Raw genomic sequence first — 61,445 nt, 5'->3', positions numbered from 1 at the left:
CATGCACCTTGTAGACATTTGACAAATACTGCCTTTATTTGGCCCATGGAATAACCTCTTTTTACTGAGTTTTTACATTATGCTGGCTACTAGACCAGGACGGCCTGTACTGTACAGACAAGGAGGAAGATGCAGAGAAAACCCAGTTCTGGTGGCAGGCTATTTGAATTTCAGGCCTGGAGCTCTCGGTTTTTAAACAGCTTTTCCCCCCAAGTGTCCTCATTGGTCACAAGGAGATGTTTCACCTTATGTATCTGATAGTGGCATCTGTAAAGATGCATCAGACTTTCACAGAAACGTTCAGCTGTTACAGAAGTGTAAGGTGATACCGCAGTCATTAAAAAATATCTACTCTTAGTGTTTAGTGCTCTATAAAATGGTAACATATTTAACTTTAGGCTAGCCCTGCAAGGTATGGGTTTTATCCCTGTCTTACAGAGGAGACCATAGGCTCAGTAAGGTATACACACCTTGCCCAAAGACACAAAGCTTAGTAAAGGCAGCACTGGGATTAAAACCTGGGTCCATCGGGCACCAGAAGTTCATATACCATGCTGCCTCTCTGTAGTTTCAGAGATCAGGTGTATCTTCACCAGTTTAAGGCATTTCCATCTGTTTTCTTATTGAATCTCTTCTAAGAGTCTAGAAATCTACTGTTTATAATTTTACATTGTTCGTACAGTGGACAAGTGGTATTTCTCAGATTTGCTTAAGACAGGGTATTTAAGTTACTTCTCCAATTTTAATTAGTTTCATAGTTGTCGTTCTGTAATATTTGTATTTACCTCCCCATCCTGAGTTTGTCCTGTTTGATCCATACTTTATGTTTTAACAACAAAAAATGCTGTTAACTGTGCCTTTTTGTAAAGAAATGATCAGATTGTTTTTTACCCTTTCTATCTGTTCTTATGTTGTCTTTCAAAGATGAAGAATAGGGACCAAACACATTAAAAATGAGGCAGACTGAGAATAGTTTCCAGGGAATTGAGGATTCTTTTATGGTAACCAAAACTCTATTTGCCAGTTTTGCTCTTTGAGCTGTTGTGAGTTCCATAGTTGTGTAATCGATGCTTGTTCTCTGATCAGAATAATATGGGCCAGAGCTGATGAGTTGGAGCTGTCGTCGAGGCCAGGGGATGCCAGTGGCATCCGTGCCCTTCCTTGTTGGAGGGGTAGTCGGAGAAGTAATACCGGACTTTCTCCTAAGAAAACCCGAGCCCGTGAATGAGGATATCCTCGCACGCTTGAACTTTCTGTTCCTTTAGGGTTGTTTTTCTTGCCTTTTTACTTAGATGGCTTACTATGGAGGTACACTTTACTGGCTAATCTTTTCCACCCCTTTTCTTTTGTTGGGATTAGTGCCAGAACAGATAAAGCCCAGTGTAAGCCAGCCTCAGCCTGCCAACTCTAATAACGGCACTTCCACAGCAACCAGCACTAATAATAATGCCAAGCGAGCCACAGCCAACAATCCGCAGCAGCAGCAGCAGCCACAGCCGCCACAGCCGCCACAGCAGCCGCCCCAGCAGCCCCCGCAGTCCCCGCAGCCGCCGCAGCAGCAGCCGCCGCAGCCAGCACAGGCCTTGCCTCGGTATCCTCGAGAAGTACCGCCACGATTTCGCCACCAGGAACACAAACAGCTTCTAAAGAGGGGTCAGCATTTTCCTGTCATAGCAGCAAACCTGGGATCTGCTGTTAAAGTGTTAAGCAGCCAGTCAGAAAGCAGTGCTTTAACAAATCAACAGCCACAAAATAACGGAGAGGTGCAGAACAGCAAAAACCAGTCAGGTGAGAGAAGGCATTTCTTATGAGACTCCCACCGTCTTCATTAGCAGTGCAGCAAGTTGATACATTCATGGCTTGGTGGGGATGTATTTGTGTCCATCAGTATCTGCATTGCAAAAGAAGAGTTCCGTGCAGGGAGTTATGAATGGGGAATCCTAAAATGTTTCCTGTAAGCTGACTGCCCATCCTACTTTTTGTATGATTATTTTAATCACCCTCCCTCCATGTTCTACCCATTTTTATAAGCAGTTTATAGCTTAAATCGATAAGACTACAGCTAAAATTGAGCGCACACACCCTCAAGCATATGTGCTAAGCAGTTGTACATATTATTGCAATGAATCCTCAACAGTCCTGTGAGGCCCAGGTGATCTTATCCTCCCTCTTCAGTAGAGGAAACTGAGGCACCAAGACTTTCAGTCACTTGCCGGTGATCACTTAGTTTCCCTGCGCCAGAGAAAGACCACCGCACATGGAAGTGGTATTCAGACAGCACGTGCATTCAGTGATGGCCACAGAAGGGCCTTTCTGAGCCCTGTAATGATGGGGAGGCAGAAAATGTCTGTGATTACAGTTTTCTCAAAGGCCACTTTGTTTCAATATGTTCTGATAGGCTCTGACGGCTTGTTTGTCCATTCATTTCTCAAACTATTTTGAAGCATTTACTACGAGCCAGATAGAGAATTGAGGAGAATTAAGGTTCCCATGCATGAAAACGCTAACATATACTGGTTATGAACAAAGTCTTTAGAGCCAAATGGACCAGATTTTTAAATCCTAGCTCCACATACAACAGTGTCTGTGACCTTGTGCACGTTACTTAATTGCTCCATGGGTCTACATCTCATTTGAGCAGCCGATGCTAACCGTCCTAGCAAGAGTTACTCTCTAGCTCCGTGCTCTCTTATAGATGTCACGACTTTCCCTGTCCATTCTCTTAATGGCACTCCACAGCTCTTCAGTAGCAGACCTGGCTTATAATTACATCAAGATCTGTCTGGCTGCAAAGCTGTGCTTGTAACAGCCTTGCTGTACTTCGGCAGCTTATCGGATGTGGTAGGTAAGGAGGAAGAGGACGCAAACGTGATTTTTCTAGCATAGGTGATTAGAGCAGCACATTATTATTGGAAATGATACAGACTTAAATTATGACTCTGAGTTAATACTACTCCCCTCCCCCAGCCACTTACTACCTTATGTGGCTTGGCCAAATCCCTTAACTTACCTCGACCCTCTCCTAAGCTGTAAAGTATGGATATTAGTGCCCAACCTATACGGTTGCTTTGAGTATTAAATTAATGTGATGTGTTTAAGCACATAGCTTAGCCCCTGATATTTAGGTACTGAATGAATTATCTTCCCTCAAACTTTTATAGAAGGACCTGTCCTCTTCAGGAAAAAGAGTCTGGTTTAGACATATTACATGTAACACCAAGCAGTTAATTTGGCTTGAAGTTCATCTGAGAAATGAGGTTGGGAGCAGTTACAATGAGTCATTGGTATGTTTTTAAAAAATGTGATCAAAGCCTTAGGAGAGGTTACTCACACAGCAAACGCTTGAGTACCTATTACAAACTAAACAATGGTGGTATCACACCACCATTTTGTTCATAAACAAAATGAACAGGGAAGCGGGCTTGTAAATTTTGAAAATGGTATATTGAGTACCATTTTCAAAAATTGTGGAAGTGAAAGAAGAAAGCTGTTTTTGAAATGCAAACAATAGGAGTGTAAGAATGTTTCTCACAAATGGGTATGGGTCTGAAATCCCGGAAGTATTACAGATGTGCATTTAGATGAAGAGAAGGCCTATGTGAGCATAGGAAGAAGTCTTCAACAAAGGCTGAGAAGGACAAATACCCTGCCTGTTCTGTAGAGGACTTTACTAGGGGGCACTGCCTGCGTTCATGTGGAGGTGGGGATAGAAGCCAGGAGGGCGCAGCTGTCTCTGGCTGAGGTCTGGAATTGATGTGGCTAACGAAGGTAGAGCCCTCTGCAGGAAAACCAGATTTGTGCTTTTGTCTTTTTTAAAAACATTTGTGAATCCCCACTTACAGCATATGTCACATATTTACATTAAAATATCTGTGTAGGTGCTACGAGGCATAGTAGCAGCTTGCGCCAATAAGAGACCATCAGGTGTTTTTGAACAAGGGAAACCTTAGACCATTTGGTCTGCCCTGACCTCTGAGGTTATTTACAACAGTAATGATCATAGTGATCCAGTAACTAACACTGTTGGGGTACTCGCTGCAGCACACAGACTGACACATTCAGTCCTCGCCTTAATAGTAGAGATCAGTGAAGAGCAGTGTCATGCACATTGTAGACAGCATGAGTGATAGTCCCAAACACCAGAGTTCTGTGTTGTGAATCACGGGTAGTTCCGAGCTGTGCAAACATAATCTTAACTGTTCTTATTTTTGTATTTGTGTTCCACTTTTTTGTTTCCTGAGCAAATACAAGTAGATTTGACATGTAGGTCAATACATGTAATACATACATACATAGATATTTACTGAAAATTTTCATGATGAAAGTGAGGGGGTGCAGTGCTGGATGCACTCACATAATTCAGTTCTTACTCATTCAGTCCAGTCAGGGAGCAGGGGTGGTCCCTAGATGAGAACTGGTACTTTATAAATCACAGGTCCTAAGCTAAGCACCTTCACAGGCTGGCAGGTAAGTGACATAGAAGATGAAAAGGAGTGATGGGAACAGGGGTAAATATATTGACTTTGTACCCCATCTGAATACCTTTATAAGCCATTAGAACCCTGCTCTGGTCAAACCAGACAGCTCTGTGGGCTCAGCTGCCAGTTTGTGGTTATACCTCAGACACTTAGTGATGCTTTCGGTCAACATCAAGAATTCTCTTGGACAGTTGATTTCTTAGAGCCTTAGGGTGTTGGGCTCTGTTACTGCCCAAATAACTCTTGAAGCTGGGGGACTTACAGGGCTTCATGTAGTAGAGGATCTGGGGGCGGGGGGGGGGCACTCATACACCTATCAAGGCTGGCAACAGTATTGTTCTTATGGTCCAGAGTATTCCAGCCCACATTTTATCATCCAACTGACATGTACCCTAAAGCTAAAAGTATAGAGAAACATACCCATATACCCCGCAACCAGATCCAGTAGTTGTTAACGTTTTCCCATCTTGACTTCACACGCATAATTCCTTCCCAATCCTTCGTTCACCTTCCTCCTTGACTGGACATGTACACCTTCCCCATCATATGTACATTATATATGCCCACATATGCACATTCATTATTATTCACTTTTAATACTTCCACAGGAAGTTCCCTAAGAATAAGGAAAGTCTCCTATACAACCATGATACCACGATCCACCCTTAAGCAAAAGGGCAGACACATTCAGTAAATCCTGTAATAGATAGTTTGTGTTCACATTTCCACTGATTGTCCCAAGAATATCATTGTTTGTTTATAGTATGATACCATTTATATAAAATATAAAGCTTCTGTATTGCTTAGGGATGAGTTCAGATTTTGAGTAGTTACCACTCAGTGACCCACTGGGGAAGGAAGGAGATGTGATCAGAGAAAGGGTACATGGGAGTTTTCTCTATTAGTGTATTTCTTAAGGGGAGGAATATGTGGGTATTGTCTGTATTACTCTTTATAGCCTTTACTGCATTTGAATTTTGCTGTGCCTTTTTTTTTTTTTAAGAGCCTCAAGGACATTTGAGCTATAATGGTGAATGACCAAGAAATGGGGCTGTTTTAATGGGGGGGGGGAGTTAAAGTTCTCAGAGACATTTAAAGATGAAAATATTGTCCATTCACCTATGCTCTTTACTGTCTTTACAGTGTTGTATCCATCCTTCCTATCCTGGATCTTACTGTGTCTATAAACATAGTTAACATTTGTATCATCTTAAAAAAAAAAATTAAACCTCCAATCTCTTGAGGATATTATAGAATTTCTCTGCTCCTCCTCCTTACAGAATAGTCTATGTTTTGCAGTCTTTAATACATGACTTCAGCCCTCTGTCATCTGGCTCCTGCTCAGTTGACGAAAATAGGTCTTACTAAGGTCACTGGTCTTCTGAATGTCAAATCCAGGCTTAGTGATTTTCTGTTGTAGCTGTGGTAAAAAAACAGCCTTTTCCATTTTCATGTTAATAGACACCTACATTTTTTTTCTTATTGGATCACTTCCTCTTCCTTAAAGGTCTTTCATTCTTGTTCTTTTCTTTGACCTGTTTTCAGATTTTATTCCCTCCCATCACTTTGCTTCACCTCTCTCCCCAGGTTTAGGTTCGTGCCTTCTGGATGTCTTCGGCTGATGTCCGGCCCCTCAAACGCCACACATCCAAAATTGAGCTCCTCATCTTGCCACACACCAGTGCCATTTCCTGAGCTCTCTTTGCTCAGAAGGTTGACACACCTAGTCACCACCCATCTAGAAATCTTAAAATCATGTTTGAGTGGCTGGCCATCTCCATGTCTCACAGGCCCCCGGTTTCTCATGACCTGCTGATTTCAACTCCAGAATGTCTCTCAGCTCTTCTCGCTTGTGTGCACAGCCATCACCACACACCCATCTGGTCTAGAGCAGCAGCCCCTAGATTGTCTTTTATGACCGTCTCCCCACCACCCTCACTTCATCGGTCATGATCCATGCATTGCATTTGGTTGGTAGTATTGCTTTTGTCGTGTTTAATCTAGAACAGAGGATGGCTTACAGCCCATTTCAGTCCAGTTTTATTGGAAGACTGCCACGCCCCCTCTTTTACATGTTGTCTTCGGCCGCTTTCAGGCGACAATGGCAGCGGTTGCCACAGAGACCATCTGGCTGGCAAAGCTGAAAATATTCACTAATTGGGCCTTTACAGAAAAAGTTTGCCAGCCCCTGGACTTAGAGGCCAGAATAACTGAAAGAAACATTTTGACCTTTGTCACTGAGTGCTATTTGAAATTGTGCACGTCAGGTTCTCTCATGTTCCCAAGTGATACTATGTCATACTTCCCAGAAATACTCTAAAACCAGAGTACATTTACTTCTGAAGACTTCGCCATTCTGGTGAGAATGAAAAGTCGTTAAGGCAGAAGGAACATGTTTATTTTGTTTGTTACCTGCTATATATTTAATAAAAATAAATGGATCTTCCTGGACCTAAATTCTTCCTGAGCAGATTATACTGTTTCTTTACAAATCACTTGAATGCTTGCCAGTCTTTGCTCTTTACCCACATATCCCCTTTGATCTTTGTGAATAGGCACTATGAAATGCACTATTCTTTCTGAGGTGTGGTGCTACAGCTGCCCCCAGTTCTTCTTAGATAATTTTGTGTGAGAATGGAGCTGATGGATTTCCAGTGTTCTTTGGTAAGGCACAGTCTTCCAACTCTTTATTTGCCTACATCAGTGCAATGTGTAAACATTTGTATTTTGTACCATGCTCAGTAAAACCCAACTGCCCCCTTTCCTCCCACCAGCTCGGGGCTTCACAGTCTTACTGATCCCTGGAAAAACTTAACAGGATTGTTAATTATGTTCCTCTGTGTTTATCCTCTGGATCATTTGTGATGATGGGTTTTGGCTTCCTGTCTGTAAGGGAAACACCAAAATTTTTACTTCTCCCAGTTCTGAAAGAATCTCTCTCTCTCTCTGAAGCATTTTAGTTGTGATTGCTGAGGAGTCCTCTTCTTTTCACAGCTTTGGATCTCCCCCCACCTCTGTGTGAGCTACACATTTTTCATAACCAAAAGATTCTTGGTAGACACAGTTTTTGGTATAGCCTTTTAATTTTTGTTTTTTTTTTGAAAGTATCAAGTAATTTTTAGATTAAAAATAGAAGTTTTGAAGGGGCGGGGGGTGGAAGGTTGGGGGAACCAGGTGGTGGGTATTAGGGCACGGATTGCATGGAGCACTGGGTGTGGTGCAAAAACAATGAATACTGTTACGCTGAAAAGAAATAAAAAATTAAAAAGAAAAAAGAAAAAAATGTTTAAATGGCATGTTAATAGAAACACACACACACACACACACACACACACACACAAAAGGAGGTTATGTGATGTGATGAGCACTGGGTGTTATACACAACTGATGAATTATTGAATTCTACATCTGAAACTAATGATGTATTATATGCTGGCTAATTGAATTCAAATTAAAAAAAGAAAAATGAAAAAAAAAATAGAATTTTAGCTAATAAATGCTGATGGTGTCTCTCATTTTCCCAACATATGTAGGAATCTATAGCAAAAGACAAATTTAGACCATTCCCATTCCCTCCAAACCAGGTCATGACCAGATTCTGAAAGAAATTTTTACTAACTTTAAAGGTGATAGAGTTTGGTTTGCAAAACGGATGCTGCTCTTTGCTGGGGTTTTTTTTCTTTGTTACCTTGCTTGCTTCTGATGTATTCTGACATAAAATCACTTCACAGTTTGGGTAAGTAGTCAAATCTTTGTCATTTCTTTTGTGGTGTATTTCCTTTCATGCATAAAAAATTCTCATTCACTGCTAACTTCATAGTTTCGTCTTTTAACACATTAATTAGATCAAATTATTTTTGATAAATTGTCTGATTCTAAGAAATCTCTTTGAAGTATCAAATACTCCTTTTCTCCTACTGATGTAAAATACTAAAATTTGACAAACACCTGGGTCTGTCCCTGCCTTCCTGGTGCGGTTGAGCTGAAGCTTAGCTGCTTGGGCAGTGCGGCACTGGTCAGCTGTCACCTGACACCTGACGCTGCAGCTCCCCCCGCCCCCATCCCACTACTGAGATTCTCTCTCATTCTCTCATGTTTTATGTGAATTTTTAAATCACTTTAACCAAGTTAGAGTCTTGTTAGCAGTTTCTTATAATTGAATTAAACTTTAAGAAAGAATATTATTCTATCTTCCTATTCAGAGACAAGTTTCTGTACTTAATCAAGTTGTCTTCTGTGGCCTGCAATAAAACTTAATCCTATACGACTTTAGGTATTTCTGTTAGCTTTATTCCAGGTTGCTTTCTAGTTTTTGTGGCTGTTAGAGTTAGGATCTTTTCTCCGTTATGTTTTCTCATCGACTCCTTCTGGTATACAGGAAAACTATTGCATTTTACATGTGAATCTATTTTGTTTCTTTTCCACTATCCTTACCTTTTTTCTGGGTCCTCTTTCATCAGCTAGTACTTCCAGCACAAGCCTGAGTGCTAGTGTTGAGGACAAGTACACTGCCTTTTCCCTGTTGGTAAGAGAACGCTTCTGCTGTTTCACTGTTAAATTCTGGGTCTTTCCTTTTGTGTGCAGCCTAGGTTGTTTTGTCTGACATTCCCAATCACAATTTCTTACTCATGCTGGGTGGATGTGGCAAGAAACACTGGTGCGTGTGAGAAAACAAAAAGTGGCAACAGGTACCTTTACTCACATCTTTGAGGTGATGATGATGGTGATGGTGGCTTGATTGTTAGATCTGGAGAAATGTGGATGGATTTGGGACTTGGTGGTGTATACAGTAAGTGAGCATATGACCATATACAGTTAGTGAGCAAGAATAAATCTTAGGTTTTAGGAAACTTGCTGAGATGAAGAAAACCATAAAGAAACAGGATTTTCCCCCCCCATTTGAGAAGAGACATCTGTGGGGGAATAATCCAGGAGTTAGCATTCAACAGGTTTGAGATCCTTAAGTAGAGATTTAAAGTAAGCAAGTTGTATGATTTCTAAATTTGTTCTTCATGAGATAGACATGGTGGAGTGAAAAATGTGCTTTGGAGACAGGACTGAAAAAATCATGAGAGTCGTCAATATATATTAATTAGTGATAGTAACAGCCCTCGCTTATTAAGTACCTAATTAGAATCAGATATTCAAAGCCAAAGCATTTTTAATTATTAACCACTTAGTTTTCCAGCAGTTGTTTGAGACAGGTGCTCTTATTATTATCACTTTACAGACGAGGAAACTAAGGAACAGAAAGATTGAAGATCTTGTCTGTGATCACATAAGGAAACAGCAGAGCAGCCTTTAAATGCAAGCAGTCAGGCTGCAGAGTTTTGCTCTTAATCATTATACCATAAACTGCCCCTTGTGGAGCCCTTCTTTGAAGCTGGCACTGAATTAAATACTTCACATAGGATAGTACAGTTAACAGCTGAGTAAAGAGGTACTGTTTGTAGCCCTGTTCTGCAGATTTGGGCACACAACTGCTGCCTCGAGCCCAAACTTGAATCACGGTGTCTGTGAGAGTTCCAGCCATGTTCTCAGCCACCTTGCTTTATTACCCATTGCTGAAGTCTGCCTTCCTCCTGTGATTTTCTGTAACTTAACCTCTGGGCCTTGATTTCCCCATCTACAAAGTGAAGGGTGTATCTGTGCTCTAGGGTTGTTCCAAGGAGTCAGTGACAGAAATGCTCAGAAAACATGTGATCCATGATCCGTGCTGAATGATGTTGCTGGTGGTGCAGGTGCTGGCGTATTGGTTTGTTTTTACCCTGTGAGACAGACTGTTAGGCATCCTGTGTTTCGTGAGAAAAACCTTCTCACACAGGCATTGAAAGATGACAAACTTCATTTGGCAGCCTGAAACAGTGATTCCCAAACAGGGAGTGGAGATCAGAGTCTCTTACGGAACTTTAAGATTCATGTATTTGGTGAATTATGTATACACTTTTGGTCTCTCTCTAGTCCTTTTTTCTGCTATTCTTTCTAGCTCATAGTGTTTTGCTGCTTGACAGTTGTGCTTTGAGAGAAAACGTTGCTAGATGAACCTGATTTTCCGTATTAGCAGTATACCGGTAGTGAGTTATATTTGTTGTCTAGGCCTGTAATCCCTGGCGGTTGGTTCCTTAGGTCTGGGATGTGACTTGAACATATGTGTTATTTAAAATCACTATGTGGGATTCTGAGTACTGCTCTAGTCAGGAACTACAATGTAAGCAACTCCCTAAAGACAGTTTAAATGCAGACATCCTATGCAGTTTAATATCTCTGAAGAACTTTTAACTACCAGATCCTTAAACCGAATGAGAGAAATGAATCTGGGGAAGTGTTAGAAGCATGAGAACTGCCTGCCCCCTATCTGCAGGAAAACAACTAGATGATAATATATAGCGGTGAGCCCAAGATTATAGGATTCTCTGACTCTCATTAATGGTGTTTAGTTTCAGCACTTGATTTTTTAATCATCATAATTCTGCGATCTTTAAAACATGGCTATGAAGGTAAATTAAGAATTTTTAGGAAGGAGAATGCAGCTAAAAAAAATTTGTACTTGCGTTGCAGTATTTCAGGTTGAATAAAAACACTAATGAAAAGGAAATAAAATGGAAGAGGCTTTGTAGTTTTTATAAACTTGTTCTAATACTCAAAACAGTTGGCGTGAAAAAGCTCCTCTAAGAATGGCAAGACAGGAAGGGATTTCTGATATATTGCTAATCCATGTAGTCACGTTCAACCTGTTCATTTGTCCTCACCCGTGTCCTTCCCAGCCCCTTCTTTCCCATGTCAGGCCTCTAGGCTTGGGTTGCTTCATTATCCTAATACGTTACTACCACCTAGTTCTTGCTCATACCAAAATTCTTTCACTTGCTGATAAATACCAGTTTGTTCATTCAGCAGGTATGTGTTGAGAGGGACTCTTACGTTCCAGGTACTGCCCTAGGCTCATAGGATAGCAGCAGTGAACAAAACAGCAAAATACCCTGCCCGTGTGGAATTAATGATTGGAAAAGAAAAGTTGGTAGCTGGGATATAAGTAGTGCCCTTGTAACCATACGGCCAAGTTAATGTCGAGGAACCACATACATTCATAACATATTTATCATCTTTTCAAATACTTCATAAACTTTTGTACTTCTCCTTTATTCTAGATATAAACCACAATATTTCAGGATCCCATTATGAAAATTCGCAACGGGGACCTGGGTCTTCTCCGAGTGACTCTAGCACAAATTGTAAGAATGCTGTTGTAAACGACTCCCTTGAAAAAGAAGCATGGCCCTCAGTCCCTGGCAGTGATCCAGAGTTGGCTTCAGAATGTATGGATGCTGATTCTGCCTCCAGTTCTGAATCAGAGAGAAACATCACTATCATGGCTTCAGGGAGCACCGGCGGTGAAAAAGATGGCCTTCGGAATAGCACTGGACTTGGTTCCCAAAACAAGTTTGTGGTTGGTAGCAGCAGCAATAATGTGGGCCATGGAAGTAGTACTGGGCCATGGGGTTTTTCCCATGGAGCCATAATAAGCACATGTCAGGTCTCTGTGGATGCTCCTGAAAGCAAATCAGAAAGTAGCAACAATAGAATGAATGCTTGGGGCACTGTAAGTTCTTCATCAAATGGAGGGTTAAATCCAAGCACTTTGAATTCAGCTAGCAACCATGGTGCCTGGCCAGTATTAGACAACAACGGACTTGCCCTCAAAGGGCCTGTAGGGAGCAGTAGTTCTGGCATCAATATTCAGTGCAGTACCATAGGCCAGATGCCTAACAATCAGAGTATTAACTCTAAAGTGGGTGGTTCTTCCACCCATGGTACCTGGGGAAGCCTTCAGGAAACTTGTGAATCTGAAGTAAGTGGTACACAGAAGGTTTCATTCAGTGGTCAACCTCAGAATATTACCACTGAGATGACTGGACCAAATAACACTACTAACTTTATGACCTCTAGTTTACCAAACTCCGGTTCAGTACAGAATAATGAACTGCCTAGTAATACAGGGGCCTGGCGTGTGAGCACAATGAATCATCCTCAGATACAGGCTCCGTCGGTTATGAATGGCACTTCCCTTTCTCACCTTAGCAATGGAGAGCCAAAAAGCGGAGGCTCTTACGGTACTACGTGGGGTGCCTATGGTTCTAATTACTCTGGAGACAAATGTTCAAGCCCTAACGGCCAAGCTAATGGTGACACTGTGAATGCAACTCTAATGCAGCCTGGCATAAATGGGCCTATGGGCACTAACTTTCAAGTGAACACAAATAAAGGAGGAGGCGTGTGGGAGTCTGGGGCAGCGAATTCCCAGAGTGCGTCGTGGGGAAGTGGAAATGGCGCAAATTCTGGAGGAAGTCGACGAGGATGGGGAACTCCCGCACAAAACACTGGCACTAATATACCCAGCGTGGAGTGGAGCAAACTGCCTAGCAATCAGCATTCCAATGACAGTGCAAATGGCAACGGTAAGAAGTTTACAAACGGATGGAAATCTACTGAGGAAGAGGATCAGGGTTCTGCCACATCTCAGACAAATGAGCAGAACAGTGTGTGGGCCAAAACAGGAGGTACAGTGGAGAGTGAAGGTAGTACAGAAAGCACTGGACGCCTCGAGGAGAAAGCAACTGGGGAAAATCAGAGTAGAGATAGGAGAAAAATTGATCAGCACACATTACTCCAAAGCATCGTAAACAGAACTGACTTGGATCCACGTGTCCTCTCCAACTCTGGTTGGGGACAGACTCCTATTAAGCAGAATACTGCCTGGGATACAGAAACATCACCTAGAGGGGAAAGAAAGACTGACAATGGGACAGAGGCCTGGGGAAGCTCTGCAACACAGACTTTTAACTCAGGGGCATGTATAGATAAGACTAGCCCTACTAGTAATGATACCTCATCTGTATCGGGGTGGGGAGATCCCAAACCTGCTCTGAGGTGGGGAGATTCCAAAGGCTCAAGCTGCCAGGGGGGATGGGAAGATGACTCTGCTGCTACAGGAATGGTCAAGAGCAATCAGTGGGGGAACAGCAAAGAAGAGAAGTCTGCATGGAATGATTCGCAAAAGAGCAAACAGGGATGGGGTGATGGACAAAAATCAAACCAAGGGTGGTCCGTTTCTGCTGGTGAAAACTGGGGGGAAACTTCAAGGAGTAACCATTGGGGTGAGGCTAATAAGAAATCTAGCTCAGGAGGTAGTGACAGTGACAGGTCTGTTTCTGGTTGGAACGAACTTGGTAAAACTAGTTCCTTTACTTGGGGAAATAACATAAATCCAAATAATTCATCAGGATGGGATGAATCTTCTAAACCTAATCCTTCCCAGGGATGGGGAGATCCTCCAAAGTCTAATCAGTCCCTAGGTTGGGGAGATTCGTCAAAGCCAGTCAGTTCTCCAGACTGGAACAAGCAACAAGACATTGTCGGGTCTTGGGGAATCCCACCAGCTACAGGCAAACCTCCTGGTACCGGCTGGCTGGGAGGACCTATACCAGCCCCAACAAAAGAAGAAGAGCCCACAGGCTGGGAGGAACCATCCCCAGAATCCATACGTCGCAAAATGGAGATTGACGACGGAACTTCGGCTTGGGGAGATCCGAGCAAATACAACTACAAAAATGTGAACATGTGGAACAAAAACGTCCCAAATGGCAGCAGCCGCTCAGACCAGCAAGCACAGGTACACCAGTTGCTGCCATCTGCAAGTGCCATCTCAAACAAAGAGGCAGGCAGTGGCTCCGGTAAGTTTTCATGTAATGGAGTCTGACGGTGTTAGAAGATAGTTCACACTATTGTAAGCCTCATTTCAATGTACTGTTGCTACATTTGATTTGTTTAACAGAGTATTTGAATATGCACACAAAGAGCTTTCCCCCTCTAATCTAGGAGAAACTTCTGGGGAAGGAAAAAATAGATGGGGCATTTAACAGCAGGGATCAGAGCTGTCAGAGCTGTGCCTGTGGTCCCTGTTGGTTGTGAGTCTCCCTTCTCTGCTAGGAAGACTTCCGAAGGCAGAGTCTAGAAAGTGGTGTCAGGTGGGAGTGCCCTACACTTTCTAGTTCTTCTGAGTCAAGCCATTACTTTTTGGTTTTGTTATTTGATTACAGTGTCCTCAGAAATAAAATAAGCATCCAGATACAATACTCTCTAAATACCAGGTGCTGTGTTTGGCCTTAGAAGGGATTTATTTAAGTAGGCATGAAATCCAAGTCTAACTGTTGGTTAGACAGCGTGTATGTTTGTGTACTTAAAACTTTTGATAATACCTTTCTGGCCTATTCCCACATATTCCCACTCTCATAACCAGGAGCTAATTCCTATCTGCAGATTATCTTGACAATGGCATTTTCATTAAGTGTCATTGGAACGCATTGTATTTGTTAATGATGTTTTATTGAGTAATAATCAGTCCCTTCAGAGGTAGTGATAGGAGTGTTTTCATGAGCTAACCTTTCAGCATCCAGTTTTTTCCCCCCCAAGTATAGTTTATTGTATTAATTTAGATTTAATTCTTAGAAGAAACAGGTATGCATCTAAGGGAAATGCTGTTTTGGTTCTGTTGAACAATGTTTATGGCTTTGCTTTGCACAACCTGATACCTCAGAATTTTTAAGGAGGATTGTCCAACACCTATAAAAATAAGATGCCTAGGTATGATAGTCTTGTAGATATTTATTTATGCCCCAGAACAGTGATGTTGAAAGGTTGCACTTAACAGCAAAAATTGAGTACACACACTTAACCCAGCTTGATTACCTGCTTGGATTCAGTAGGTTTGGCTCAGAATGGCTTGACTTTTCCAGAAATTAAATTCATCTTCAAAGGAGGATGACTTGCTCTTATTAAGGTCATTCAAAACAATCTGGTCTATACCCAGAGGGCAATTATGAAAGAAGAGATGGGGAAAAAAAAATTCACATCGTGTAGTTAAATTATGATAATGGGAAATGATTTGTCATCTTTGCATAAAACAGATTTTTTTTTTTTTTGCCCATCACAGCATCATTATTTGATCTGTGAATGTGAATGTGAATGTGAATCTTTTGTTCCCTAAGTATTCCTTATTGCCCCTTATTCCACTGCACCACCCTACCATGTGCTGATGACTTCTTTTCCCATACTTTCTAAAGGCTGGGGTGAGCCCTGGGGGGAGCCTTCTACTCCAGCCACAACTGTGGATAATGGTACTTCAGCATGGGGTAAACCCATAGACAGTGGTCCCAGCTGGGGGGAGCCCATTGCTGCGTCATCCAGCACATCCACGTGGGGCTCCAGCTCTGTTGGTCCTCAAGCATTAAGCAAATCTGGTAAGTTATTGATAATTCCCGGTAGCTATTTTGTCGCAGTGGTGGTCTCTCATTGTCTATAATTAAATAATCAGATAGTTTTTATATCATTGATAAATGTACCTGTGTCTCGTTATATTGGATGATTCACTGTTTGCCTCTTTGAATTTATAACTTGGTTTGCTCTTTTAGCTTTCTGAATTTCCTTATCTTGCCTTAGAACTATGTTAATTGATAAGGATTTGCATGTACTTCACTAAATCTAAGTTATATTTTATCAAATAAGATTACCTAGTCAACCAACTTTCATGTTATCCAACATGAGAGACTGGATATATAATCATGTGAATACATATCCAAACTGTCTGGCTCAGGTTCCAGATTACTCCCAGAGTATTACAGAGAAAGTGAACAAAGTTCAGGAGGGTCCTGATGCGACATTCGGTTGAACACTGTCACTGTCCCTTAAGTTGTGTGTGGCGTACTCCATAGGAATTCCAAGGCTGAGTGTAGAGCTGAGATACTTTTCTGCTTATGACTTGTAATACTCTGTGGCCATTGTCTTTGAAAATATCTATCAAAATGAATTCTTTGAAATTTCCTCTATCCTCTTTGCCCTGTGTGTTGCCATCCAGATTGTTAAATGAGTATGAACAAGAAGGCCACCATTGTTCACGTTAGGAGTCTTCGGTTTGTAAAAAGCGAGGGAGATGGTTCACTGCCTTTTTTTTTTTTTTTTTTTAAAGTAGGCTCCACACCCAGCGTGGAGCCGGTGCAGGGATTGAACTCATGACCCTAAGATCAAGAACTGAGTTAAGATCAAGGGTGGGACACTTAAGTGACCAAGCCAAGCCACCCAGGCACCCCTGAAATTTTTAATTCAAAAAAACTTAAAAAAAAAATTTTTTTTTTCTTTCTTAGGCACGCCTGGCCAGTTCAGTTGGTAGACCACATGACTCTTGATCTCAGGGTCATGGATTTGGGGCCCTTGTTGAGTGTAGAGATTACTTTAAACAAAAAACCTTGTTTAGTGGAACCTTCAACTCAGTATAAAACATGCATCCTACCATGTAGATTTGGGAAGGGAAATAAAAGTGGTTTTTGGTGTCTTTTTTTTTTTTTTAAATTCCCCAGCTCCCTTAATGAGTGCTCATCGTCCAGAAAGAATTGTTTGATTAAAGCATGTTTTTCTTTATATCACAAATCCACAATCAGGGCCAAAATCTATGCAAGATGGCTGGTGTGGTGATGATATGCCATTGCCTGGAAATCGCCCCACTGGCTGGGAAGAGGAAGAGGATGTAGAGATTGGAATGTGGAATAGTAATTCATCTCAAGAGCTTAACTCATCTTTAAATTGGCCACCATATACAAAGAAAATGTCATCGAAGGTAAACATTTCAAGGGCAAAGCTCTTGAAACTTTAAATTCCACAGGTAGTTTACCCTCAGAAAATTAATGTTCTTCCTGCCCATTTTTGGCAATCAGTACAGTGTAGGCAGTCCCCAACTTAGGTATAGCCTCTTATATGGGCAGCCACCTAGGAAACGGAAGACTGCAGGAACTTCCTTTCTCCCCACTGCTACAGCTTGGGATTTCTCTTCTCCTCCCCTTCCACCAGTGCTGCCTGGGACAACCCCTCAATCCAGGGTGGTGCCTGCAGTGGTGGGGGTGAAGAGAAGGGCAGATCTCCATGTTGACTCTTTCCGTCGCACTGCCAGTTCATCTCCCATTCCACCTCACCTGCAGTTCTGACCTCCCCTTTATCCAGAATCACCATCTTTTTCATCCCCCATCCGTAGCCCTCCCCCTCCCCCGGAAGGTCCTGTGACAAAAATCCCTAGGAATGAGCAGAGTTTGATTTTTCTCTGATATGTGGACAGATCTTATTCCCAGACCTGCTGGTGCATCAGAGCCCTATGGCGTTCTTTACAAGTACGGCTTCCTGTACCCCAGGCCTCCTATAGTTCTGGAAATCGGGCCCCAGATGTCTCTGATGCAGAACCAGAGCTGAGAAGCACTGACGTAGAACACTGGTTCTTAACACATGCTGTTGGATGCTGGTGTCAGATTCTTTTGGGGACCATTTTCAGAATATGTGCCCAGAACCCCAGGTGGTTCTCCCTACCCCACCCTATTTGAGAACCGGTCTCCCCCCTCTCCCCCCACCCCCTGACCTTAGAGGTCAAATATCCAATAGTTCCACTAGTTGCCCACCAGGGTCCCTCCCTTTTAATCCTGGGATTCTCAGTCTAGGACCTGCCATTTTCATTTAAAAATATGTTTCATGTGGCTGAATTTGCCTATTGCCTCTCCATATAGCTTTTGAAGTGCTTTCCCATATTTTACATAAGCCATTTGATCCTCATGACCTTCCGAGGTAGAATACCGATGAGGAATTTGAGACCAGAAAGGGTGGTGACTTGCCCAAAGATGCATAACTAGTAAGTGACAGAGCAAGGACTTAAGTTTAGGTCTTCCGATTCCAAACCCTGTATTCTTCCCACTGGACCATGCTGTTTTGTGACTTTGTCTTTCCTTACAGGGTCTGAGTGGCAAAAAAAGGAGAAGGGAAAGGGTGTGTAGCCTTTTTACTCTTTCTCCTTTGTTTCTGCTAGTAAAAATCTTTTAGAAAGCAACTGCAAACACTTATTTAGCCTCTGCTGTGTGCCAGGTACTGTGCTTGGTGCTGGGGATTCAAAAACACTAGGAAATGAGCTGCACCCTCGAGGAGTTCAGAGTCTAGTGTGGGGCTATAGGAGAGGGCTGAGGAGTGACCACTTGAATTTGGAAGATGCCTGTGGGTGGGGTGTGCCAGGGAATATAATAGCCTGACTAGTAACCTGTAGAATTTCTGGAAAGAGGTAACAAGAGATCTGGCTCTATAGTTAGCTTAAGGGCAGATACGGGACCGCTGGGTGGCTCAGTGGGTTAAGCCTCTGCCTTCGGCTCAGGTCATGATCCCAGGGTCCTGGAATTGAGCCCCACATCGGGCTCTCTGCTCAGCAGGGAACCTGCATCCCCCTGTCTCTCTGCCTGCCTCTCTGCCTACTTGTGATCTCACTCCGTCAAATAAATAAATAAAAATAAGATATTTAAAAAAAAAAAAAGATTAAGGGCAGATAGTAAAGTCTTTTCATTATCGTGCCAAAGAATTGGAACTTTATTCTGTATAAAATATGGAGCCAGTGATATTGCATAGAAGGCAGCATGAGTTGGGTTTTGTTTTTTTTTTTTAATTACTTTCTTTAAAGAAAGCTGACCAGTGATTCTATGAAAGATAATTGGCACAGAGGAGAGACCAGAGTTGGGGGATCTCAGTCAGGAAGCTTCTGCATTCATTCAGGTGGAAAGTGAGGGACTGAATTGGGAAGCCAGAAGTGGATGTGTAGTGCAAGGGACTGATTGGAGAGGCATTTCAGAATAGAAGGGACAGAAGGGCTCAGCAGCCATTTAGGCATGGGGGTGGGGGTAGGGGGCAGAGGAATCAAGGAGGACTTCAGAAACCGTGGTGAGGGTTAGGTGCTTGCTTCAGAGACCTGCGCTTGGGAGGGGGGGATCGTGAAGCTGTGTTCTGTCCCATGGTCGGAAGGAACAGGCGGTAGCAACGGGAAAGGGGAATTAAAGTGACAGACCAAGAGTGGCTGGCCCTGTGGTCCCTGGGGCATCTAGCCTCTTGTCAGCCAGGCTCATCATCGAGGACCATATTTCCTCAAAACATGTCTCAAAGTCATTTCTGTACTGCCCATGCCCAGCCAGCCATGGCAGCCAGCACCAGGGCTGGCCGTGGGGGCATCCCCAGCCTCAGCTGCCGCTGGGGTACTGTGTTCCTCAACAACACAAATTGAAATTTTAAAATAGCTTTTCATTTTGGAAACATGGGATGCTTTTTCAGTACAGTGCTCATAGCATAATTAAATTACTGGTTACATTGGCTTCTTTGGACTTATCTATGGAACCTAACAACTACTTTGACTTTAGTGTGGTGTCAGAACTCCACAAGTCGAGATTGTAATGAAGCACTTAGAACACAGTCCAGTTGTAAACTGGAAACTGTGATGAGCAGTTCTCATTATTCTGAGGATCTTTTTTCTTTTTGTGGATCGTCAAGGCCTTTTGCTTCCGTCTTTTCCTTCTGACTACTTGCCTTTAGAGATTTCTCTGTACATTACAGCTATACCAGAGGACTGGAGCAAAGGAAGTTGAAAATCAAATAAGTTGATTTGTAATTGTTAACAACTCTGCTAAGAGTTTGTTGGAGGAGAATTTAATTGGCTAAAAACGAGAGTTGGGAATTGTCTTGAAGTTTTTATTAATCCATCACTGTGCTCAGATCAATAGAGGTGGCCATGGTAGCTTTCTACTTTTTTGTTTTCCAAAGGGAACCATGAAAGGTGGAAACAAACAAGAAGAAGCTTGGATAAATCCATTCGTTAAACAGTTTTCAAATATCAGTTTTTCGGTAAGTGTATTTTCCTAGCAGACCCCTCCCCTTTTAATGGTGGTCTGTAAATTTACTCTAACTACGGTTTTTTGGTTTTCTTAACAAGTTAGTACTGTCTTTCAGTTGTATGAATGTGCTGGAGGTTAGAGTAAAATTGGCCTTGGAGCCGCCTTTATTTTTATAATTTTAGCTAAAAATATTGATCACACCTTATTTTGAAAATTTTTTCTTATTAGGCAGTGAAAAGAGTTTTGCAGTCCTTGATTTTTGACAAATAGTGAAGTAAAGTAAAAAATTTCATCTTTAGTTTATTTTCATTGATAAATTAAGACCTGCTAACACACTGTTTTTTCTTACTTCAGAGAGACTCACCAGAAGAAAATGTACAGAGCAATAAGATGGATCTTTCTGGAGGTAAGAAAAAAGTTAAATCAGTTGGGGTTCATATTCATCATGGATGGACAAATGTTTCTGTGATGTCTTGGTTCTAAGTAAGCACTGACCTGGACCAAGAGAGAGGAGATCTGAGTTCTTGTCACAGCATTCCTGTGCTCTCAGCATACACTAGAGTGCGGTGGTGTATGAGTGGACTGCCTTCAAAGTACAAGTCCCTGTGCAGGTCTAAGGTCATCATGATTGTAGTCTGTGATGATCTCAGATCTAGTCCGATCAAAAAGGAGTTATCCAGGTTGGGTGATAGATTCTTAGTAATTTAGGAAACAGTAGGTGCAAAGGCCCAGATCATATGACAGAGACAAGTTGAACCAGGCTGGAGAAATGGAAGTAGTTCCATGCAGTAGAAGAAACATAAATTAATTGTGGTGGTGGGAGTGTGGTGATGAGAGAAGCTTCAACCAGGGGAGGGTGCTAGAATATGAGGCAGGTGCTAAATCATGAGGAGCTGGGAGCTTTGAACTTCATTCTGGAGGTATGGGATTAAGTAATTTTAAATAGGACAATGACATGATTGGGATTTATGTTTTTTAAAAAATATGGCTACAGGTTCAAAAGATCCTAGGACAGAAAAGATTGGTGGCAGAAGACTGAGAAAAAGATACTGAAAGTGTCAAAAGTGGTTCGAGATTTGTTGCAGTAGCCAGTGGTGATTTCAAAGCTCTAAATAAGATAGTAGGTGGGAAGCCTCTTTATTCGGTGAAGATGAAGGAATTAGGATCAACAAAGTTGAGAACCAGTCTGAACCAGTTCATTATAGAGGTGGGGGGGTGGGTGTGGTGAAAGCGGATTTCCAGCTTGCTTGCTTGCTTGCTTGCTTGCTTTCAAGATTTTATTTATTTGAGAGAGAGAGAAAGAAACAGAAGGAGCAGGGGGAGGGAGAGATTTCCAGCTTTCTTGACTGGACACTTTAGTAGGTGGGAGTGTTATTCTGTTAGTCTGATTCCAGGCAGGAGAGCAAATTACACAGTGATTTGAGCAGGAAGGTTTATTAATATAAATATGAAGAATTATTCTCATAATAAAGGTTTGGCTAGTAAGAAGTAAAGGGACCACAAAAGAAGGTAGAGTAGCAGAGGTAAGGAGAGATCACTAACCTTAGGACAGAGAGAGTGTGCATCTGAGCCAGGGCTGAGATCCAGACCCTTGGACCTGGCCCTCTGCTCACCACATGGCAGAGGTGTCACTGCGGTGCCACACTAGAACCACAGGATATCTGCCTTCTGGGGAGGTGTCTCACTTGAGCTCTGCTACAAAACTGCCAGACTGGCTGCTGGGGGGAGCGGTAAGCCTGGCTGGGGCATGTGTCTGGGGCAGCAGCTGCTGTGCTGCAAGAGAGAGCCCCGGGACCTGGGAGGCACCATTGGTCTTCTGGCGGTGTCTCCTGCACCCTCTACCGACAAAGCTGCAGTGTCAGCTGGCAAAGGGAAAAATAGGTAAAGGGTCTAGATCCCTTTTTTTTTTTCGGGGCAGTAAGAGCTGATAGGCAGTGGGTTGATGATTGGTACAGTTCACCCCACCCTGTGACCACCCATCTTCCGTATGCACCCTTGTGCACACACTTCTGTTCCACTCTAGTGGCAAAGCGACCGTCTCTCTTCTTAGCAAGGTACAGCTTTCTTTCCTACAAGTGAGGAAGTCTGCCCTCTCATCAAGTTGAGATAGACATAGTCCCAAGAGTTGTTGCATTTATTATTGGCTGCTCGAAGTCCGTCACAATTGAGACTGAAGGACTCAGTTGTAAAGTTAACTTTCAGTAGCTTGTGAATAAAATATAAACGGGAAAGAAAAGAAAGTGGTCAGCCTATACAACCACACTCGTGTAATGAGCCATAGAAAGCATGCAGAGCGAGTCCTGCCCACGTTTCTGTCGTGGTCACAAGCTGTGGTTGGTGTGCATGGCTTCTTTCTCGCAGCACCCATTCCTGCTGCCCCACTCTCAGCCATACCTCGGCACCCTGGGTTCTTCTGCTGGTCCAATGACCCAAAACTCTGTTCCCAGAGGGTCTGAGCCCTTATTCATGTGCCTTTTCTTGATTGCTGTAGTTTTTAGTTGACCTTTACTAGTGGGCCTGGAAATACTGAAGAGCGCCCCCCAGAGAACCCCTGGATTCAAATCCTTGTGGCCTTCATTTTATATTAGAAAACCCATTTCCCCTTGGTGATCAGAATCAGTCATGCCAGCCAATACACAAGCTCCTTTTTGCCTGTGGTTCAGTGGCACAGGAAGGCAAAATGTCCGGATGCAATGTTCATCTTATAATTCAGCTGCCTGATGTGTGTCCTAGTAGAACCATTTTGTCTCTTGAGATCTCCAAACCTGCAGAGTTGCCAGACCAGGAAGCAGGAATTCTCTGAGTGATTTATGAGGTATAATAGCGAGAGAAGCCACTCTCATTCTCACCTTTTGATTTCCAGACCTCTGTATTCTGGTGATGTGGGAGACACTGTGTCCTGTGAGGCAGAAGCCTATCCCCCTCTCTCCCTTTTTAAGATTTGTTTATTTGAGAGAGAGAACAGGAGCAGGAAGGATAGAGGGAGAGAAAAACTCAAGCAGACTCCGAGATAAGCACACAACCTGGCATGGGGCTCGATCTCACAAACCTGAGATCATGACCTGAACTAAATTCAAAGGTCAGACTCCTAACCAACTGTACCACCCAGGTGCCCATCCTTTGAGGATGTTGCCCCCTGACTTGCTTTGTAATCAGTTCTGCCTATCAGTTTGGCTAGCTACTTCTGAGTGATGATGTATGCAGTCAGACCAGTTGATCCCATGGACGTGATCCCATGGACGTGATCCCATCACTGTCCTCCTTTTGCTGTGGAGTGAGTTCCTTGATTAGACGCAGTGCTGTGAGAATTAAGCCTTCTGCAAGACAACGGGTGGCAGAAGCATTACAGCCAGGAAAAACAAATTCATATCCAGAATATGGGTGTGTTACTGTGAGGACAGCGCTCTGCCTCCTCCATGGCTCACCGAATGGCAGAGAAGTTGCTGTGCTGCTGTGCTGGTAGGACTTGCTGGAAATCTGCCCTCTAGGGTGCTGGGCAGAGCTGTTCATAGAGAGGTGTCTCACGGCTTGGAGGTATGTGGGAATGCTGGGAGACGCTGGCCGGGGGTGTGGCTGAGCACCCTGCGCTGCAGAAATGGGACAGTGGAGAAGCAGCCCAGAGAGCGCATTGAACTTCCTCCCTCAGTGGCTCTCCAGCGCCCTCTACTGACAAAGCCTGGCAAAAGAAAAATGTAAAGAGCCCAGATGGGCCTTTTCACTCAGCAGTCAAAAAGGGTGACTTTGGAGCTGAGAGCCATTAAAGCAATCAATAAGTGGCCATTATTAGAGATAAGAAATCTATAGGAATAACAGATTCGGCAGACAAGAAATTGAGTTTAAAGTTTCAGAGAAGTCAAAATGAGGAGAGTAATGGACAGAGGAAAACAGAGAGGGGAAGATGTAAAACGGTCTGGTCTTCAGTTTCTTCATCTGCTAAACAGAGGTGATAATAGTAGTGTTACCAGCATTAAATTCGAACACGCATTTTGAACAGTGCCTGGCACATAGTGTGCATCTATCCAATGGTGCTTTGTCTTGGCTGTTTTTGTTATTTGTATCTGGGAACTATGTTTTTATTATTAAATTAAGCAGATTAAAGATGACTGAAGAAGTCTTAACCATCTTAGTACTGTTCTGTTTTCAAGTTAATTGGTTCAGTAAAATAACAGTATCTGCTAAACCCAGCTTTACTTCTGGGCATGCCAAATTTATTGAATGCATTTTTTACATGTTCTTGTCAAGGCAGAAGTCATGTCGGGGAGTGAAGATTTTGCTCTCTGCTGTAAATTTATCTGAAGCCAGTGAGATTGTTTTCCTACATAGTAACATAGTTTCCTGCATTTCTTAGGAATGTTACAGGACAAACGAATGGAGATAGATAAACATAGCCTAAATATTGGTGATTACAATCGAACGGTCGGGAAAGGCCCTGGTTCTCGGCCTCAGATTTCCAAAGAGTCTTCCATGGAGCGCAGCCCTTACTTTGATAAGGTAAGTTGTTCGTTTGTTTTGTTTTGTTTTGTTTTACCCCTGTGGCTGATAAACCAGTACACTTAATAGCATAATTTTCTCATCAGTGGTTTAGGGCATTTAATATAAAGTACTATAATCTGGTGCTGTTACTGGATTCGTAGTTCATTCTCCTCTTTATGTTTCAGTTTAGCATAGGGATTGCATTTGTATTTTCTTCTTAATCCCGTAAAATATGTCTGGTTCTTTTTATGTACTCTAGAATTAACACTAATCTCTTCTGTTTTCTACCCGTTTCCTGTTGGTGCTGCAATGTCGCGTGACTTCTCTTCTGTTCCTGCAATGATTTCTCCCTTCTGCTTGTTTGCTTGGCTGGTGTTGCACATCTTTCTGTCTGTCCACTCAGGATGGCATTGTAGCAGATGAATCCCAAAACATGCAGTTTATGTCCAGTCAAAGCATGAAGCTTCCCCCTTCAAATAGTGCACTACCTAACCAGGCCCTTGGCTCCATAGCAGGGCTGGGTATGCAAAACTTGAATTCTGTTAGACAGGTAAGTCCACATGTGTATTTTAGGCTCTCTGTTCAATGATTTATATAAGTAATGAGATCTCTCTCACATGTAGTTACTGTGTTTAAGTCAATAATACAGTGTGGTGTTGGGACGTCTGCCCCTGAAGAATCCCACTGGTATTCTTTCACTGTCGCTTGGTTTTGTAGAATGGCAATCCCAGTATGTTTGGTGTTGGAAACACAGCAGCACAACCCCGGGGCATGCAGCAGCCTCCAGCACAACCTCTTAGTTCATCTCAGCCTAATCTCCGTGCTCAAGTGCCTCCTCCATTACTCTCCCCTCAGGTAATCACTCCTGCCCTCCTCTCTTCTCTTGACCTGGAGAAACTTGATATTTGAATGAGGCGGCTAATGACTCATCCTTGTGTCTTTGAGATGCAGCTAATTCAGCATCAGCTGTCCTTACCGAAGGATGTGGGCAGGGTAAAGAAAATGAGTCCAAGTTAAATGAAACCTAAAATTTACCATTACCTTCCGTAAAACACCTTAAGGGGAGGAGGGCAATAGCAAAGTAAATTGGCTGGTTTAAGATTTCACCCCTGTCATCTTTTAGTTAACCCAGGGAAGTATATATGAACAATAAAGCAAAAGAAAACAGAACATAACCAGCCCTCCAAGTAAATAGTCCACAGATTTAATTGTTCTATTGACGGTTCAGAATACACCATACATTTAGTTAGTTTTGACTTATTTGATCAACATTATTAACTTGCCGTTGTGATCCTAAGGTTCCAGTTTCATTGCTGAAGTATGCACCAAACAACGGTGGCCTGAATCCGCTCTTTGGCCCTCAACAGGTAGCCATGCTGAACCAGCTATCCCAACTAAACCAGCTTTCTCAGATCTCCCAATTACAGGTAAGTAGAGTAACAGCTTTCGTCATTTGGGTTTATTGGGTGTCAACCATGTGCAGGAAGTGTTGCAGCAAACAGAGCCAGCGCTGTGGCCCTCAGGGAGCTGTGGTCTGTCGGTGAGGACAGACCATGAACTCGAAGGACAGGATGCTCTTTGAGCACCCCCAGCTAGGTCTGAGGGGGTGGAGGGGGTAGGGTGACTGGGGAAAATGTCCCTGATGAAGTGCAAGTTTATATTGAACAAGAGACCGAATTCTACGGTGGCTTGAGGCCAGGGAGTCCCAGGAAGAGGTGACACCAGATGAGGCTACACTGTAGGTGTGTGCATCCGCGGCAGTCACCTGAAGCTCGCAGCTCTGTGACGCCGAGACGCTGACGGCCTTTTCACCCTCTTCCCTCCAGCGATTGTTAGCGCAGCAGCAAAGGGCCCAGAGTCAGAGAAGCGTGCCTTCTGGGAACCGGCAGCAGCAAGACCAGCAGGTAGATGACATCCGTAATCTGAACTCATTGCAGTAGAATTGTAACGAGATGAGAAATGCCTTTATTAAAAGAGAATGGAATATGTGGTTGGTTAAGTCTCCTGTTTGCCTAGAAGTCCTCTTAACTGGTATGCAACTGATTGTTCACCTTCCTGCCTAGGAGGAGGGGTGAATTCGGCAGTGAGGAGGAATATGTGGCTGTCTGGGAAGCCTTTCTGTCCACCGTGTTTCCCAATCATCTCTCTGTTTCCAGGGTCGACCTCTTAGCGTGCAGCAGCAAATGATGCAGCAGTCCCGGCAACTCGATCCCAGCCTGTTGGCGAAGCAGCAGACCCCGCCATCTCAGCAGCAGCCCCTCCATCAGCCAGCCATGAAATCTTTCCTCGAGAATGTCATGCCCCACACTACACCCGAGCTGCAGAAAGGGCCATCACCAATAAATGCTTTCAGCAACTTCCCGATAGGTAGGTTTCTCATTGCCCTGAGCATTCAGGTGATGCTCGGGGGCCCCTGGCTTACTGTGTCTGCTCCTCGAGCGGCGCAGTTTCGTCCCCTCGGGAAAACCATGCCGGCCCTGGGACCCATTCCTCTCCAAGAGCTGCTTTGCCTCTTGCCGGTTCAGCCAGTCTTCTTGCTTCAGGGAAGGCCTCTTTCCATGTAAGAAAATGACGCTGTTTCCAAAACCCCCTGCTGTTTTACAGTGGGTTAGAATAAACATGAAGTTGCTCTGAAGCCCTAGGTGGCTTCGTCGTAGGGTAGAAGAGGGAAGGTTAGCAGTAACCACGTGCCAGAGATGCACTGAGCTGCGCTGCTCTGCAGGGACAGCTGGGAACAGTTACATCTGTGCTTTCGGAACCTCTAATTGTGATTCTCACCTACATAGTGAGGGATGGTCTCTGGTCTGAGTGGAGAAGATCAAGGCTAGAGGAGGATTGCCTTGGTCGTCCCTGCAGTTGCTCCCTCTTTCCTTTCTTCGCTCTGTCCCCAGGCATTATTCCCTCTGGAAATTTCAGGCCTGAATGTTTTCTCCTTCTTTGAGTCTCTTTTCTCCTTTGTGCCTTTGATTCTATTTTGAGCCTTGATCACACCCTCTTCATTTTGCTTTTTCTTTCTGTCTTTTCCTGCAACCGTGGTTTCTTGTAAACCAGCTTGGTTGGTTGCTGGCCCAACTGGGTCCAAGACAGTCAGTTAGTGTGCATGTTCTGGGCTGTGGGCAGGGCCTGGGGCCTGCTGTTGCTTCACTCTGGCTGGACAGTACACATTTTGGCTCTCCCTGGTATTGCTTTGGACTCTCAGCTAGGACGTGGGTTGCACTTTGAGTCCTTGGTATGGTTAGCAATCTCATTAGGTTTCCGGAAGCAGTTCCCTTGCCAGTTACCAATGTAGATAAATACCTTAGAATTTATCTACATTGTGATCCCAGAGACAATAGTAGTGTGGTGAAAGAATACTCAAGTACATTGAGACATTGTGATCTTACCAGTGAAGGGAAGTGACTCTTGCTGTTTGCATACTAGACGTACAAATTGGGCCATTGAGGAGGTAAGTTTCGAAATATGGGATTTCCTGTTCTGATTGGCTTTATAGCAAGAGATACTTCTCCCAGAGGCACCTGGGTGACTCAGTCCAACTCTTGGTTTTGGCTCAGGTCGTGAGATTGAGCCCCATGTCAGGCTCCGTCGGCGCTCAGCACAGAGTGTGCTTGAGAGTCCCCACCCCCTGCACGTGTGCTCACATGTGCACGCACATTGCCCCCCCCCCCCCAAATAAATAAATACAAATCTTTTTAAAAAACCTACTTCTTGGTTAAGAAGTCTGCCGAACCTGTACAAACACAGTATGGTTGTCTAAATCAGGCATTGGCAAACTAGAGCCTGTTGACCAAATTTGGCCAGCTGGCTGGTTCTGTAAATAAAGTTTTATTGGAACACAGCCTTGCTCTTTTGTTAATGTGTTATTCTGTGGCAGCTTTTTTGCTACAACAGAGTTAGTAGAGACACTGAGGCCTTATGCCCCACAGAGCCTGAGATAGTTACTGTCTGAACCTTCACAGGTTCAGAGAAAAATTTGCCAGGTCTTGGGTTTAGCTGAGGAGTCCAGAGAGCAGCAAATGTAATTGCTCTCTCCAAAAATAAGGGATGATACTAGAGAATTCACACTATTAAAGTTTTTAAGTTTGAATGACCTGTTATCAATCACATGGACTGTCATGAAACCCAAGTATTGAAAACTATTTGTTTTGAAATTTAGAATAGGAACAACGTGGCTGTGTATTAAACAAAGATTCTGGTTCCCACTGGAGTCTTTTTTTTTTTTAACAGACATCTCAGATGATTCTGATATTGATGGTCCTTGGATTAAACTTAAGAAACGCTGGCTTAATAGTTTTCTGACCAGAGTATCTGAGGTGGAAATTTCCATCCTTGTTCCAAGAGAGTATCTGAATCTGATGTGTGTCATCAGCAAAGTTCAAGGAAATTGTGCTTTGAGATACGAGAGTCTCACCCTTAAGTACAATTGCTAGAGCAAGACATTTTTACTTTCAAGTGACAGTGTCTTTTGTCTGGCCAGTCAGTTGAAAATTACTGTTTACAAGCAAAAGATAAGATAACAGCTAAAAGTGTTTATTAATATTTCTTCATGCATGGTGCTCTTGGGGGATAGCTAAAGAGATCTATTGTAGGGGCGCCTGGGTGGCTCAGTTGGTTGAGTGTCTGACTCTTGGTTTTGGCTCAGGTCATGATCTCAGGGTTATGAGATTGAGCCCAGTGTTGGGTTCCGTGCTAGGCATGGAGACTGCTTGAGATTCTCTCCCTCTCCTCCTGCCCCCCTGCCCTGCCCTCCCCTGTGCACGTACTCTCTTGCTCTAATACATAAATAACTCTTTTTTTAAAAAATCTTTTATTGGAGATAAGCTTTAATAATTGGCTTCCTTAAAATTATCTCTTCTTTTATCAAGGAATTTTAAAATTACCAAAATTATATGAAGAAATAGTTTTCCACAGTTGACACAGTTGTGGTTTTAACAGTTTGATGGTTTGAAAACATTGGGTTATTGAATAGTAGAATAGCTGTTAAGGATTTTTATTTGTTGCTCTCTGATAATGTAGCCATGGCTCTTCTCTCAGTGTTATTTCTGCACAGCCTTGGCTGGCGGCCCAGAGTGTCTGTTCTGCCTGCCTTGCCTTTGTCTGTAATCATTTGGCTGTGCCACATTTGCAGGGTGATATTTATTAAGGAACATTCACAGGATTGAAAACAGATTAGTTACATGTTCTTTTCCAGAAAATGGAAGTTGTGGTATCAGAAGGAAAATGTGCTGTACTTTATAAAGTGTTTTTTCTGGGCACCTGGGTGGCTCACATGGTTAGGCGTCTGCCTTAGGCTCGGGTCACGATCTCCAGGTCTTGGGATTGAGCCCCACGTCAGGCTCCCAGCTCAGTGGGGAGTCTGCTTACCCTCTCCCTCTGCACCTCCCCCTGCTTGTGCTCTCTCTGTCTCACTTCCGTTCAAATGAATAAATAAAATCTTTAAAATAAATAAATAAAGTGGTTTTCTATTATTGTTTTATTTTTAGGCTTGAACTCAAACTTGAATGTAAATATGGATATGAACAGTATTAAAGAGCCACAGTCAAGACTAAGGAAGTGGACTACAGTGGACAGCATTTCTGTGAACACATCTTTGGATCAAAACTCCAGCAAACATGGTAGGAAATAACATTCTTACATGTTGCACTTTTAAAAAAAAGTTATAGACTACTAAATCTAGGTCTTTGTTTTATTTTATTTATTATTTATTCATTTATTTATTTTTTAGAGGGAGGGCTGGGATGGGGGAGAAGGAGAGAGAATCTTAAGCAGGTTCCACATCCAGTGCAGAGCCCAGCTCGGTCTCATGACCCTGAAACCGAGAGCCGGATCCTTAACCGGCTGAACCACCCAGGCGCCTCTAGGCCTTTATTTTATTTTAAATGTCTTTTTTAGCCAAATTCTCTTACAGCCTTTCCTTTTTACTGAAAAATGCTTTATTATTAAATCTTAGTTAAAATCAAAAAGCAAAATTAACTTTTATTACACTATTGTACAAAATAGAGATTGAGTATACGTTTGTGTTTTAAAAATTATTCCCCCTTTGGTGGTCATTTAGGTTTCTACAGTTGGTTTTATTGTTCTAATATTCTACTTAGCATATACTCAATTTAGTATGATGGGGAGAATATTAAAAACTCCCAGCATAGTTTGACTTCGGCCAGTTTTTTGTATAATGGCATGTTTTCTTGATATATTTTTTTGCTCTGTGTAAATCATATAGATTCAGTTTTCTTGTTTTTTCATCTGTTAATTAAATTTTTTTTAGAAACACCATTTTCATCTTATTTAATATTATCAATTCATCTAGCAGATGTTAATGGAGTATCTTCTGCTTTCCAAGGACTGTGCTAAGGCCACTTGGAGCACGTAGATACTTATGGACATGGATGTACACAGTTGAGCATATGTAAGCCAGGAAAAATACCCTGAAGGAACTCATTGTTTGGTCACAAAAATAAGCATGTGAACAACTTTAGTATGCTGTGATAGGTGCTATAAATGTGAATCCATATGATGGTAAAAATAGTATGATAATGTGAAGTCCATTGGAAGATTGAGTCAGGAATGAGGAACTGTGGGTGTAGTGGGTGTGGAAGGGCTTCACAGAGAGACTGCTGAGCCGAGTCTTTGGCTTTACCACGCAAAGGAGTAAAGAAAGAATACCAAAGAGTATATAGCATTTAAAAAGCAAAAACAGGACAGCCTGGTAGGTTCTGTTGTGTGGGCCTGTCACAGAGGTGAAGGGGCAGAGAAGAAGGAGGAGGAAGGCAAAGCCAGAATAGTAGGTATGGAGCAAATCACAGACAACTTTATGCCATTAATCATTTAGAACTTGAAAGTGGTGGCTATCCAAAGCACAGAAGACTCAAAGCAGTGTGAGACAGAAAGCATTGGGCATGGAGGGGATGCATGAGAAAGAGCCTTAGAATTAAGGATAGGAGGGCTGGGTAAGTAACCTAACTCCTTGGGCAAACATGTGGTCATCCGTGATGTACCTGCGTAGTCACTCCGTTGAGCGCTCTGTGGCACCGTTAACTCTTGCTGCGCGGGAGCGTGGGAGCACAGGAGTGTAGGTAATGGTGGTAGAAATGCAGGAATCAGAGCAGGCATGGTGAGACAGATAATGAGTTGATTTTAGGCTTGTCAAGTGTAGTGTTTTGGGTAGTGCACAACATGGAAAAGCCCAGTAAGATATTAGGAATAGAGAACAGCTATTGGGAGAACAGCTGTTGGGAGAATAGCTAGAATAATGTCTGGTATTCATCACAGTGTTGAGGTCATCGACGTGGATAAGGTTGCCTCAGAGGGACAGAGCCTAGAAAAGAATAAGGACAGCATCTTGGAGCCACTAGTGGTGAAAGGAGTGTCTGGAGGGGTCACATGTGGAGAGCCAAGAAAATGCTTCTACCATGTGTTTTTCTGTCTTTGGGGGTTAAAATGATATTTCCTCTGCCTCGCTTATCTGAGCCTCAGTTTCTTTGTAAAAATGACCTGCCTCTTTCCTTCCTTGCACTGCTGTGGCAGGTGTACCGTCCCTTGTATGTTCTCCAGTGTTCGGCATCCTGGCAAATACGGTGTGTCCTGTACAAGGGGTCCTCAGGCAGCATAGGTTTTGAAGTCAGATAACACTTGGGATTCCATCCCAGTTCCTAAACTCCTCAAGTCATGGTGTTTGCATCTGCAAAAGGAAATGATAACCTCCCAGAATTGGTGAGAGGACTGAATAAGGTAACAGCCATTCAGCTTCCCCTTGTTGCCTGGCACCTGGTGTGCAGGCTTTGGGTGGCGGGGGCTTCCTGTGAGCAGCTTGTTGTCCTACTTGCTTTTTATCGGCTTCAGTTAATAAAGTAATTTTGTATTTATACGTTGTCCTTTTTTTTTTTTTTTTTAAGAATTCATTTGTTTGTCATAGCACGAGCAGGGGGAGCGGCAGGCAGAGGGAGAAGCAGACTCTCCCACCTGAGCAAGGAACCCGATGTGGGCCTCGATCCAGGAACCTCAGCTTAACCAAGTGTCCCTACTTTGTCTTCTTTTTAAACTTAATATCGATCGTTTTTTCACTGCATTTTGTTGCATATACTGTTTCCTTTTGCACAAATCTGTAGTGTGAGCAGTAAATTGTTAAGTGTTTTAGTAATTAGCTTAAACAATAAATACCTCTATTCTTTTTTTTTAGATTTTTATTTATTTTTTATTTATTTTATTTATTATTTTATTTATTTTTATTTATCTATTTGACAGAGATCACAAGTAGGCAGAGAGGCAGGCAGAGAGAGAGGAAGGGAAGCAGGCCTCCCGCTGAGCAGAGAGCCCGATGCGGGGGCTCGATCCCAGGACCCTGGGATCATAACCTGAGCTGAAGGCAGAGGCTTTAACCCACTGAGCCACCCAGGTGCCCCAAATACCTCTATTCTTATGTAATGATCCAGTGAATGTATTCTAGGAATGTTCTTTTCAGAATAAGAAGGAAGATGTCAGTACTTTTTCTTTACTTCAATCTATATCCCTATCATTCTTTTTTCTCTCCCCCCCCATTCTTCATTTACTTAATTTGACACTTGAAACCTAGTCATTCTTTCTCTTCATTTTTTAAAAATTATTTTTCTGGGACACCTGAGTGATTCAGTCAGTCAGTCCAACTTCTGATTTTTGGCTCAGGTCATGATCTCAGGGTCATGAGATGGAGCCCCCCACATGTCAGGCTCCGTGCTTGAGATTCTCTCTGCTTGAGTCTGCTTGAGATTCTCTCTCCCACTGTGCCTCCCTGTGCTTGTGCTTGCTTGTTCACTTGTTTTTAAAAATTTAAAAATTAGGGCACCTGGGTGGCTCAGTCAGTTAAGTACCTGCCTTCGGCTCAGGTCATGATCCTAGGATCCTGGGATCGAGCCCCACGTCGGACTCTGCTCAACAGGGAACCTGGTTCTCCCTCTCCCTCCACCTGCCACTCCCCCTCCTTGTGTGTGTGCATGCATTCTCTCTCTGTCAAATAAATAAAATCTTTAAAAATATTTTAAAATTATTTTTCTATTAATAATACAAATTACTTAATATTTACCTGCTCTCCCACCCCAAGAATATTCTTGTTTCCTTTACTTTAGCAGGTGGTATGATTAATATTAACTAACCCAAGGCCAGTAGTCTTCATTTCATAGATACTATTTGGTATCACCAGACTTCTGTTTTATCCCCTTAAAATCAAGAATGTTTGATAAGATGTATAACGTTTGGTTGCTTTCATTCTTTCTTTATGATTATATTGTTTTCTTCTTTGTAAAAATGATTTCAGAAATAGCCCTTGACCTGGTTGTGGTTTTGGTCTTCTGCTCCAGAAAGAAAGTTTGATACCTGTATGTAAGAGCCTTCTAAATTTCAAGTCTTAGAATGTTGGCTTTTTTAGGGGCACCTGGGTGGTTCAGTCAGTTAATGTCCAACTCTTGATTTCAGCTCCGGTCATGGTGTCAGGGTTGTGAGACCAAGCCCTGCATCAGGCTCTGTGCTGAGTATGGAGCCTGCTCTGCCCACTTTGTGCTCGCTCACTCACTCAAAAAGGAAAAAAAAAAAAAGTTGGCTTTTTTTTTTTTTTAAGCTTTTCAATCTATTTGAAGAAGGTGCTTTCTTTTTTTTTTAATTTAGTATTTATTTATTTATTTATTTGACAGCGATCACCAGTAGGCAGAGAGGCAGGCAGAGACAGAAAGGGGGGAAACAGGCTCCCCACCAAGCAGAGAGCCTGACTAGGGGCTCGATCCCAGGACCCCAGGTAGAGGCTTTTAAACCCACTGAACCACCCAGGTACCCCAGAAAGTGCTTTTTTTTTTTATAATGATACTTGCTCATACCCTCCCTTCCTCCCAGAACTGCTCCTTCTTGACCAGTAACTCCTCCTCATCTTAGTAGCTCTCTGTCCTGGCAGAGATTTAGAATCTTCTTCTCAGGTATGGTTGTTTTATTTGTTGGCTTTGTTTTCCCTTTTCCTTATATTAAAAAGAGAGAGAGAGAAAGGTTAATTATTATCCTGTCTCTTATACCTTGGCATAGTTTTTCTTACAAAAATAAAATTCCTATCTACCTGTATTCAGGAGCACTTCCAAATCTGCCAGCCCACAGCTGATGCTTTGTTAGACCCTCACTATTTTGAAAGTCATCTTTTTGCACCAACGTCTCTGTAAACATGCAGGAACTTTCATGTACAGATTCAGACTTCTGGCATCTCTTTGGAAATGCGGAGGTCTGGCAACACCGAGCTCGGAAACAGTAAGCACCAGAGTGGGGTGGCTGCTGCCCGCGTACTTACGGCTCATTGCCCCTCCCTGTTTGTCTTCTCCACTCAACTCAGTGATGACATCATTTGCCATTTGCCTTTGCACTTAGCTGGGGAGTGTGGTTGGTTTTGTTTCATTTCTCTTCTCACTCCCCTTACACCTGTCCCCTCCCTTCCATTGGTGGAGAGAGATTTTCCTATAGTCCCTAACCAGAGGAAAGTTTGCCTGTAGTCATGCTTCTGTCTTGGGAAGGACCATGGGATTTTTGCCTGTAGCCAGCCTTCTTTGCTTCTTTATAAACAACAGTGGCCTTTTTGGCATTTGTGTCTCCCTGTTGTAGAAAAGAGGGTCTACTGTCCTCTAGCAGTAGAGCAGCGTGTAGAGGTCATTGTCAGGAGGGGAGATGAGATAGTAGTATTAAGACTCACATCAGACATAAGCTGAGCCCAGGGAGGGAAGAGACCTGTGGGGAAGGCCTTGGCCTGGCCTTGACCACTTGCAGCACAGTCTTAGGTGGGTTCTCTTTTTATCACCATTTAGGGAAGCTTAGAAAGCTAGTAGGTTACTTGTGGAGCAGAAAAGAAAGGGCAGATGCCCTTTCAGAGGTCTCCAAGACCACGTTCAAGTTCAGTGATTTGCCAGAGGAATTGACAGAACTCAGAAAAGCTGTAGCACTTATGGTTATGATTTATTACAGCAAAAGAATCAGATGAAAATCAGCAGAGTAAAAAGGCACACGGCACAGTCCAGGAGAAGTTTCCTATTGTCCTCTCCCAGTGGAGTTTCACAGACCTAATTTCTCCAGAAACGGTGTTGTGAAACCTCGTACAAAGTATTGCCAACCAGAGAAGCTCCCCCAAGCCTTGGTGTCCAGGGTTTTTACGGGGGGTCAGTCACGTAGGCATCAGGCACCTGCATGACTCAGTCTCCAAGCCCCCACAGCTCTCTCAGAAGTCAGACAAGGACGCAGTATGACCCAGGCCTCAGGCAGACACAAACAGGTGATGACTGGAAGTCATGTTGCCATGAACTGTCTGGCCTGGCTAAGGCCCGGGGTCTGCAAAGGTACTCTTACCTGCAGGATATTCTGTGGACTTGGAGGAGCCCAGGAGTGGTTGAGGGCCAGGCCTGAAGCGCTTTACAGTATGTATGGCTTTACAGTATGTATGCCGGGCCTACTGTGCTAACCCTTTACTGCACCCCCTCCAGAGTAAGAAAAGCCAGCTTTGTTAAGGGAAGTGGGGTAGAATGGAGACAAGGACATCTGACCAGGAAACTGTGCATCACAGAAGGGTTGGACTAAGTTATTTGCTATGCTTTTTGGTCCTAAGATCCTTTGGCTAGAAGGTTGTTTATAAAATCTTGTTCCCTTGTCAGCCAAGCACCCAGCACAGTGTTCTGGGGCAGGGGGGAATCCATATGTAGAAGAAATATTTCAGTCTTAGGGTAGAGGGCAGTAGGGAACGGATTCCAGAAGGCCTGTGATCTCTTAAGCTGCGATATGAAAGATGACAGGAGTTAACCAAGCAGAGGTGATGGGAGTGGACCCCAGGGGTGGTGTGGAGGCCTTATAGATGATTAAAGAGTTTGAGTGTTAGCCCCCCTGTCCTGGAGGGCTCACTATTGCAGAGAGTTAAGCTGGGAAATGGTGAGATGTGTGTTTGGGGATTATCACTCTGACTGCAGTGTGGCCACCTGGGGAGTGGAGGTAGCCGGGCAGATCAGCTAGGGAACTTCCAGAGCTTAGCCAGACAGGAGATGACTGTAGCCTGACCCAGTGTCACTATGCTCTGCCATCAAGAGCTGTGCCATCATTTTGCAGTGTATACAAATACTGAATCATTATGCCGTATGCTTGAAACTATTACAGTGTTCTATATTAACTATATCTCAGTAAAAATTTTTTGAAGACAAGATTAAACAAGTTATAAAGACACCCACTAGGGACACCTGGGTGGCTCAGTTGGTTGGGCAGCTGCCTTTGGCTCAGGTCATGGTCCCAGCGTCCTGGGATCGAGTCCCAACATTGGGCTCTTTGCTTGGTGGGGAGCCTGCTTCCCCCTCTGCCTCTGCCTATGCTCGCTCACTCTCTCTCCCACTCTCTCTCTGACAAATAAATAAAATTAAAAAAAAAAAAAAGACACCTACTAAATCAAAAATAGAAGCTCTCCACATTTCCAGAAAAGATAGAAACAGATACCACATTTTCAAAGAGTTTAAAGAATCTACAAAGAAAGGCATCATATAAATAATGAAAAACTGAGACCAAATATATGTCAAATTGATAAATATAAATGGTTCAAACTAATTCACATTGTTTCATAAAGCAGAATCCAACTCTTTGCTGTGTACAAGGGACCGAAAACAAAATAATTCGGAAATCTTTGCAGTTGTGCAAAAAAACCAAACAAACCAAAAAAAACAGCTGTAGGGAAGCAGAATTGATAGGACTTAGTGACTTAAAATAATGGAAGGAGAGGCAGGAGAGCCTCTCTGCTTTCTAACTTAACTGACATCACATTTGTTCCTCTGATTAATACCAAAAGGACATTTTTGTGACATTCGTTCCTTTCTGTTGGATTTTATCTTGAAAGTTTATTTGACTAAACTTGGCTTAAAGGTCAGCTTGCTGGTTTGTGAACCTTGGACTGATGATTATCAGATATTGAAGGTGAAATTGTCATGTGGTAAAAAGAACATTGGACCCTAAAACAAACAGACCTGAATTCTTTTTTTTTTTTTTTTTTTTAAACAGACCTGAATTCTAAGTTGAATTTGCCACTCAGTGGCATATCACATTTGGAATTTTTCTTAAGAATGGGAATGGTAGGGGGGTGCCTAGGTGACTCAGTGGGTCAGGCCTCTGCCTTCACCTTGTTACTGAGGAGAAAAATGCAGAGAAAAGAAGTTTTAAGAAAATGCAGTAATTAGGGGCACTTGCGTGGCTCAGTGGGTTAAACCTTTTCCTTTGGCTCAGGTCATGATCTCAGGGTCCTGGGATTGAGCCCTGCATCGGGCTCTCTGCTCGGTGGGGAGCCTGCTTCTCCCTCCCCCTCTGCCTGCCTCTGCCTACTTGTGATCTCTCTCTGTCAAATAAATAAAATCTTTTTTTAAAAAAAGGAAGTGGTAGGGGCACCTGGGTGGCTCAGTTGGTTGGGTAACTGCCTTCGGCTCAGGTCATGATCCTGGAGTCCTGGGATCGAGTCCCGCATCGGGCTCCCAGCTCCGCGGGGAGTCTGCTTCTCCCCCTGAACTTCTCCCCGTCTCATTCTCTCTCTCTCTCTCTCTCTCTCTCAAGTAAAATAAATAAAATCTTTAAAAAAAAAAAAAAAAAAGGAATGGTAGGGACGCCTGGGTGGTTCAGTTGGTTGGGCATTTGCCTTCGGCTCAGGTCGTGATCTCAGCGTCTTGGGATTGATCCCAGCATTGGGCTTTCTGCTCAGTGGGGAGTCTGCTTCTCCCTCTCCCAGTCCCCCTGCTTGTGCGCACTCTCTCTCTGACAAATAAAATCTTAAAAAAAAGAAGAGTGGGAATGGTAGTTGACTTAGGTGACAGAATGCAAAATAAATACAGACCCTGGATTTGAGAGCGAGCTTTGCTGCTTATTAGCTACATACGGTCAAGTAACAACCTTTATTTGCTAAATGGGAATATAAAATGGTACCTCCTGTGATGTTTTGAGAATGAATGAGGCAACACCTGTGAAGCACTGATGCACTAGGACAGGGTAAGACACTAAGTGGCCTGTGGGTGGGGACTTCATTGTTGGCTCCCCACATGCCTGCCTCTAAGACAACAGTATGTCTCCAGTGCGAATCCAGCCTGCTTGTGTCCGACTATACCTGCCACCTGGACACCCACACCTTCCATTTTCCACACCTTCTCCCATGCAGCGGTTAATAGAATACAATTGGACTCTAGCTGCCTCTCTGTCAAGCCTATTTTCCTTTTTAATAAAATGAAGTTTTAATAAGTAGAAATGGATTTTCTGAAATGAAAGGGGGGAGTACTTTTATCAGCTCAGGTTCTTGCAGAAAAATTAATCATTTAAAATGTGGTGTCTGTGCTTGCTTATTGTATTACGTGCAACTACTTCTTTACTCATACCCCTGCTGAGCTCCCAACTGATTTTATCTTATTTATTTTTTTTAAAGATCTTATTTATTTATTTAACAGAGATCACAAGTAGGCAGAGAGGCAGGCAGAGGGAGAGGGGGGGAAGCAAGCTCCCTGCCGAGCAGAGAGCGGGATGCGGGGATGCAGGGCTCGTTCCCAGGACCCTGAGATCATGACCTGAGCCAAAGGAAAAGGTTTAACCCACTGAGCCACCCAGGCGCCCCTCCCAAGTGATTTTAATTCACTTTACAAAAAAGATACACAGTTTACTCAGATAAAAGCAACTAGATAAGGAAGCCAGAGAAGAGAAGGGCTGGAGTTGCTGGAATAACGAGGCCTCGTCAGGAATAGGTCAGTGCCCAGCAGTGATGGTGCCATGAGGTCCTGTCAGGCCAGCTCTGCCCCCTCAGTAACTGGTACGGAAGCTTGGGTGTTGTGGATGCTACCAGGCAAAACTTTGTCATGGAGTAAACAAGACTAAAGCAACATTCAAGGCTCTGCTGTATTTTTGTAGAAGCTCATAACATCTGTGATCAGGGCTTTTCCTCATACCTACTCCAAAGCTGGCACAAGTGGGTGGGTGTTTGGTTTTTTCCTCTTTACCCTTGCTCCTCCATTGGGCTATTAAAGCTGGAAGCTTGAGAGAGATTCTCCTTCTCTAAATTTATTGAGATAATTTACATGTGATACAATTCTCTTTACAAAGTGTACCATTTGTTGGCTTTTAGTATACTCTGAGTCGTGGGAGTCGAACATTTCCCCCTGTCCCAGAGAGCGCCTGAGGGGTTGCTCCTCGCACCTCCTGGACTTCCCTTCCCTCCCAGACATGCATAAAAACGAGTCCGTTTTCGGTGGATTTGCCTCACTGGACCACTCACATCAGTGGAAGCATATATTATCCGGTCCTGTGGGACTGGCTTTTTGGTGGGGCACAATGTTTTCAAGGTTCATCTGTGTTGAAACATGCATTAGCACTCATTCTGTTTTACAGTGGTGTTGGCTGATGCCACGTTTGGGTTATCCATCCATCACGTGCTGCGTATTTGGGTGTAAGAGATGTCCTTGATTTCTTCCTTTCTCGGACTTCCACATCCATCCATCTGTGACGAGTGCCCCTTGTCCCGCCAAAATGCACAGTCATGTGTCCGTAGTATCTCGCCGCCTCGGCAGCTGCCCCTCTGTCTCTGCCCCCGTGGCTTCTGTTCTCTACCAACAGCAGCAGGGACCGCAGATGAATGAGGTTGTCTCACTTCTCTCCTTACAGCCCTGGCTGTGTCCTGCAAAGCCCTGCATGAGGGTGTTGCAAAATCTGATGCCTTCAGGGAACAGGCAGGGTGTAGGCCAGTCTGGGGTGGCAGGGCCTGGGGCCACCGGACCAGGCACACCTCAGGACCTTCCAGTTCCGGACATTTCAGACAAAACCTACAGGGTCATCCCTGCCCCTCAAGGTCAGGCTCCGCTCCTGCATGTTATTCACTCTCCTGCTGACTGTTTTTAGACAAAACAGTCTTTCGGTTCCTCACGCATGCCAAGCTGCTGTTCTTCTCGGGTCTTTATGCACACTGTGCCCACCACCCGGCATCTCCTCCCTGGACCCTTTCTTCACGCCAGCGCGACACTCCCTGCCACCCATGTTCCCCTTTCTGTTCTCTGCGCACTCCTGGGTTTGTGGGGAGGGCCTGCCCCTTCATCTGCCCGCCTCCCCGGCCCAGCAGGTCCACCGAGAGAGGGATGTGTTTGCTGCGTGTGTCAAGCATTAGTCATTTAAGATGTGTTCAAAAATGAGTGTAGGGAATAAATCGCCAGAAGACAAATGACCATTTCTAAGTGAGAGTAAGTTGTCTTTTTGTGGGATTTCAGACTCATTTGGATAACAGGTATCTTTACTGATGCTGCGTATAATCACAAGGGGCTGTATATAGGTAGAAATGTAAACATCCTGATCAAAAAGGGTATTTATTCTCATTACATGGAGTGGTCATAGCAGTTTCCTGGATTCTTGGATTCCCCTCTCTGCCACTTACAACATTCTCCACCATAAATCTTTCTTTACTGGAGCTGGGTTTCTTCCCTCTGGTGCACCTCATTCACCAGCAACACACATCTCCCTGACAAGGAGTCCACTGTGCTTGTTCTCGGTTTAGGGCAAAGTACAAGTGTTCTAATGACTTGGAAATAAGTTTGTACCCATACTCTGGTCACTTACTGATGATTATGTTCCTTATTATCCTCCTTGAAATAAAATTCACTATGATAATGTTCAGATCTCGGGACATAAGAGAGTTAAAAGTGATTGACGTCTGGAAGAGAGTTCAAGGCTTGCTTTCTTCCTAGACTTTTCACACAGTCTACGGAACGCACTTTGGAACCCACTGAGCTTATACAGGGTGTTCTTGTGATATTTGAGAAGCTACAAGAAATAAATTCACTAGTGCCTTTTGCCTCACATTCTCTTATCATTTTTCTCTCTTTAGGTGCTATTTCAAGTGGTTTCAGGCTGGAAGAGTCTCCATTTGTTCCCTATGACTTTATGAACAGCAGTACTTCTCCAGCCAGCCCTCCGGGTTCAATAGGAGATGGCTGGCCACGTGCCAAATCGCCTAACGGCTCTAGCAGTGTTAACTGGCCACCAGGTAAAGTGCGGACCGAGGCTCTGCCTCCCTCACGGTGTCCTTCCCACTCAGTGCTCTAGTGATGTAGGCCAGTTCGGGTGGATCAGCCTGCGCTCTGCTAGGGCTGGAACAGAGGAGCCAGTCTGGCCTGTTACCAGTGCCTTTATGCTCCAGGCAGTGAAGGGGGAGGGAGTCCCGCCAGCCGGCGTGAGGAGTAAGGTAAAAAAAAACATTCAGGGCTCCTCTTCATCTGCACCAGGGGACTAACTTGATGGTGTTTCATTTGGGCTGAGGCATTACCGGCAATGGACTTAACAGCCTCCTTTTCCGTTTGCATTGCTATGGCTTGTGATTTAATAAAGCACTTTACAGTGTTACCATTTAGGTGTGCCTGGTTGGCCCAGCTGGTAGAGCATGTGACTCTTGGTCTAGGAGTTGTGAGTTCGAGCCTCATATTGGGTGTAGATATTACTTAAAAATAATTTTTTTTAAGATTTTATTTATTTGAGAGAGCATGTGAGAGAGAATATGAGCAAGGGAAAGGATAGAGGGAGAAAGAGAAACAGACTCCTTGCTGAGCAGAGAGCCCAATGCAGGACTTGATCCCAAGACCCTGAGCTCATGACCTGAGCCGAAGGCAGATCCTCAACCGACTGAGCCACCCAGGCACCCCAAAACTAAAATCTTAAAAAAAATAAGGGTGGCTAGGTGGCTCAGTCGGTTGAGCATCTGGCTTTGGTTCAGATCGTGATCCTGGATCCTGGGATCGAGTGCCACACTGGGCTCCCTGCTTAGTGGGGAGTCTGCTTCTCCCTCTCTCCTTGCTTCTCCCCCTGCCATGCTTGTGCGCACGCGGTCTCTCTCTCTCTGTGTCAAATAAATAAGTAAAATCTTTTAAAAATAAAAATAAATAAAAATAAAATAAAAATAAATTTTGAAAGTGTTACTGTTTAAAAATATATGAACCCTGAGAAATGATTTCATCTGCAAAAATACACAAGTCATTCATAAATGGCAGCTTATGTTATAAATCGGCTTCTTAGAGTACTAGTATTAACTGAAAAATATTTGAGAATTGCACAGGCTTTAGGAATACAAGTTTTGAATATTTAATAATGGATCTTTAAGTGATGGATGATTAAGCCCAAACTAATTTTACGTGTTTATTTCCAGAATTTCGCCCTGGTGAACCATGGAAAGGTTATCCAAACATTGACCCTGAAACTGACCCTTACGTCACTCCTGGCAGTGTCATAAACAATCTTTCAATTAATACTGTGCGGGAAGTTGACCACCTCAGGGACAGGAACAGTGGTACGTAGGCGGGTACAAGTCAGAATTTCTGAAAGATGCTGGATGACGTGATTTAAGAATGGTTCACAGAGGATGAGAAACTTTTAGCCCATCACAGCACCTGACATCCAAGGGAGTCATGAAAATAAAAAGTGAATTCTCAGTTTTCCCATAGGTGATTCTTTGCCACTTTAAAAATGACGAGGATTTATTGTCACTTGATATGGTTTACACATATATTCACTTAACACAAAGTACCAACAAATACTTGCTTTCCAGGAATTGTAGTAGCAACTGAAAGGTTGTTACCTACTTTATAACAAGTTTCAGTGTTGTGATTATTAAGAAGTGGGCATTTCTTATAAAAGATGTTATCATTCATTTATACACTCTTGTTCTTAAAGGACTTCCGTGTGAAGAACCAATTTAGCTTTCTTTGTCTTTCTGAAAGTGAAAAATTAAGACCATTTGAAGGGTCCCTCGACTTCGGATGCACTTTTTAATGGGTTATCAAATACAGTCATCCTACCATCTACCGTATAGTTTTCCCTCACCCCAGTCATTTAAAGTATTCTCTGCATGCACCTGAAGGAAGGTGAAAGGAGTGAAAGAAAGTATTTTGTTTCTGTTCAAAACCTACATCCTCCTATTCCTCGAGACAATTTATAACAAGATATGAACAGTATTTTATATAAAATGTATGATTTTGTTAACAGGTGTTTGCCATATCACATGGCAAGGAAAGAATCCTCCTCATTCGAAAATGGCTGAATTTAACAGACCACTGTGTAGAAGTAGTTAAAGTTCCCACGGCTTTCGCAGCAGAACAGCGGGGACAGAGCCAAGGGTAGAGTCTCACAGCCTTGTATGTAGTTAGTGGAAGAATCTTGCGGCTTGCAGAGACGGACTTGTTGTGGAAGATTGTTGGTCAGGAGAGGAGTTTAGATTTGATGTTAGAAGACATGAACCGTTGAAGGTTTTGAGTGGAAGTCTTGCCATTGAGGGTGGACGGTCTGACAGTGACTAGCAGAAGGAATGGAGTGGGAGGCCAGGTTGGAGCTGTTACAAATCCGGATGACAGTCCAGCCTGCAGCGTGGCGAGTGATTGAGGGGGATTCAAAAATGGGACAGTCTGGTTTGGGAGGCTGCTGTGGGGCGTGATGGAGGGTGAGGACCTGCTGGTACTAGGATGCCCCGGGGGGGCGGGGGTGGTCCGGTGAGCAGTCCCTGGAGTTCAGTCAGGGCTTGGGGGCAGGAGGAACTAGCCCTCCTTCTGCAGCCTGGATTGGGACAGGGAGCCAGTGTCGTCTTGGAGTGTCAGGCAGAGGAGGGAAGCTACCTCCCTGAGCTACAGTCAGAACGATGAGCAGGGAGGAAGGTGCGGTTGTGGGCACCGTGCCTGGACCCCGGCATCTGTTTCTTTCTCGTGGCCTGCGGTTGGATTGCACCCTCACGGGAAGCTCCTGCTTATTCTTCATGTGCCATGCCCCTTGCTCTGGGGATGACTAATTGGGCTCTTCCCCCACATAGGGTCATCCTCATCCTTGAACACCACGCTGCCTTCAACTAGTGCCTGGTCATCCATTCGTGCCTCCAACTACAACGTTCCCCTCAGCAGTACAGCACAAAGCACTTCAGGTGGGCCTTGTCCCGGGCTTGTTGAGGCCCTGTCAGAGGAATGGGCTACTCAGCACGTGGGGCGGGGGCTGTTGTGGGGAACCCTCTTCTCTTTATTTGAAGTATTCTTAGTCCAGAAGTAGGAGATATTTCTGAGCCTGGGAAAATACTTGTAACACCATTTGTCCCTTTTTAAAATTGGCTAGACCCAGCAGTCTTTTCTAAAACAATCTCCTTTCGCTGGGCCCCTCTCACTCTCTTTTCTGAGAGCCAGCTCATTAAATGCAGTTTCATTTGAAGCAGTTCTCAAATGAGGCAGCTTTTATTTTTGTAATGTCCTTTCCTTTGCAGACTGATACTTTTGTAAAGTGTAGGAAACCTGACCTTGGCATTGCTAGAAAAGCAATCACATACTTGGGAGCTCTGGCCACGTCCGACTGCTGTCTGCTCACGACCACGCTCTCTGAGTTTTCTGTACTTGTTCTGTCGGAGACCAGTGAGAGCTTGTGTGGTGACCAGGCTTAAGGGAGGTGCACTTTATGAATCAAGTAGAAACATAATGGACAGTGACAGAAGTTATAAAATTTTCCATCCACTTCTGCCCCCTCATGGTTTTGTAGGATTATTTTGAACGAGTTTACCATGTGCCTGATCCCTGCACACCCCCATTGCCATGAGGCAGGACACATCAGGAAGTGAGCTTTCTTCTTCTTGTTCTTCTTTTCTTTTTTTTTTTTTTAAAACCAGACAGGCCTGGATTTGAATCCTGGCTGTGCACGGGACCCATAGGCAAGTTGCTTAACCTCTCTGACCTCGGTAGGATGTGTGTCAGGATTAGAGCTAGTATGCACCGAGTGCCCAGCAGCCTGGCGCTCGGCACAGAGAGACGCCCGGTGAACGTCTGCTGTGAGGATTCCCTGAGTTGGGGCTACTTTTGTGGTCCTTTTTCCCATGTCTAAACCAGAGAGTTCTAAGATCTATTTAATGACCTATGTGACGATCTCGAGTGACTCAGTCATGGTCCTAAAGGTAAGGAGTTCCCAGATGCTGTTTCAGAGCAATTGAAAGCAGTGTATTTTGTTTTGTTCTGATTTCCATTGCGGTATAATTTTGTACACTGGGCTAGGAATTTCATGAGTGTTAACATTTTTAATAACAAATGGTTTGAGTGTTTTGAGTCAAGGGAACAGTTTCCTTTTGGCTTTTGTGGGGCTTTTTGGGGGCAGTTTTGAGTTGGGGATTTTTAATAGGGTTTCTTTTTGGTTGATTTGCTTTTTGTGGGAGAATGGGTGCTGTCGTTAAATTTTCTCTTTTCTAAAAGTATTATTTCCCCCCGCCCCCACTGTGTTTTTTCCCCTGTGAGTAGCCAGAAATAGTGATTCCAAATTGACATGGTCTCCTGGTTCAGTTACAAACACCTCTCTGGCTCATGAGCTGTGGAAGGTCCCTTTACCACCTAAAAACATCACTGCTCCGTCCCGCCCACCTCCGGGACTGACTGGTCAGAAGCCACCCTTGTCTACATGGGATAACTCTCCCCTTCGTGTAGGTGGAGGATGGGGAAATTCTGACGCCAGGTACACCCCAGGTAAGACAAACATGATGCTCGTGATGGTTTCTTGGGGTTCCTTTGCTGAACAGGAATAAGTACGCACAGTGAGTCTAACAGACCTTTGTGCATTACCCAGCATAAAGTAGGATTCGACCTTAGACCTGCGACTCCCAGCATATTGCCGTCTTCTGCAATTTCTAAATTGTGACTCTTAAATTTACTTGAAGTTAAACCTGGTTTACTTAAGAACATGTGGCCAAAGCCACACACAGTCAGTGGTCAGGTTAATGTAATGGATATCCCGTCTCTTTCGAAGTTTCCTGGAGCCTGAGAACATCTGCTCACTTCCTGCCCGTGGCAGCCGCGTGCTGCCCGGAGAGGCTGGGGAAGGTGGGAGCAGCCCAGCTCGGCCTGTTGGGTGGCAGCTTGGCCTGTATCCTTAGGGTGATCGCCCGTGTATTGTTTCAGCAGGGATGTGCGAGAGTGGGCGGGGGTACTGGTAGTTAACAGTGCGGGGCCATTATTCCCGGGAAAACTGCCCTCCCCCCGCACTGTGTCCTTTCCCTCCCTGCTCTTCCTGCATGGGACTCTCACTGGCTTAGGACTGGCATTGTGTCCCTGCCCTGACACGCACACAGATTAAACTGGCTGTCTACCAGTTCTACCAGTAAATATGGTCTTGGTCTTCATTCTCCTCAGTCTCAGAACTGTAGCTGACTTTCTCATCTCTAGCCTGAAAATAGTAAAACTTCACAGCAGTGTCCGGTCTTTAGGCAGGCGATCGGCTGAAAGAAAGTTTAGCAGTGTTTCCTTTGGGGGAAAGGTTTACGGGAGGGGGAGTGATTTTAATTCCATGAAAGGATCCAAGCTGCTAGATGTACATGAATGTAGTAGGTGTCCTGTGTGAGTGGTTCTTCCCGGGCCGAGGGCGCATCTGGTGCCAGCCACGTGGCCAGTAGCAGCACAGTGACGGGAGAGGGTCTGGTGCCCAGGGGTCCCACACGTGGGTGGCTGGTGGAACCCAGTAAGGGTCGGCCAGGCCAAGCAGAGAGGATACGTATGGCAAGGCGAGCCGCCCAGGAAAGCACGAGCGCTCCTTGCTAGAGGCGGGGATGAGTGAGCCAGTGCAGGGAGAGACCAGGAGGCAGCGTCACGGAGCCGTCTTCCTCAGGCACGCCACCGTTTTGGTGAGGTACCTCGGGCGCTCGCAGGAATGACTGGATCCTCAAGTTCTGCTGGGAGCGCGGGTGCCCTGGGGCTGAGCAGGAAGGCCGGTCTTGGAGCTCCCTGGGAGCCAGACAGACACAGAAACGTTCGGGTGATCGCGAGCCGGCTCTTCCTGATTGAAGTGCAGTGGGGACAGAGCGTCACAGTAGTTTCAGACAGACGGTCCAGTGGTTCAGCGAGTCTCCGCGTGATTCTGCTCGCCACCAGCGTACCTACCACCTGTCCCCACACGCTGTTCAGTACCATTGACTGTATTCCTGGCGCTGAAGCTTTCTTCCTCCTGTCTCATTCATTCCCTAACTGCAAGCCTGTACCTCCTCCTCCCCTCCCATTTTGCCCACGCCCCACCCTTGCCCCGGCAGCCATCCGTTCTTTCACTGTGTTTATAGGTCTGAGCTGGCTTTGTTCATTTGTTTTGTTTTGTTTTTAATTCCACAGACAAGTAAAATTGTACAGTATTTGCCTTTCTCTGTCTGACATATTTCATTAGCATACAGTACCTTCTAGGTCCATCCATGTCCTGCATGGCAAGATCTCATCCATTTTGTGGCTGAGTAGTACTCCATTTTATATATATGCCACGTTTTCCTTATCCATTTGTCTGTTGATGGACGCTGATTGCAAGCTTTTAAACCCCTTCATGCATGCAGAGTTATCAGACCATACGTTAGATAATCACAGAGGCCTTTCCTCAGAGGTGCCATTGTGAGATCGTTTTAGCTTTATAAATGAAAAGATGGCAAAGGGATAGGGCCTTCTGCGGCCCCCTTGCCTGCCGTGTGACGAGCTGGCCACTGTCTGAGCTCACTCTTCCCAGAGGCAGAGCCACCTGCCCTAGAGAGGCAGGCCTGCTCAGAGCTGGCGTGAGGGCAGGCGGAGCCGCGGTGAGATTACTCCAGCTAATGGTGCAGGCAGTGGGGAGGGCAGGGGAGGGCGCCAGGGGCCCGTGTGCTCCTCCTGCACAGCTGTCACTTGACTGAGATGTGTTTGTCCGAATGTCCTTCCTTCTTGCCTTAGCTGAGAAAAACTGACTTGTCCTTCTTTGTCCTTAGGTTCCAGCTGGGGTGAGAGCAGCTCAGGGAGAATAACAAATTGGCTTGTTCTAAAGAACCTTACACCTCAGGTAAGAGCACCAGGCATCCTGGCCTATAGGCATGTGCCAGGAGACACGGGAACAGAGGGTTGCAGTCTGGTTGGAGAGGAGGTTCGACCTAGGCCTGCCACGTGCTACCGAGTACACGTCAAGGCAGGACCAAGGAAGTAACAGCGGATGATCTTTGGATGCCTCAGGCAGGCTATGGTCTGACCCAGTTCGTTTACACTGTAAAACGTGCACGGAGCCGACCAAAATAGATGCCTCGGTCTCACCGCAGAGGCACTGATGGCGTAGGTCTGGGCTAGGATTAGGGCCTGCGCTCTCCTGCAGGTGGTCCTTGTGCTGCAGTCAAGAAACCCTGGTCTGCCCTCGTAGATGAGAACATCTCCTTAGGCCCCGGACCACCCCTCCTCTGGAGGCTGGATGTTAAGAGCCCACCCCCTCCTCTCCCAGGGAGCAGTGCCTTGATGAATCCTTCCTCAGGGCAGGGAAGAGAGAAGACATGAAGCCACAGCAGGGCGTGGCTAACTAAGAAGTGGGGATCTGGGGAAGGTCCTGGAGTCTAGAGGCCACAGAGGTATGGCTCTGGGAGCAGTGGAGGTGGGGAGGGGGGCACTGGACCCTGTCACAGCAGTGAGGCCCAGTGAAGAGTGGCAGCAGGAGTGAAGAACCTTGGGCAGGAAAGAGGAGCAGAGTCCCAGCCTGGGACGACCTCCCGCGATGGTCCGCGTGGCGGCGCATCTAATCGGCGGCTCCCCACGCTCTGTCTCCTAGATCGATGGCTCAACTCTGCGTACTCTGTGCATGCAGCATGGCCCACTGATAACATTCCACCTGAACCTCCCACATGGAAATGCTTTGGTCCGTTACAGTTCAAAAGAAGAGGTAGTGAAGGCACAAAAGTCTCTGCACATGTAAGTTGGACATCCGGTGCGTGCCACCTGGAAAATGCCCTCATGATTGGAAGGGTTTGGGTTCCCTTGTGTGTGGAAGCACAGCTGATGACACTGTGTGTCATCTCCGGGCCGGCGCGTGGAGTCCTGCGGTACGAGTGCTTCGTGAGGCGGCAGCCTCGCTCTGTCTTGGGTTCCAAGGTCAGTCCTCCTAAGGGGAAGCACTGCCCCTCAAAATGGCCCTAGAAAATGTCTTAGATCACCTGTAGGAGACAAAAAGCCGTGATCCGTCTGGATACCACAATCCTACGTGTGGGGCAGGTGTTGCTCTGGGCCCCAGAGAGCCCCGGGCCACGTGTGCCGCTGCCAGCCCCCTTGGCTTTCGAGCAGAGGCAGGGTGCACTCCTCACTTTGAATCAGACCCTTAAGACACCCTGAGTCTTCACTACGTCCCGTGTCTCTTCCCTCCAGGTGTGTATTGGGGAACACTACTATTCTTGCTGAGTTTGCCAGTGAAGAGGAGATCAGCCGTTTCTTTGCACAAAGTCAGTCTCTGACCCCTTCTCCTGGCTGGCAGTCTCTCGGGTCCAGCCAGAGCCGGCTGGGCTCCCTCGACTGTTCCCACTCGTTCTCCAGCCGGACCGATCTCAATCACTGGAATGGTGCTGGGCTGTCGGGAACTAACTGTGGAGACCTTCACGGCACTTCACTCTGGGGGACCCCACATTATTCCACAAGCCTGTGGGGTCCTCCCAGCAGCAGCGACCCCCGGGGAATTAGCAGCCCATCCCCCATTAATGCTTTTCTTTCTGTTGACCACCTGGGTGGGGGTGGAGAGTCCATGTAACGTGTAGATGTAGACTCACGAACTGTGACCTCAAGAAGCGAAAGAAAGGAGCACTAAGTTGGGCTCGCCGCCTGCAGCCAGGGGCCACCTGTGGGAACAGCTCTTCTCTGCACATTTTCCACTTTGTTTTCCCTGAAACATATCAGTTTGAATACTTGAATCATGCAGGCCAATATTATAATGTGAAAAGGTATCTATCTATTACACTCCCAAATAGCGCCATACATGCTAAACCGTGTAGAATGAGCTCACTCGTGTATATTCATCATGTTTAGCCTTTGGGTTCTTTTCTTTTTTCCTCCCTGCCCCTTCCCTCCTTTCCTTCCCTGTTTCTCTCCCCATCCTTCACCCGCTGTTTCCCTTTTTTTTTTTTTTCCCCTCCTCCTCTCTTTCTCTTTTTTTCTTTTTCCTTTTTCTTTTTTTGTTCCTTTTTTGCAAAACCATTTTTTTGGGCTGATAATGTATGAGCTTTTAACTTTGCACTGAATGATGTTCTCTCGTCTAATCGGCAATATGGGGGGGCAGCTGTTCCAGTGTAAATGTTTACTCAAGGATGTTCGTAAAGGTGTGCGCTCTCTACTATGCCTTGATGTTTGCCTACCTTACTGTGGTGTCGTGGAGTTTAAAAGACCGAGTTCTGATGCTGACTTAGGACTATTAATGAAAGTATTGCACCAGTGTTTTCATGTTCTAAAACTAAAGAATTTCGCTCTGCAGTTTGAAAAACTGTGGCCACAGCTGTGACTTGCAGCCCCCCTGCCACCCAGGACGGGCCCTGCACTTTGAATAGGCTTTCCATTTTGTTTTGAAGGTTCCCACGGTGAACCTTCTTGTTTACAGATTTTTTTGTTTGTTTTTTGAGAAAAAAAAAATGTTTACTCTTCCATCATTTAAAAAAAATTTAAAAGACAAAAAAAAAAAAAAAAACAATGGAGGATGATTTACAAGATGCTTTCTATCTCTGGGAAAAAGGAGCAGCATTTGGCCATGTTCTTTTGTTTTCTATTCCTGTCCTAAATCCAAGAGCATGGTTCTCAGGAAAACCAGTTCCCCAGTTAGGAAAAAAAAAAATTTTAAAAATAAAAAAATAAAAAAAAAAATCTCCTTGTAGTTTCTTATAGGAAAAAAACAGAAAACCCCAACTTTTAGCACTGATACTACATATTGCTCTGTTAAAGAATTTTCTCTGCCAAAAAAAAGAAAAAAACAAAAAAACATGCTTAAAGCTGGAGTTGACATTCTGCTTTCAGATGCTGTCTTTTTATTAGTGAGTGATGATGGTTTGCTAATAATCAATAGGTGATAATTTTTTGTAACCCCATCAAGTGGCTCTCTCTGTTTCTGCTCTCCTGTGACTGTGTTAATGTTGAACTGTTGTACCTTAAAGCCGAAATCAGTAACTATGCATACTGTAGCCAAGGTGTTGGGCTTACAGAATTGTTCGTTGTATAAAGAAAATTTTAAATGTTGTTGCAAACTAACGAGTTACACCATTTTTAAACTTATTTTCCTCCTCGCCCCCTTTTTTTGCCCACAAATGGTATTATAATGCTTGCTTAGTCAAAGAAGACGGGCCAAACAAGGGTAAACATTTTAACAGCGCAGAATTTGCCATCATTTCATTGCCTTGATCTAACTGTTTGTGTCCTAAGATGCAAAAGAAGTCAGTGGCTTTTAACTGTTTACAAATAGAATGTGATTGTAAAATGTACAGTTTGGTTGTGTTTGAATTATGAAATCCCTCTCGATATAATAAACCATGACTTTTTGGCTGCTCAACATTAATTGTCTCTTTTTTGTGAATTTCTTTGTACGCTCTTTTTTACAATGAACGTTTCGATGTTGCTGTATATGAGGGTCCTCATAGAGCAACCGAGTACAAATCTAAGCAAATATTTGAACATTCTATCCGAACTTCTCCACAATTTCACCCTGAAATAATGTGAGAACAATGGGAAACTGTAGCTTGCTCCTTCCTACCCTCTCTGAGCATCTTTGGGATCTTGTTGCTCAAAGCTCTCCTGTGACTTCATCTTCCCCACCATTTGTGCCCATCTCAAGCCTCAGCAAGAGACCATTTGGAACATGAAGCTTAATGACTTGCCAGTGTTCTAGTGTTAAACTCTCATACCTCTGTTACAAAATAAGAAAATGCCACAACCTGGACTGGCCTTTTTCTCCCCCCTTCACGGCCCTCTCCTGACCGCGGGAGCTCTGGGGCAAAACCTGTGTGTGTATCCCAGTGTATGACTTCAGATCCTGCTCCGGCTTGCCAGGTGTGAGCTAATGTTGGACACCTTCCTATAAGCAACTGTTGTTCAATGCATTCAATGTATATTGACTTCCATACTGGTTTTTCCAAAAACCAAAGGTAGCTTCGAAAAACCACGTTTGGAAATGTTTGGAACGTTAAGCTGATTGACCTTTTGGGGCTTTGAGTAGTATATAATTGAATTCATAACTGCGTTAATTGTATTGTTAAAGTGTTTGGGAGTTTTTTGCGCTTGTTATGTGGAAATAAAGTGTTTGATTTAAAAAATTAAAAAGTGGTTTTCATTTTTGCCTAATCCTTAAATCATTACAGCTCTACTCCCTAAGTGGCCATATGACTCCTAAGTCCACCATAACCTCTCTCAGCTGCTTGGGCCTTGATCCCCGCCACTCTTCTGACCTCGATGTTCCCCTAGCCAGTTGGCCTCGAGTCACCGGCCTCCTGCAGGAGGCAGTCTAGACACTTCCACACATCCAGTCGTGCATTATTCCCAAGTTCAGCTCACAGCAGCCACATGGCTTCTGCAACCCTGGATGCATGGTGGACTCTGGGCATTGGACCGTGAGAGAACCTGCACCTGCGGTCCAGCCGACTGGCAGGGAAAGACAAACTTCAGGTGACCCTGGGACCTGAGCAGTCCATAGGCTGAACCCACTCATGGACCCCCATTACATTACCCCATCACCAAACCACCCTGGTTTCCACTGACTTCCTAGGTTTTATTTTATTTTTTAAGGATTTTATTTATTTATTTGACAGAGAGATCACAGGTAGGCAGAGAGACAGGCAGAGGGGGAGGAGGAAGCAGGCTCCCCGCTGAGCATAGAGTCCGATGATCCCAGGACCCTGAGATCATGACCTGAACCGGAGGCAGAAGCTTAAGCCACTGAGCCACCCAGGCGCCCACTTCCTAGGTTTTAAAACCAACTTTTTCAATCAATTTCTTGGCGAAGGAAGATTGGCCATGTTGCCATGTGGAAAATCAGTGTCACTTGCCATACACAAACAGGAGCTATCAAAAACTCAGGGACGTAAGAATTTCCTCAGTTCTGGTGTATTCAGTCCAGTTTGGTTCAAGTTAAAGGGGGAAATCAGAAAGTTGGGGAGAGAGAGACAGACAGACATCCGGCCCAACACAGCCAAACTCAAGGCGGGGGCAAAGCGTTATTTGCATGTGATGCAGTGTTACTTCCTTTGACTAAAAATCACTCAGGTTATCCTCACCCCGGGGGTCAGTCCTCTGCACTCAGTAGAACCCCTGCATCCCCTGCCCCACTCTGCTGCCCCCCACCAGCTCACCAGTGCCCCGGGCCCTGCTGGCTTCCTGTCCATCCTGCAGCACTTCTGACCCTTGCTGCCCTGTAGACTTCCGGCGGGCCCATTGGTGAGGGCAGGCTGCTCCTCTCCCAGACCTTCATACGCCTCACAAGGGGCCTGGGGACCTCCTCCTCCTCCGGTCACAGTCTTTGGGAGCAGCCCCTCCGTGCAAGACTTGCTGAGGCAAATGGAATCGGTCCATATTCAGGGATGGGAGAGACGCAGCTCCCCCGTGGCGCGCAAGGACCAGCCCAAGCTCTTGCTCTGAAACGTCAAGTGGAGTGTTAGGTGGGGCAGGGAGGGGAGAGTTTGTAGGAACTCTACAAACTCTACAAACGGGCAAGGAAACTGGGTCTGAGCCATCCCGCTGTCCTAGAAAGGCAGCCGGCTGGGTGGTGTGTATGAATGATGGTAGGAAAGAGGTTGAACCAGAAAGAGGCTTGCAGCGAGAGCCCGACAGACTCTGGCAGAGCACAGCCAGGTGAGCACGAGCAGGGGAGGGGAGTGCAAGTCGCCTGCAGGAGCCAGGCTTCGAAGAGGCAGGGAACAGGGTTTCTGGAAACCAGAAGCATAGGGAGGGTAGACCAGAAGTTCCAAATCCAGGATTGAGAGTGGGGTTTCAGAATAAACAAGACGGGATCTGAGATGGTTAATTTTATGCCTCAGCTTGACCAGGGCATGGCCAAGTACTGGTCTGGAGGTTTCTGCGAGGATGTTTTGGATGAGACTGATGTTTAAATCAGTAGACTTTTGAGTAGAGCTGATTGTCCTTCATGTGGGTAGGCCTCATCCAATCAGTTGAAGGCTTGGCTAGGACAAAAAAGCTGACCTCCCCTGAGCCAGAGAGAATTGAGCAGCAGACAGCCTTTGGACTTGAACTGCATCATCTTCCTGAGGCTCCAGCATCCTGGACTACCCTGCAGGTTCTGGACTTACCAGCCTTTATAATCATGTGAGCCCATTCCTTAAAATAGATCTGTTTCTCTCGACATACACACATCCTGTCGTTCCTGATTTCCTGGAGAACCTTGACGAATGAATCCCAGAGTGAGACCGTTCTCAGAAAGCCACAGAGCATGTGGAATCTGGGTCAGGGCTGCTGCTGAGCTACTGGTCGTGGAGTAGTTAGGAAAACAGTGCTTAGCAAAACCGAAACAGGTTCAAGTGTCTGTCTCCAGTGGGTTGTGGTTTCTGGAAAAGATGGATTGTGTTTTTGTCTCTATTGATCTGCCCCCACTCCAAGAGCAAGTACTACTACCACTGCTACTACTACTACTTCCTTCCCTCCTCCTCCCCCCTCCTCCCCCTTCTTCGTCGTCGTCTTTTTTTTTTTTTAATATTTTATTTAATTATTTTGACAGGCAGAGATCACAAGTAGGCAAAGAGACAGGCAGATAGAGAGGGGGAAGCAGGCTCCCCGCTGAGCAGAGAGCCCAATGCAGGGCTCGATCCCAGGACCCTGAGATCATGACCTGAGCTGAAAGCAGAGGCTTTAACCCACTGAGCCACCCAGGTGCCCCATTCTTCTTCTTCTTCTTCTTCTTCTTTTTTAAGACTTACTTATTTTTTTTTTTAAGATTTTATTTTATTTATTTATTTGACAGAGAGAGAGAGAGATCACAAGTAGGCAGAGAAGCAGGCAGAGAGAGAGGAAAGGAAGCAGGCTCCCTGCTGAGCAGAGAGCCCGATGCGGGGCTCGATCCCAGGACCCTGGGATCATGACCTGAGCCAAAGGCAGAGGCTTTAACCCACTGAGCCACCCAGGCGCCCCAAGACTTACTTATTTTAGAGAGAGAGAGAAAGAGCACAAGCAGGAGGGGCAGAGGGAGAAGGAGAGAGAATCTCAAGCAAAAGGCACAGAGCACAGAGGCCGACCTGAGGCTCAACCTCACAACACCAAGATCATGACCTGAGCTGAAACCAAAACTTGGACACTTAACCAACTGTGCCCCCCACGTGCCCCCCATTGTACATTTTAAAAATATATTTTATTTATCATAGAAAGAATGAGAGTGTGCACAAGCAGGGGGAGCTGCAGGAGGGGGAGAAGTGGGCTCCCTGTTGAGCAGGGAGCCTGACATGGGATTCAATCCCAGGACCTGGGATCATGACCTGAGCTGAAGGCAGACACTTAGCTCAACCAACTGAGCCACCCAGCTGTCCCCTCACTGGACAATTTTTTTTTAAGATTTTTTTTTTTTAATTTGACAGACAGAGATCACAAATAGGCAGAGAGGCAGGCAGAGATGGGAAGCAGGCTCCCCACTGAGCAGAGAGCCCGATGCGGGGCTCGATTCCAGGACCCCGAGATCATGACCCCAGCCGAAGGCAGAGGCTTTAATCTACTGAGCCATCCAGGCGCCCCCTCACTGGACATTTCTTAATGCATGGTTTACTACACATCAAATATGCTTCCATATAACCTTTTTTAAAGACAAAAAAAAAAAAAAAGAAAGAAAGAAAGACTCTCTTTAGTCAGTCTTGCATTATAGTGGTCAAAGTACCTTGCAAGCAACATTTTTGTGACCTAAACTTTGTAACGGTTCTGGCGGGGAGTGGCCTTGAAGCCGCCCAACCAGTCTCTGCAAGAGCACAACCTTCTGTTGCTGTGGGTTTTCTAGCCTTTAGGTCTGGGGGACGGCAAGGCCTTTCAGCCCCAGAAGCACTTGGGACGCAGTTACCTGTAAGTGGAGAAAGCGGCCACCAGGGGGCGCACCACGACTTCCTTTTTCTGGAAGAAGCCTTGAGAAGCTATTTAAGAAACAGATTAGCTAACAGGCTTTCCCACACGATCCTACTGAAACCTTTGGGAAAAAAAAACACACACACACACGCACAAAAAACCACGGTCAAAAATTTGTATAAAGGGGAACACCTGGGTAGTTCAGTCGTTAAGCATCTGCCTTCAGCTCAGTATGATTCCAGGGTCCTGGGATCAAGTCCCTCAGAGGCTGCCCTGCTCAGTGGGAAGCCTGCTTTTCTCTCTGCCTGCCGCTCTTCCTGCTTGTACTCGGCCTCTCTCTCTCTCTCTGACAAATAAATCAATAAAATCTTTAAAAAAAAACCCAAAAACACCACTTTTGTAAAGGGCCATCTTCTATGGATTAGCAGTCCCACATGGAGGATCTGACCTAGAGAGAGAAGCTATCTCTAGAGCACAGAATTCGCGGATCCGCGGCAGCCCTGCTTAGGATGGAAACCAACAACCAAGGGAAATGCCCTTCGTTAACTGTATCAGAGCAGTTCTTCTCAGGCTGTAATGTACATGGAATCGCCCGGGGATTTTGTTAAAATGCTGAGTCAGGGGTCACCGGGCTGGTTCAGTCTCAGGAGCGTGGGACTCTTGATGGCGGTGTCATAAGTTCAAGTCCCAGGCTAGGTGTAGGATTAAGAAAAGTAAATAAATAAGCACTAAAAGGAAAAAAAAAAAAGTCATGCTGGAAACAAAATTTCTCCCTCTTTAAAAAAAAATACAAATTCGGATTTGTCAGGTGGGGGGCGGGGTGGCTCAGGCCGTGCGGATGCTGCGGACGGAAGGCCACGTGCTGAGGTCCACGGGCAGCACCAGCTTGACTAGAGACCCCAAAGCACAGTGACTTCGGCAACAGAGAACCGTGGCTGCTCTATCACTCAGCGGTCTGGCTATAAGGAGTCCACGGCTGATATCCATGCTGCCTCAGTCCTTGGTGACCGTGATACTGTCTTCCCACAGTCATATACTAGCCAGTGAGAAGAAAGACAGCAGCCTGAGGAAGGCAGGACCCCAATGTGGCTGCATCGAAGATGGTCACCTCTCATGAGGCCTAACTTCACAGCGCCAACCTGGGAGGCTGTGACTTGTGATCTTTATTCTGAATGTCGTGCCCCCATCGGAAATGTGAGTGTTCTGTTATTAGAGAAACAAAGGGAACCAGATTATTGGGCACTAACCAGCTGTATTTGCTTCAAAAAGGGGCTGATCAGGGGCACCTGGGTGGCTCAGTGGGTTAAAGCCTCTGCCTTTAGCTCAGGTCATGATCCCAGGGTCCTGGGATCGAGCCCCGCATTGGGCTCTCTGCTCAGCAGGGAGCCTGCTTTCCTTCCTCTCTCTGCCTGCCTCTCTGCCTACTTGTGATCTCTGTCAAATAAACAAATTTTTTTAAAAAGGGGCTGATCAAATATGAACTATATAGTTCATCCAGAAGCTGGAATGTTCTGCCACTAAGTCAATGACATAAAGCTACATCAAGCCCCAAGGAAGGGGTTCTCTGACATAGGTAAGTGAAAAACATCATTGCAGAAGACCCTCTAAGTTTCATCTCATTTTTATTGGGGGGGGGAATAAAATCAGTGGGTTGCACATGCATCCTATGCCTACAGGGCTTAGGGTAGAAAGAATCTGGAGTGGTTCACAGGGTACATATGGATCCCCAGGGGATCGTGTGCTAGGAAAGGAGTTACAGGAAGAAAATAAAGGCCTGTATCTATCTCAGGCACATCCATCCTGTCCCGGAAGGAGTCTGTGGACTTCCAGCTTCTGAGAGGGGAAGGATGTGGCCACACATTTGTGGGAGAACCCATCACAATCCATGTCCCAGCCAGACATTTTTCACTTGGTCCTCCTTATGAGCCAGTGAGCAAAGACAGTAGATAGATAAGCATCGGTTTTGTCTATCCAGCATACCCTCCCCCTTCTGGAAAGTCCAACATGATTTTCTTTGGGAACACCCCAAGGATTGCAGGGACAAAGAGCTTGCCTTCCGTGGCCCCAGCAGCTGGTCCAGAAATAGGCATGTGTCTAGAGTGGACCATTATTGGCCAAGGACTAGAAGGATCGTTGTCAAGTCTGTTGAGGAATTTTGTTTCCTACTGGACTTGAAATTGAGTGGCTGTTAGCTGGGGTTTCTCAAGACCATGAGGAAGAAAAAGGCTGTTTGAGGACAAAGATAAGAGAAGAAAGCCGAGCTGGGGAAATCAATGCTGATGTGATCTGAGACCCTGGATCCTGCTGGACCTGAAGCTTTGGTCCCTCTGTGTGAGCCAGTATTTTTGCTTAAAGTCCTTTGAGTTGGGTTTCTGTAGCTCATACCCCAAAGAGAATGTATTGATACAAATCCCCATTGCCTGCAGGAAAAAAAATTGTTTTTTAAAGATTTTATTTATTTCGATAAAGAGAGAGAACCTGAGGTGGGGAGGGGCAGAGAGAGAGAATCTTAAGCAGACTGTACACTCAGTGCAGAGCTCCACTTGGGGCTCGATCTCACAGCCCTGAGATTATCACCTGAGCTGAAAATCAAGAGTTGGACACTTAACCAGTAGAGCTACCCACGTGCCCCAAGATTTTTTTTAAATCAACTCTACCCCCAACATGGGGCTCAAACTCAACCCCAAGATCAGGAGTCACCTGCTCTACCGACTGAGGCGGCCAGGTGCCCCGGGAAAAAATAATTTTTTAGATTACTGCTTAAAAGAGTAGACCCAGGGAAGCCTTTCTCCTGGAAAACCCTTCTAAATTTTTGCCAAAAAACAAAAGTACACTTACACACCAAAGGTTCCAGGAACAGAAGAAGGAATGTAAACATGTGGGAGAATGAAATCCCAGTGGAGTGTGTCATAGGGAATTCATCCTGCTGACAATGGGAAGCCTTGTGAGTCAAGATTCTGGCATGAAAGAGAGATCACGCTCAAAAGAACTTAATTAAAGATAATTTCATTGGGGCGCCTGTGTGGCTCAGTGGGTTAAAGCCTCTGCCTTCGGCACAGGTCATGATCCCAGGGTCCTGGGATAGAGCCCCACATCGGGCTCTCTGCTCAGCAGGAAGCCTGCTTCCTCCTCTCTCTCTCTCTCTGCCTGCCTCTCTGCCTACTTGTGATCTCTGTCTGTCAAATAAATAAATAAAAATCTTTAAAAAAAAAGATAATTTCATAAAGAGACAGTTTATTGAGATTCATGCAGCATTAGTAGCCCCAGAGAATGCTGGTGAAGCACCTATAGTCTGTCTCTTGTGGGAGCAGTTACTTCTAGGCTGAAGAGGATCAGGGAGTAATCTGCAGTGCTATGGCCTGGAGGGATGAAGCCACGCCGGGCCCCAGCAGGGGCCATTGAGGGAGCAGGGCTGGTGTGTGGGGCAAAGGGAAGCATGAAACCCTCTGTCACCCACCCCCACCCTCTGATCTCCTGCTGGTGCCTCCCACTGGCCAAATTTAACTGGATGCCAGATAGCAAAGGAGGCCAGGTGATACAGCCCATGGGACTCAGCTTCCTGGGCCACAGAGCCCAGCAGGCAGAGCAGAAAAATGATCTAGGGTGGGCAGTGTGGTTGGACAGTGGAAATTAACCATCTCCCTCTGGATAGCTTCGGAGGAGGAACTGGGATGGGAGTTGAGGCTAGCCGGGAGACTGGAATGGAACTAAGGCAAGAAGTTAGAGCAGTCCGAACAGGACTGTGGTGTAGAGATGGGGGAGAAGCTAAATGCAGGAGGGAGAACCCAGGAGATTGACTTGGCTCTGTGAAGAGGGAAGGAGAGGAATCTCTCCTTCTCCCAGAATTTTTTATTTTGCCAGTGGCTACTACCTTGGCGGGGGTTCTAGAGGATAAGAGTGGGTTTCCTGGTGGAGGGGGTAGCAGAGAGTTTGGTTTGGGTCTTGGTGAGTCAAGGAGCTTGGCGAACAGCCCAGTGGAGGAATCCATATCCAGTTGGCAGCTGGGTGAACACTATATATGGACACTATGTTTCTTTACTGCTCTATGATTAGCTCCTAGCCAGGCACATAGTAGGTATTCAGAAAATATTTGTTCAAAAGAAGGAAGGGAGGGAGGAAGGGAGGGAGGAAAGGAGGGAGGGATGGACGGACAGGTGGATGGATGGGTGGATGGAAGGAGGATAGATGGATGAATGGAAGGGTGGGTGCAGGGATGGATAGAGAGATATATGTATGTACAAGGAAGAAATCTCAAGTAGGGATATCAGTTGGGGATTTATCAGTCAGGGTGAGGGCTGATGCTGTGGAAATGGCAATGGATATAGAGTGAGGGTTTGGGTAACACCATCATTTCTCAGATGATGTTTCTGTTTCTGTTTCTGAGAAACAGAAAGGAGCCTAGGTGCCTGAGAAGGGAGATTCAAAAACTGAAAAAGGCATGGGATGGAGGGACGGCAGGAGGAGATGGGAATCTCAGAACCTGGGGTGTGGATGGACAAGTGGCCCGTGTAGATGAGTCTCCCTGGAGAACGGGTCTACAGAGAGAAAGAGGGGGAAGATGGAGTGGCCGCTAGAGGGAGACAAAGGGTCAGAAAAGCGTCCACGTGCCTCTGTGTTTGATCGTTTGGGAAACACTGAAGTATGGTTCATGGCTGGAAGGAGGAGCCCCTGGAGAAGGTGAGCCTATGGAACCGAGCAAATCTCAAGGCAGGAGAGTTTGTGAAACTATGACCCCTGCTCTCGCAGTTGGTGCGGAGCTCCTCGTTCCTATGCCTCACCCTCGCCCTCCGCTCCCCTGCGAGATTTCTCGAGCCCTCGCCCTTGTTGGACCGCGGTTCCTGACGCTGCCGGTCTTCTGTTCACGTGGGCCATGGGGGCAGCACAGGATGCTTCAGGGGCTTCTCCCTGCCCCCATCTGTTTGCACCCCTAGTGCCTCATGTACTCAGAATCAGGGAAGCTCACTTGCACTTGTCCCTCCTTTCCT

General features: G+C 45.1%; 1 protein-coding gene across 1 annotated transcript; it reads left to right on the top strand.

Annotated features, from left to right (window-relative positions):
* Window positions 1-1,292: 1,292 nt before the first annotated feature.
* LOC308359832 (trinucleotide repeat-containing gene 6A protein-like) lies at window positions 1,293-52,723 on the top strand (the record flags this gene model as incomplete). The annotated part of the gene is made up of 21 exons (XM_080831691.1): window positions 1,293-1,308; window positions 1,360-1,788; window positions 11,624-14,206; window positions 15,596-15,772; window positions 16,967-17,142; window positions 18,297-18,329; window positions 20,133-20,213; window positions 20,558-20,609; window positions 24,552-24,694; window positions 25,394-25,531; window positions 25,975-26,103; window positions 26,503-26,580; window positions 26,833-27,043; window positions 30,157-30,288; window positions 41,526-41,684; window positions 42,837-42,977; window positions 44,487-44,594; window positions 45,940-46,161; window positions 48,405-48,475; window positions 49,223-49,362; window positions 49,813-52,723. The coding sequence occupies 21 exons, from the start codon at window positions 1,293-1,295 to the stop codon at window positions 50,186-50,188; spliced, it is 5,595 nt and encodes a 1,864-aa protein (XP_080687817.1). The 3' UTR covers window positions 50,189-52,723.
* Between the last annotated feature and the right edge of the window lie 8,722 nt (window positions 52,724-61,445).

This window comes from Martes martes, assembly GCF_963455335.1.
Source record: "Martes martes genome assembly, contig: SUPER_18_unloc_1, whole genome shotgun sequence".
NCBI classification, from domain to species: Eukaryota; Metazoa; Chordata; class Mammalia; order Carnivora; family Mustelidae; genus Martes; species Martes martes.
This window is presented reverse-complemented; position numbering and strand designations above follow the sequence as displayed.